General features: G+C 41.9%; 2 protein-coding genes across 8 annotated transcripts in view; one reads left to right on the forward strand and one right to left on the reverse strand.

Annotated features, from left to right (window-relative positions):
- ACBD5 (acyl-CoA binding domain containing 5) overlaps positions 1-18,183 on the forward strand; it is a 21,464-nt gene extending 3,281 nt beyond the window's left edge. The window contains exons 4-14 of one of the 7 annotated variants that reach the window (XM_063452567.1): positions 2,199-2,271; positions 3,830-3,944; positions 4,061-4,093; positions 7,474-7,641; positions 8,091-8,297; positions 12,379-12,479; positions 14,071-14,245; positions 14,839-15,038; positions 15,662-15,709; positions 16,948-17,057; positions 17,759-18,183. In XM_063452567.1, the coding sequence (XP_063308637.1) occupies positions 2,199-2,271; positions 3,830-3,944; positions 4,061-4,093; positions 7,474-7,641; positions 8,091-8,297; positions 12,379-12,479; positions 14,071-14,245; positions 14,839-15,038; positions 15,662-15,709; positions 16,948-17,057; positions 17,759-17,771 (1,243 nt within the window). In that variant the 3' untranslated portion in view covers positions 17,772-18,183. The remainder of the gene's footprint in view (positions 1-2,198; positions 2,272-3,829; positions 3,945-4,060; positions 4,094-7,473; positions 7,642-8,090; positions 8,298-12,378; positions 12,480-14,070; positions 14,246-14,838; positions 15,039-15,661; positions 15,710-16,947; positions 17,058-17,758) is intronic. The other 6 variants (XM_063452568.1, XM_063452570.1, XM_063452571.1 and 3 more) reach the window with 6 other exon arrangements.
- Positions 18,184-23,682: 5,499 nt separating this feature from the next.
- MASTL (microtubule associated serine/threonine kinase like) lies at positions 23,683-43,739 on the reverse strand. Its single transcript, XM_063450796.1, has 12 exons — positions 43,387-43,739; positions 40,808-40,945; positions 40,082-40,221; positions 36,683-36,771; positions 36,491-36,597; positions 35,579-35,720; positions 34,981-35,153; positions 31,577-32,758; positions 28,129-28,255; positions 24,544-24,657; positions 24,357-24,458; positions 23,683-24,272 (listed from the first exon to the last, which is right to left on the reverse strand). The coding sequence occupies exons 1-12, from the start codon at positions 43,549-43,551 to the stop codon at positions 24,115-24,117; spliced, it is 2,637 nt and encodes an 878-aa protein (XP_063306866.1). The 5' UTR covers positions 43,552-43,739; the 3' UTR covers positions 23,683-24,114.
- Between the last annotated feature and the right edge of the window lie 13,172 nt (positions 43,740-56,911).

The raw sequence follows: 56,911 nt of genomic DNA on the forward strand, positions 1-56,911 counted from the left end.
ACATGCGTGACAATAATCAATGAATATTTAGTATAACATCAGTATGCATACAATGGCAATACATTCCAATGGCTGACACTGTATAGAATCTACAACATTAGCTGTCAATTGTCAAGACAAGATTTATGAGGGACTTCACAGAGAAAGAAAGTGAAAGTTTCACACAGAGAAAGCTTTCTTTCACACAGCTTGCAGCATAAGGCCATAAAACTTTAGCTAACAGTTAGAATAACCCTTTCAATGCTGGCTAGACCTCCTAGGTAATTAAGACCTATTCTCATGTAATTTTAAATAAAATAACATATAAACCAGCTCATTAGTCATTTCCTGGAACCATCCAATAGGAGTAATCTACCATGTTCTATAAGCAGAATTTTTTTTTTTTTTTGTGTAAATCTTTCTTTTATTATGGCATATGCGTCATGGGGTACAGAAGAGAAAGAGGAGGCATTGTGGGATAACATGAAGTAACAACATCAATATGGTGTGCCATGCACCTCAAAGAAAGATTGCCATGTTTTTTTTTTTTTTTTATATGAGACAATCATGTAAACAGAGTTATACAAGCTTGGTTGAGAAACAAAAGTAATAAAAGTAGTAAAGATAGGCTTCATATACAGGTCTGGTGTTCATAGCTAAACAAGATATGACAAATTGGTCTTAGGTGTGATAATGCCTATGTTTTAAATTGAAGACTAGGTAGACAAGGCTATGGCATATTATCAATAAGAGACATTTGCTTCGGTCAACGTGCAGTAGTTAAGCTAAATATGCATGTTAGAGTTGCAATTATGCTTAATCTTTAAGAGGTACTATTAATATGACAGGTCACGTTTAGTGTATTGAGTCTATCATACCAAATACGCCCTTATGCTTGTGTGTGTAAGTAGTTAGATTAGCCACATCTATACCATTGGTGTGGGACTTGAGTCGGGATGTCAAAATGGCCACCCCACCCCCACATGACATTCTCGTTTTTGAAAAACACGGAGGCAGACACTCCGAAGGACTATAAGCAGAATTTTAACTTGCCTAAACAGATATTTTATCTTATTTTAGAGCAAATCAATACACCTGGATAAACACGATATGCTAACATGTGATTGTAACCACATTAATATATAATTATTCTTTTCCCACCTGCAGAATGGGATGCTATAACTATATATTCTTTAGTAACTAAGATTTCGAAATATCGAAATCTGATCGTGATTTATACAGTCATATATCATGCTATTAGAACATTTTTAATTAATTAAATGAAACCAGTATAATTACCAGTTGAGTAGACATTCTCATCAGATGAGTAGGTAGTCTCAGGAACTGAATGGATGTGTGATTTGTGTGTAAGAAAGTCTGAGTGCCCTGGAGAGGATATCTGTCATGGATTTCTCTGCATGGCCGAATCTGAAACCCAAACTCCAACTCACTTCAACTCCGACTCTTTGACTGCTTTGCTTACTTCTCGTCTTTGTTCTCCCCTTGCTTACTCTGCCCCTCTCTTCCCTTTGTCTTAACTTTTTAAAGGGAAAAATTTTCTGTTCGGCACTAGGTGATAGACCAATAGAAAACTGGAGGTGTGGTTACCTTCCAGATAGCAATTTAAGTATTTGGTCTATAGAGGGCAGTCTCGTCCCACTAAACATTCCTATCCAGGAAAGAGTTAACTTTTCCTGGTGGCTATTCTGAAGTTAGCTTATCTTTATGGTTACCTATAATTTAAGTTTTCTGTCAGTTCAAAGAGTTTATTTGGGCTTTCTTCAGACAGTGTGTCTCCAATTCCTGCTGTCATTTCTAAAATGACAGTTATAAACTCAGTCTCATCTTTTTACTTACAATGGGAATCTTATAAAATTTAGAAAGTAAGATCAATTACTAATCTTATCTGTCACTAATGTCTGGGTTTAGAATTATTTCTATTCCATTAACATTTAGACAGTCTTCCATCCCCCGTTCTCATTTCTTAACACTTGGTTTGTATATACAATGCATTCTTTAGCTCCAGCTAGGTTAGTCACAGAAAGGATAGAAATTTGTGTCTTTGTTAGCTTGAAATCCAAAATTGAGTCTGCTCTGTTCTGAGTGATTCAGGCAGTATACACTTTTAATTTCTATCATAGCGCAAAATGTCTGCCGATATAAATATCCTGACAGCATTTAATGATGTATTTCAAATATGAATTGATTTGATATTTTAGGGATGCTTGGAGCGCTCTAGGTGACATGTCTAAAGAAGATGCCATGATTGCATATGTGGAGGAAATGAAAAAGGTTCGTAGTTGTAGATTTTAATTTTGTTATAATTATGATAATTGTAAAAAAAAAAAAAAAAAAAATGTAATTAAATTAAAAAATTGTGTTTTACATGTACTTTGGTATTTCCTAAGCTCATATCCATGTTTTTTTTTTTTTTGGACAGAAATTAAGCAATTTACCTATTAACTTTACGAAGTACATCTAATTTTACATGTACCTCTCACTGGCTATTTAGTATTCTCTAGTGAAAAGGATTTGCATTTTTATTTTTTGAGATTGCAATATAGTATAATACGGCATACTAACCAGTCGGGTGCTTAAAGTTTTATTCTTTGGAAGCAGGGCCAACAAGCTCTTGACAAAGTAAAAAAGAAAACCAAAAACAAATGATGTACGTTTGCCATTTGAAAGACATTTCATAATTGCATACATCTATGAACTAATTAAGTTGTATAAATGGAAATGTGTATATATAGGATGTTACTGTAATTATAATAACGAGGTAACCTCTGATCCCATGCGTAGCAGTCAAGCCAATAAACACTGTGATAATAAGGTACCAGCAATACAGTACTCACAAGTGGAATGTGTTATACAAGAGTAAGAAAAAGGTGTTTGTTACCTCTTTGAATAATTACTTCAGCACAGTTACTCCAGACTCCCTGCGATGGCACTTATTTATTTTAATATTTACTTATAAAATATTTTACCAGGTAAGATACATTGAGATTTCTCTCTTTTTCACTTGTTTGCTAGTTAATTTTGTGTCACACATCTTACTACCCCTTTCTCCTTTCTGTTTATTTTTTATTTTTTTTGTGTTACTTTTTATTTATTTCTTGTTTCTAAGACATATGAGTGTGTTTCTAGTGTAGATAGTGTGAGAAATGTACGGAATGCGCAGAATTCTGAGAACAGAATATGCTCCAGGGTAGGTAAACCTAAAGTGCATGTTGTTACGGGCTTCTTGCTGTATAGCACAGTGGTGTCTGATTATTTTTAAACTACATTTCCAATAATGCCCCGGCAACTCTAGATTAGATGTTAACTTGAATCCTAAATTCTTACTCTGCAGTGCAGTTGTAGATAACCTTGTTTGGTAGCTCCCTTAGAACTGTCATTTAATAATATAATATGGTGGTATTTGGCAAAGTTATGACGTAAGTGGTGTAAAACTTCCCTCTGATGAATCTTCGTCTGCCTTGCAGTCTGTTATCACATCTAGAATAGCTGCGCCAAATAGGGTGAGTTCTCAGGTATAATAAAAAAAACACCTATTACTAAAATACAAACATAGAAACGTTTCTAATTCTTATGATTTGATGCTAATGAGGTAAACTAAAAAAGCAGCCTTGAATTTCAAAGTCTCATTTAGATCATCCATTGAAAATAAGGCAAATGATTGCAATGATATTCGTCGCTAACGTTGGTGTTGTATGTGTGTGTGTGTGTTTCTTTCAATGTTATGGATGGATATTCTGTTACCCTAAGCATACCTTACAGAGTATGGCTAGGCTAACAGGCAGTGGTGATTGCTATGCTATGTTGTGACCTCTTGCATTTTGGAAACTAGATCCTTGAGACCATTCCAATGACGGAGAAAGTGGAAGAATTACTTCAAGTCATAGGTCCATTTTATGAACTAGTGGACGACAAAAAACATGGCAGAGGATCTGGTGTATCATCAGGTTGGGCTAACTTCTGCTTTCTATTGTAGCACAAACCTAGTCAATATGTTCCTTCTCCACTTTCTGTCAATTTCCATCTGTCAGATCTTTCTGTTCTCTTTTCTTTCACATGACAGTACGGCTGGACAAAGTTACTAAATCTCTAGAAGGTAGGAATAAAAGAAGAAACACAATATGTGTTTTACTGAAAAGGGGAAGTACTATTATTTGACTTATTTAAAGCAACCTTTTCATTGTGTTACATCATTTCTAGCTTTGAATGTGGCTTTTGTTATACATCCTTTTTCTTAGTAGCTGTCTGTATCGTCATTATATAGTGTTGAAGGATGATATTAAAGAGTAATTTACATTTTCTGTTTATGTATCCATGTAATTAACATTTAAGATGTGATAAATTACATGAAAAGGTGGAAATCCACACCTCAATTTTCTGCACCTAGGTTCATCTACCTTAGCCACATGTCAGTCATTGTTTTAAACTCTGTCTTCAACCCACCCACCCCCCCCCACCCCTCCTCCAGCAGTCAGCACAGACAAAGCAAATTAAATGAAAACAATTAAAACAATGTTTCTGACATTTGCCGTGTGTAGCCTGACTTTGTCTTTTGTGACAAAGCATCTATGTCTAAATTGAAAAAAAATATATAAAGAAATACACAATGCTTATCACAATCTCAAAGAAAATTGTGACTCGCTGTGTATCCTGGAGATGTACAGTAGTCTAAACGGAAATACTTAAATAAGCAAAAACCCTATAGGGTTTTCTATGTTTCATTTTTGTTTAATCTAGTCTGCTCCACTTTTTGCTTAGAAGTGTATATGGGAAGGGAGAGATTGGTTATTACTATCTGTCACTGCAAATGTGATATTATTTTATTTTATACCATCTACATTCCTTTACCTTCTTATAACTATATACTCTCTACTTTATTTATCTGTCTATAGATGTATCATTGAGCATTCTAAGTAAGCATCATGACATCTATATCTAACACTCCTTCATTTACTTGCATTAGACATATATAGAGAGACAAGACTCTTTTATTTCTTGAAGTCCTGTACATACTTTATTTCCTTTTATTTTATTCTCTGATATGTGTATTTTTTGGATTATAATATTACCAGCATTACCAATCCAGCACTAATTGATAATTAAATCTTTAGACCTCACTGTAGAGGATTTTTTGGGGCAACATTGGATATGTATGCTAATATAGAGTGTTTCTTGTGCTAATTAGAGGTAGCACTTTAGAGTATTCTGTTTATCTTTGTTTTTTGGTTAATATATTAGATTTTATATAGATAGCATTGCGGTTACCCACTGAGCCAGATATAATAAAGCTCATAGTGGATACCTGATATTATCCCAATATCTATATATTTTCCATATATTGTGGAGCATTTAGGCACTTTATTTTTATTTTAGAACCCTCACCTTTTAGGGATATCCTAATATTATTTAAGTATTTCCGTTTAGACTACTGTACATCTCCAGGATACACAGCGAGTCACAATTTTCTTTGAGATTGTGATAAGCATTGTGTTTTTCTTTATATATTTTTCTCTATTCCCGGGATTAGGCCCCTTGAGACCCCTGGAGTCTCTCTTTTGGTACCTTAGCTGGTTTTTCGCAATTAGAGCACTGACACAAGTAGCTGGTGTTCAGTTGAGAATTATCAGTTTATATATGTCTAAATCGAATGCATCTCATGAAAAAAGTTAGCACAGGTTAGGTGATATACAATGTTTTATTGAATGGTGTTTATTCCAGCGAAGTTACAGTTCACAGTTTTTTTTATAATGGCAATGTATCACGTGTGTTCCTTAATAGTGTAATCTGAGCCTGTCACCTGGAAAAAATATTTTACGACAATTTATAATGATGCATACAAACTTTGGCTTTTAACATCCAACAGTATTAAGCAAATACACTTATACATACATACTACTGTATTACCTATGGTCCTATGGGGGTATATTGGTTACTTCCTAATCTCTATTTGTAATGATAAGAAATACTGTCTGCTACAAATGTTTAAAGCCAATATAATCTATTTCCTCTCCTCCTTGTGGTACTTCCCTGTTACAAGGGTACATTCTTGTGCCTTATCATTTTTATTCTTAGACATATCTTCCACAATCCTTTGTTTCACAAAAATTTTTTTTTTTTTAAAAATCTCTTAATATCTTGTGCAAAATTGGCATGTGATGCAGAGAATTAGTGTTGCATTGTGGGTGTTTTCAACGTTGACCCAGTCTGTGGCCTGACATGGAATGTGACTGGCATAGATATACTGTAAAAGTGGAGATACAAACTAGTGGAAAGAGCGTTTTGATGCACATTTTCCCTTTATAACCAAGTAAGTTTAATGGCGTATCTTAGACTGCAGTCTTGGCCAGAAATATCTCCTTTTAGTTTATTTGCTCACTATTATTACTATTATTTATGTTTCTGTTCATCATTCCGGTCTGATTTCATTATTGAAGGACTTGGCATTTGTGATCCATTTGCCCACCCTCATACTCAAGGTGCAGCAAGTGTATTCCCTAAGCAACAGTCTTTATTTTCTGCATAGGCTGAATGTTTGTGTGTTATTTGAAATGTCTTCAGCAATGTTTGTGAAAGAGGCAGACGAAGCATTAAACTAGACCTGTCTCCGCTTGAAATAGTCTGTTGTATTGTACAGCTTGTATTTGTTGGCTCTCTTTGGGTTTCTTCTCTGCTGCAAGCTGTTTATATACTGATATTTCTATAGAGCATTAGGCATGTTTACAGTTTGAAAGCCTGGTACGTGGGCACAGAAACCATGAATGTGACGGTCATTAAGACCCCCGTGTCACATCAAAACCCGAAATGGCTTATTGGGAGAATTTATAGTAGCACCATCTCCAAATTAAAACAGCGCCCTATTTAATGGGCTATAATAACATGCTTGCTGACAGAGGGGACTAACATACTGGATTAATTTTGCACTAGTCTACTATTTTAGCAGAGGTATACATTAACATTATTTGTATGTAATCGAAAAATGAACTCCAAATTGTTAGTGCAGTGTATTTCATTATTGCTTTGCCTGTGCAGTGATTTCGAAAGCAAACATAAATGAGAAGGTGCTTGGTGTACTTTTGCTGTTGAACTACACGTCCAATGCATATTCACCCCATGCACCTGAGAAGCTGTAGATTGCTACAGGGAAATTGTGTAAATCTGGTAACCCCAAAATACTGAGACAAATCCACCTGTCGTAGTAACACTTGGGCAGGTACAAGCAGTGGAGGACGACTCTGGGTGACAGGAAATCATATAGTTTTTGTCAAATCAGTAAAAAAAGCTGCTTGACAAAAGCAGAGGGACATTACTTAAAGTCTGTAGCACCATCATCACTTTAACAAAACTAGTGGTTATGGTGCTTGCAACATCCTTTGTTTTTTTCTTAGTTAAGAATTGTTTTGAATCTCTTCTTCTATAAAATAATTGAAACAATTTACATATATAAACTTGGTCTGTCTGTTTTTGTGAATTCTTTAGAGCTCAGCAGTGCCCTGACCTCTACACCAAATTTTAAGGCTGTTAATGGTAAGACAGAAAGTAGTGACAGTGGAGCAGAGTCGCAAGAAGAAGGTACAGCAAGGCATGAAAGCGATGATGAAGAAGGAGAAGAAGAAGAAGAAGAAGAAAGTGAAAAGGGTATTTTAAGTTAGTCGTAAAATGTTATACATCATCGTTTTCCTTTCCTTTCTTGAATACTGCATTGCAGCTCTCCTACAAAATGAAGATCCGTTTCCTTGATTAGCTCTTTGAAGAAGTGGACACTGTTTATTTTTGTTTAGTGGAAGAAAAGGGATAGCTATTTTTTGGGGGGAGGCAAGGGGGGCGAGGGGGTTAGCGGTTATTCCTTAAACTTAGAATTGTAGACCACTTTTAGTCCCCTGGCCAATTGTCCACATTTCCCTGTGTGTTCTTGTATTTCTTTTTATTTTGTAGTCCTTTACCATTTTGCGTTGTTCAGACTTTTTTTGTTTGTGAGTTACATTTTCTTGGTTTATTCATGCTTGCACACCTCAATGCCGTGCAGTGTTTTTGATCATCCACATGTGGGTTATACGGGGAGATACAGTTATGCCTGTTTTTGTGTTTTATGATAGAAGAACAGGAACAGGATTCAGCAGTTCAAACAACCCCAAAGACAGCTGTTGCTAATGGCTTACTGATGAATCACAGCGACTACATTTCAGATATGGCCAATTACACCCCTACTAAATCTTCTCTTAATGAGGCCAACGATGAGATGGATGTAAATGAAAAGAAACTTGATGCAGTGGATGTTGAAGGTCCTCTAGAAAGAGGCGACGGTATACATATGTTTCTCTTCTTTTTTTTTTTTTTGAGTTTCAAAGAAAGCTAAAATTCACAGTATCAGCCTGCAACAACACTGCTATTCTCTCTAGTAATGTACTGAGATCAGGGAGTTATATCACAGTAACTGTTAGCGATCACTCATATCACACACTGCTATTCTATCCAGTAATATACTGAGATCAGGGAGTTATATCACAGTAACTGTTAGCGATCACTCTGATCACATACAGCTATTCTCTCCAGTAATATACTGAGATCAGGGAGTTACCGTATTTATCGGCGTATAACACGCACCGGCGTATAACACGCACCTCATTTTTAGAAAGAAATTCCAGGAAATTTCCCCCCTCCCATAGTATCCCCCCCCCCCCCCTCATCCCATAGTGTCCCCCCCTTTCCATAGTATTCCCCCCCTCCCATAGTATTCTCCCCCCCTCCCCTGCCATAGTATTCTCCCCCTCCCCTGCCATAGTATTCTCCCCCTCCCCTGCCATAGTATTCTCCCCCTCCCCTGCGATAGTATTCTCCCCCCCTCCCCTGCCATAGTATTCTCCCCCCCTCCCCTCCCATAGTATTCTCCCCCCTCCCCTCCCATAGTATTCTCCCCCCTCCCCTCCCATAGTATTCTCCCCCCCTCCCCTCCCATAGTATTCTCCCCCCCTCCCCTCCCATAGTATTCTCCCCCTCCCCTCCCCTCCCATAGTATTCTCCCCCCTCCCCTCCCATAGTATTCCCCCCCCTCCCCTCCCATAGTATTCCCCCCCCTCCCCTCCCATAGTATTCCCCCCCCTCCCCTCCCATAGTATTCCCCCCCCTCCCCTCCCATAGTATTCTCCCCCCTCCCCTCCCATAGTATTCTCCCCCCTCCCCTCCCATAGTATTCTCCCCCCTCCCCTCCCATAGTATTCCCCCCCCTCCCCTCCCATAGTATTCCCCCCCCTCCCCTCCCATAGTATTCCCCCCTCCCCTCCCATAGTATTCCCCCCCTCCCCTCCCATAGTATTCTCCCCCCCTCCCCTCCCATAGTATTCTCCCCCCCTCCCCTCCCATAGTATTCTCCCCCTCCCCTCCCCTCCCATAGTATTCTCCCCCTCCCCTCCCCTCCCATAGTATTCTCCCCCCTCCCCTCCCATAGTATTCCCCCCCCTCCCCTCCCATAGTATTCCCCCCCCTCCCCTCCCATAGTATTCCCCCCCCTCCCCTCCCATAGTATTCCCCCCCCTCCCCTCCCATAGTATTCCCCCCTCCCCTCCCATAGTATTCCCCCCCTCCCCTCCCATAGTATTCTCCCCCCCATAGTATTCCCCTCCCCTCCCCTCCCCTAGTATTCTCCCCCCCTCCCCTCCCATAGTATTCTCCCCCCCCTCCCCTCCCATAGTATTCTCCCCCTCCCCTCCCATAGTATTCTCCCCCTCCCCTCACCTCCCTTAGTATTCTCTCCCCCCTCCCCTCCCCTCCCATAGTGTACTTCCCCCCCCCTCCCCTCCCATAGTGTACTTCCCCCCCCCCCTCCCCTCCCATAGTGTACTTCCCCTCCCATAATTACTTGCCTGTCCTGAAGCGTGGGCCGGCTTCACAGCTTGCACCGCGGTACAGGAACTTTAATTTCATGTTCCGGTTTCCGGCGGGACTGAAAGGAAGTGTGCACAATAGTGTGCACACTTCCTTTCAGTCCCGCCGGAAACCGGAACATGAAATTAAAGTTCCTGTACCGCGGTGCAAGCTGTGAAGCCGGCCCACGCTTCAGGACAGGTAAGTAATTATGGGATATCGGCGTATAACACGCACCCACGATTTTCCCCCTATTTTCAGGGGAAAAAAGTGCGTGTTATACGCCGATAAATACGGTATATCACAGTAACGGCGATCACTCTGATCACATACAGCTATTCTCTCCAGTAATATACTGAGATCAGGGAGTTATATCACAGTAACGGCGATCACTCAGATCCCACACTGCTATTCTCTCCAGTAATATACTGAGATCAGGGAGTTATATCACAGTAACGGCAATCACTCAGATCCCACACTGCTATTCTCTTTAGTAATGTACTGAGATCAGGGAGTTATGTCACAGTAACTGTTAGCGATCACTCATATCACATTCAGCTATTCTCTCCAGTAATGTACTGAGATCAGGGAGTTATATCACAGTAACAGTGATCACTCTGATCACACACTGCTATTCTCTCCAGTAATATACTGAGATCAGGGAGTTATATCACAGTAACGGCGATCACTCTGATCACACACTGCTATTCTCTCCAGTAATATACTGAGATCAGGGAGTTATATCACAGTAACGGCGATCACTCTGATCTCACACTGCTATTCTGTCCAGTTATATACTGAGATCAGGGAGTTATATCACAGTAACGGCGATCACTCATGTCACACACTGCTATTCTCTCCAGTAATATACTGAGATCAGGGAGTTATATCACAGTAACAGCAATCACTCATATCACACACTGCTATTCTCTCCAGTAATATACTGAGATCAGGGAGTTATATCACAGTAACAGCAATCACTCAGATCCCACACTGCTATTCTCTCCAGTAATATACTGAGATCAGGGAGTTATATCACAGTAACAGCAATCACTCAGATCACACACTGCTATTCTCTCCAGTAATATACTGAGATCAGGGAGTTATATCACAGTAACGGTGATCACTCAGATCACACACTACTATTCTCTCCAGTAATATACTGAGATCAGGGAGTTATATCACAGTAACGGTGATCACTCAGATCACACACTACTATTCTCTCCAGTAATATACTGAGATCAGGGAGATGGTCTGCCTGCCATTTAAAAAAAAATCTGAATTGCACACCCTGATGCTTGCAAACAGCACAGCATTGGAAGATCATTGGCAATTAAACATGGCAAATTCAACTACATTTTACATTTAACATGCTTTTTTTTTTCTCTTTATTTTAAATCTGCTGTAAAATCTATGTAAACGTTTGTTTACATAATAACGAAGGGTGCTGTAACCTGCTCTGTTGTCATTTTGACCTGGGTTGCTCATGTTTACACTCTGGCCATTTTTGAATAACTTGATCCATTAATCATTTCCTAACTAGAAACAGCCAGGGAATGTTCATGTGGTCTGTTATTGCTTTTGTGGTACAACCAATTCATCTAAAGTACTAGGACTCGTTTTACATTTGCCTAAACTTTAAAGTTAAGATACCATTCTAGGTAAATGTAGCAATACCATATAAACTGTTTTAAGCAACTGCTTAAATCTTTGATTGGCACAATGTCATAGCTAGTAACCTTCCATGTTTACCCAGAAATTCTTGGATTTGTGATGACATTGTGACAATGTAATACTGTCAATGGACAGAAGGTAGCACTTGTCTTACTGTGCTGTAAAGTCTGATTTCAAACCCTGTGTCACGTGGCTCGGTTCCTTTCTACTAATAAACGGTAGAACGTAATACAGCCGAAAAAAACACATACCTGAATCTTAATAAGCATAACAAATGTTAGATTGTCAGCTCAGACTGTCTATGCAGCCTCTTTAATCTCATACTGCTGCATTTTCTTATTTCGTTTAAAATGAAATTCTGTTTGAAATGTCTTGTCTGTTCCTTTGAACATATCGCAGCGCCTTCCTCATTTTAAATCTGAATTTTTTATTTCCCACCCCCCTCTGTCAGCTAAATATATCCAGTGCAGCCTCAGGGAACATTGGGTTCTGAAGAGCAATTTGCCACTTAGTAAATCAGTTCTCTCAGAGTTATAATTACATTTTTTTTTGCTCTTGAGTACCTTGTTTTTATCAAAATCCAATTAAACTGGAATAAAGTGCAGATGGATAAGGAGGTGAGCAAACAGAGATTATCCAGGAGGGAAACTGTTCATTATTTAGAATATAAAATGTCTAATCGTATATAGGGTTAGCGATCACTTCGGGTTCTCTTAATTAGAATTGTACATAGTTTGTTCTGTACAAATTTACGTTTTCCTCATTGAGCTTAAAACAAAATGAGTAAAAATGTAAAAACTATCATTACTGCTACATATTTATTTGATTATTTGTGTCGTTTGCTTGTAGAAGAGGATTGCCCAGATGATCTTGTTGCAATGCAACATTTGACAAGTGATTCGGACAGTGAGATTTTCTGTGATTCTATGGAGCAGTTTGGACAAGAAGAGGTAAGCATCTCAGTCTGACCTGGGTAGACCGGACACTGTTTGGAAAATTATTTAAAAAAAAAAACAAAACTAATTTCTGGCAAGGAGGCAGAGCTTAACCACAGAATCGAATGGACAGAGAATAATCTGCAGCCATCCGAGGTCCCACTTAACCGAAGACCCAAGAGATCAAGTGATGAGCTTGCATGGAGGGCTACCCACCGAGCTTGCATGGAGGGCTACCCACCGATGCAGCCATCCGAGGTCCCACTTAACCGAAGACCCAAGAGATCAAGTGATGAGCTTGCATGGAGGGCTACCCACCGAGGGCTACTCACCGATGCCAGGAGGACAGAAAATTTTGCCACAAGACACATGCCCGCCTCACTTTCCCATTGGACGTGACCTTACTGCTAATTTTGGAACTGTACATGGAATTTAGGTACAGTATTTCCCCCAACCACCCACAGAGCGGCTCCCACTCACCAGCACGACAATGGGGATGAAATCCCAAAAGACCCAAGAGAGGGCAGCCAAAGACACCCGAAATATAGGGGCATTATTACAGCGGCCTGTGAGCCACAAGATGGCGGCTGAGCCCGATCCAGACTCCAGCTTTACCTGCTCAGGACTTAATCCAGAGAACCAGGAAGACTCGCATCAGTCCCAGCCTCCCGGAATGCTGCAAGCAGAAGGAGACGACTTGGCCCCAGCCACAAAACGAGACATACGACAATTGATATGGGAAATGAAACAGTTGTTTAATGCAAACATGAACCTGGCCCAGATACAAGCAGTGAGAACACGAGTCAAAGCCACAGAAGAAGACATAATAGACATACGTTAGGAAGTAAAAACATGGAAGGGTCCTTACCAGCCAGCGTGCAACAAACCACACCGGAGTTGAGCCAGGGGCTCTTGTTCAACTCACACCCTCAGTGGCCCCCTCAGGTTAGGGGTCGATACGAGATCCTGATTAGACATGACCGACATAACACTGCAATCTTCACTAATCCCCTAGTCGACACTGGAGGGAACGCATTGACAGACCAAGCTAACTAGCAAGGCAAAAACCTCTACGGTCCATCCAATCAGATAAATCCAAAGTTATATAGGCGACACCTCATCCCTTGCCCCGCGCATATCCCCATAATGACTCCGTTGTGGACGGAAATAATAAAAGTATTTCAAAATATTGGGCAGACTAGATGGGCCGAATGGTACTTATCTGCCGTCACATTCTATGTTTCTATGAAAGAAAAAAACCTTAAGTCTGTTGAGAGCCCCTCTATATAGCGTACACTAGTCTCCACACCATTATACATACCATCAAGAGGTTCATGCATAGCATTGATTAGCACGACAATATAAAACCGGTGCAGTGCCTTCTGTATTTAAATGCCTTGCTATATATACAGGAGTTGATTGTTATAACTCTGGTAATTCATAGTTCATTAAATGTAAATATTATCTTGCACCACAAAAATAAAGCATTATAAAATAAATAAATAAAAAAAACATTTTTGTTTGCTCTAATGTGTACCAATGAAAAAACATTGGTTTTGTGTTACACTCTGATTTGTCCCATAGCTGCATTTCATGTGATTAACAGGTGGATCACAGTCAGCTGCTGGAGGATGCCATGTTATCAGACGATGCTATGGAAACTTCAGCTGGCGATGCAAAGAAATATGGAGGGGATGATAAACACCCATCTAGTCGCACACCTCAAAGAGAAAAATTTGGAAGTGAAAAGTCTGGTTATACTAGTTCCAGACGAGGAAAAGGTACATTCCAAATCCTTCCTTAGTAATTCATCAGATTGTTCAGTTTCATGATTATGATTAGTTATAGGAACACTATAGTGTCCCTTTTCCACCGCACCCTTTCTCCTGCTGCAGCATTGAAAGGGTTAAAAAAACAAACAAACAAAAAAACACTTTTTTTCCCCACTTACCATATTTTAGATCCAATGTCTCTCAGTGCTGGCTCAGTCTCTTCCTCCTCAGCGTTCTCAATAACAGGAAGAGACACTAAAGGCAGTCTTAACACCGCAATGGAAACGTAGTTTCTCTAAAATAGGGACACTGCACCCAGACCACTTCAATGAAATGAAGTGGTCTCTGTGCCTATAGTGTCCTTAAAGTTGTCCATTAAAAGTAGTAATCCCTTTAAGCACTTTGAATTTAGTTGGATTTAAAAACCTTGATTTAACAGGTTGGCTTTATTCTTGAAGTCACCATGCCTATGTTTCTGCTGGTTTGCACTACTTTGGAATTTGTAACACATCATTATCCTACATGTTAGGAAGAACTCGCCTCTGGTCCACTGGATCTGTATATTAACAAATTGTTTTTTTTCTTTTCTTTAAATGTTTCAGTTAGTCATACGAATCGTATGGGTGACGGTTTTCGAGGAGGTCAGATGGATAGCGGTGGAGATGGAGAACATTGGGGATCAGAGAGAAGTCCAAGTGACAGTCTGACTGAACAGATTAATGTGGTCCTGATGCGGTTGCAGGAGGATATGCAGAATGTTCTTCAAAGGCTCCATACCCTAGAGTCCCTCACTGCCTCGCAGGTACAGGCTCATTAATCAAAGATCGCCATTACATGGGCTATTTCAACATGGCTTTTTATCGATAAAATAGCAGAGTGATGATTCAGTATATCTGAATTCTATGGAAAAGAATTACAAAATATTTTTTTAGAATGATCCTGCCATCAGCAATGTCTTGCCTGTTTACGTTAGAATCCTTATCTGCTTTGTCTTATGTTATTTCCTGTAGTCCGTTTTAAAAACGAACATGCAAAATTTCAGTCAAAATATCAAAGTTGGAAAATAAGTTCCTACTCAACAATTTTGAATATAATTTGCAGCACCTTAACACAAATTATATTATTAGAGGGAAGGGACTTGAATTCCGTGTCAAGCTTGCATTAACCATTTCTTTTTAATTTTACCGTGAGTGATTCTAACCTGCTGTTACTTTATTACTTTAGTACAGCGGTCCATGTAAAATTTATTTTTGCTTTTTATAGCAGACATCTATACAGCAAGCCTGGGAGTGCGAAGGAGAAATGACAAAACATTTTGAAACCCTTGCATTTCTGTAATATAACTTTTGTCGTGCAGCACAACTAATAGTCCAATACATAAATCTAAGCATTTCTAAATAAACACGTTTTATGCTTCTTCTTCAGGCTAAGTCATTGGCTGTTGAGTCAAGTTATAGAAAGCCTGCGAAAAAGGTAGGTTGTGGGGTCTGTTGTGTATATTTATTTACTGAATTTGTAGAACTGTTGATGGTGTGATGTATATCTGTGCAAACTGGCTAATGAGTTTAAAAGAACATTTCATTTTGCCAATATAAACCGTTTCAAGTATTGTAAGCTCACAGGCTGTCTTGCACAGCCCTCTGTAGATGTTGGAGACATTAGACTGAAGACCACAGCCAGGGTTCCGTACTCCTCCTGTATCAGTGTATCTAATAATGTATCAATTTGTCTGTAAAAATGCCCATGTTTGTTTTGCTTAATCTGTAAAGTCCAAGTGCTGTATAAGACCGATTAAAAATTTATTTTTTAAACCTGCTTTTTTCTCCCATTCCTCCTCTGCTAGCTCTTTCCGTTTTAATGTGCAGATCTGCCAATTGCATCCGGGTACATTTCTCATTCAATGTCCCTGTGCATGTATGCTGATAACATCACACATCTTCATGTTGTACACGTCACCTGGGTATGGGTTCTTTGCGAATGTCAAGGAAGGGCAGTGGGAGCAGCATTACTCTCTGATTTAATCAGATGGATTGCAGAGTTGGGGTCGAGCGTGCAAGACAGGGCTGGACTGCCAATAAGAAGCGGCCCTGGAAATATTTTTCTACCAGCCCTATAACTCATCATACTGGCATAGTGCCCAGATATGCGGAATAAAAAAGGTTCAAGTGAAAATTATCAGGGAGAATTTTGCCTAAAATTTAAAATACACATTAGATTTACTCTGAATTACTACAATATTCACTTTTTAGTGAATAACTTCATATCTCTCTAACTTGAATAAATGCACTCATATGTTTAGCTGGTGGCAGGTGTGCAACAGTGTACAATCAGTAGTTCAGCCCTGTTACTAAGACATTGTCTGTAAGTGTCTGTCTATTTCTCTAACTACACACACCTATCCCCAATTCTGTATCTCTGTTTTTTTTTTTTTGTGCAGAAATGTTTTTTTATAAATTAAATCAAATTTATATAAAAGATGAGCTAGAGATTAAACATTAAAAAAGGGGGCAAAGGCTTAGAAGTTTGTGGGGAAAAAACCAAGCCAGGTTCATGCTGGGAAATATGTTGTAGCTTAAAAGTCTGGAAATACATGAATTGCCTGTTCGGAATATTTAGCACTGTCATTCTATAGAGTGGAGTGAGGATTCCTCACTGTAAAGAAGCAGAATAATATATTCCTGTCACCTAGAACTACTTTGTTTGCCCCTTAGAGACCATCTTGGTGGCCCTTTGGCATTTCTCCAGGAACAGCAGCATTTGCAATCATATGGCCATTTGTTGCTCATTGGCTAATGAACGCGTATCTTCAAAGAAAAAGAAGGTAATTTTCATGTGTCTTAAAACTTACAAATTAAGGAATAACTGCAACAAGAATAGCACAATTTTTATTTGGCCAGTATCTCTTTGGAGTATTTAACACAGGTCTCTGAGGAATGGCATTTAAATATTTAGGGAGTAAATCCTCTTTTGTTCCCTAAACACTATAATTTTAACAATTTGTTTTACAACAGTCAGGGTTGTTAAAATTTTACATTTTTACACCAAAATAGCCACATTTGGTAAATTTTTTTTTTATTTTCAGTTCCCCTATTTTGGACTAAAAATCTAAATGTACTTTGAATTCCCAACAATTTCCTCTTATTGCATTACAGAATGTTTATGAATTATTCCTTCTGATATCATGTAGTGGTGTAATGTTCACCATAACCTTATGTTTGTATCTGTACTAAAAATATGAAATTTATATATAATATTTTATAAGGGCATGACGATATTACAACATTGTCCACAAGAGTGATGACTTGGGAGTAAAAAGAGTCCAAAAGTTGTGGTTGGTAGAGACTTTTTGTTCTTAACCCCTTAATGACACAACTTCTGGAATAAAAGGGAATCATGACGGAATATATCCGTCGTCTGTCCTTAAGGGGTTAAAACACTGTTTTGATATTGCAGCAGTGGTAAACACAAGATGAAATGTATTCCGGTAACTTGAAATTCATTTTAACATTCTTTCACTTTTAGGAAGTTGACCTGATCATGTGAGTTAAAGCTCTTCAGGCTGAAAGATCAGCAGAGATGTGCTGCAATCGTCTTAACGTGGATCGCAGAGGCTCGGACATGTTCAGTTTGCTATAGTAAATTCATTGCACTACATGAATAACAAAATTAAGGACTAATTTTTACTAAGGCTTGGAAACCAGGAATAATAAACCATGTTGGCTGTAGTATTAAGAGTTACTTTTACCATGTATGGAGACTAAATTATTTTTAAAAATATTGAAAGCATGTAATAGATGTAATATAATTTTGCAAAAAAAATATCCAGGACGATGCAATTGTAACAGATGTACAAATAAAATCAGTTTGACAGGATTGTAGGAAATGGAGAATGTTTCCTTGTGTTAATTTTTTTATTACTATTATAAATAAAACTTACCTGAAATGAAGGAATTGCTGAGTAGTGTTTTCAATTGCAAATTTTTTTTTCTTCGGATTTATACCGATGTGGATATGTCCATCACCGTCTCCCCCCCCCCCCCTTTTTTTTTTCTCCTTTTCAAAAATAGACAAATAAAATTTTCAGCCCAAAATACCGGAATCCTAAAAGGACTTTGGTGCTTTTTTCCAGGTTAGATCTTATGTCCTAAAATTTACAGGACACACGGTAGAGCAGTGGTTGGACAGGGTAGTGGAAATCCAATCAGCAGAAGCTATGCATTTTTCCCTGATTGGCACTGACACAAACACACAGAGCGCTGGAGAATTTGGTTTGAATATGTGGCACGGACGGATGCTGTGCGCGTTGGGGGTGCTGGGGCTGACCTGCGGGGTCATGATTAACCCTTATATCCGGTCTATTACCACCTGTCTGCCTCTCTTACCCACTACTTCACTTACCTATTTCTCACTGACCTTCCACCTACAGCTTTCTTTTTCGCTTGCTTCTCCTTACTATCTTAATAACCCTACAGGCACTTATCTGGGTGGCCCTGGTCATGGTGGGTGGAATCCAGCTCAACAAGCAACCACTTCAATTATGGGCAACCTATTGAATTATCCCCTGGAGTCTAGCTCCGCAGCGATACAAGAGATTAAGGAGTTGAGAGGAACACACACATAAGCAAAAGCATCGCCCCTACCCACAGCCTGTGTCACACTCTGTGAATCTTCCACATTTTCCCAAAAACCCTAGCCATAGCCACTCCCGCTAGCACGCTCATGCAGTTAACCACTCAGGTGAGCTGCTTAGAACCTGGCGACCCCTACCAGAACAGGTTCACCCGACCACCGATAATTGCTGATGGAATACTCCATGGCCGGGTACCACACGGAAGCAGTCCTTAAGGGGTATGCACATTACTCATGTCATATATTGATACACCTGCTAGGCTTCAAAACCTACAAGTTAATGTTATAGCCTTTTATATGTTCTCTGACTTACTGATTATAGCAATCACCATGTTTCTTTGCTTTTCGATTCCACAGCTTTGAGGCCTGCGAGTCTCACATTTGCCATTATTGCACAGTTATGCTATGGAGATTATGTATTCTTGCCTTAAAGGGACTCTCCAGTGCCCGGAAAACAAATCAGTTTTCCGGGCACTGCAGGACCCTGTAGTGGACAGCCGCAGAAAGTATGGGCTGGGGACTATTGAACTGCAAAAGCTGCAGACAAGATCTACTGCTTTACTAAGTGCATTTAGATTTACCCCCCCAGTAAAAAGTTATGTGACTTAAAATAACTCCCGGTCCCTACAGCATATTGGCTTTCTGAAAGTGCAGATTTTAATAGAAAGTTTTGGGGGTTTTTCTAATGTAAATTAAGCTGTCAGACAATTGGTCCTACTCCTTCCTGGTCTGGTTAGCTCAGTGCAGTTAAACTCAAGAGGCAGCGAATGCCCAGAGCAATTGCAAAAACTCATTCAGCTGCATTGGAAAGTCTGATTGGACAGCCTTAAAAAGTCTGGGCATGGGGAAGAAAGAGTGCTTGTGAAGGCAGCAGGCAAAATCTGCATCTTTTGCAAGCAGTTTTAGCTATATCAATATAAAAAGAATATATAGCATATTCATGCACATTTCCATTTGGGGCAAATCTACTAAATTGATTTAAAAAAACAAAACAATTATTAGGCCACTTAGTTTAAAAGGTAATGACCAAAAGGTTAAAATAGCTGAACGGGAACAATTCTCCAAGTTTACTATACTTTAAGTCAGCTACCTTGGCCTTACATTTTAAGACCACTCATTTTATTGAATAGGGTTGAATGATTTGGAATTTCTATTAATGAAACCAAGAGGGCTGCACTCACCTAAACATTATACTTTCAAGGGTGCCGTTGGGGCCAATTCATAAAAACATACAAAATCCAGCGCCCTTGCTCATTCACTAAACAGCAGTTTCCAGTCTCACAGATTGTAATAGTTTTATTTTAAAAAACCTCACCTAGGCAAAATTCGTGATTTAGTTACAATATATGATAATACATTGTATACGCCTGCCACAACGTACATTGTTCGAACATGACAGCATTTCAGGTAATTTCAGGAATATTGTGACATTTTGATGCCTTTTTCCAAACTAAACGCATTTTCTAACACAGGCTGCTTGCTATACAAAGGTGGCCAGTAAAACATTTGTCTAATGGTTGGATTGGTAATATTTCTTCTGGGGAACCTCATAAAATAAAGAACTAAATAAAAAAAAAAACCTAAACCCTCAAAGCTCACTACTAGAGTTGAGCGAACCCAAACTGTAATGTTCGGTTTTTGGACCCCAGACCCGAACACAGACATTTCACTGTATGTTCGTGTTGGAGTTTGGCGATTTAATGGCGCGTTTTGAAAGGCTGCAGGGCAGCCAATCAACAAGAGTTTGACTTGTGTGCCCTTAGAAGCCATCACAGCCATGCCTACCAATGGCATGGCTGTGATTGGCAAGTGCAGTATGTGAGCTATCTACCAAAAGGCTGAAAGACCTAAATTGGTCTTTCAGCCACATTTACTAAGTAAAGATTACTTAGTATTAGTAAATTCAGCCCCTACTCGCTATACTGCATTCCCAAAGGTAAGGAGGCTGGGGGGTTAAAGTAAAAAAAAAAGTGTTAATGTGAGTGTCTGTTAGTGAGTGTGAGTGAGCGAGTGAGTGTGTGTGTCTGTTAGCGAGTGTGTGTGTCTGTTAGTGTGTTTGTCTGTTACTGAGTGTGAGTTTGTCTATTAGTGTGTGTGTTTCTGTTAGCGAGTGTGTGTTTAGAATGCGGGGCAGGGGGAAAGGTTGGGTGGGGGTGGCGGCACCTGAGTTTTGTTCTGCCTAGGGCAGCACAAAACCAGGATACACCACTGCCCGCATACTACAGCAAGACCTCCATACAAGCAGCACCTAAAAAGCTCTCACCAAACCATCTTCTCAGTATCTGGCACGGCATGGCCCGACTCCCTGACACCAGCGACGCAGACACAAGGATCGGGCAGTCGCATACCCCTCAAGACACCATTGGAGCTGGCTCCCAGCACAGCGGCACCCTGCTCAGGGGCTCCAAGGGAGGGCGCAGACCGCCACACCGGGAGGACTCTAAGATCCTGCAGGGCATTGGCTGACCGACACCACAGGCGCCCTGCTATACCCCCAGCTGTCCGCATTTACACAGCAGACACACTCACCATGTGAAAACGGACGGTCAGGAGGAGTAACAAGATATAAAGTTTGTTTCATCAGTTCTAACTTAGCCTGTTTCTCCTACTGCTCTAATCTGCTAGAACTGTATACTAGATGTCATTTCCCAACGTAAAGCTTGTAGCCTAATACTTACAAATAAGCATGATATAGTTTGTAACTTAGCAATGTCTTAACAAGCACAGTGGCTGTAAAGTACAGCTTAGCGCAAACGTGATTTCTATTAGTCTTACTGTGTTACCGTGATATAATCTGCTGCTAGCTGATTATAGCGACAAAACTAAAAGATTATCCATACCAATTATTTTGCTTAATAAATATGACGGTTATGCTAGTTATTATAGTATGTTGCTTAATAACTTTGCCTCGCTAAGCCTCTAGTGATTAACTGTAATTTTTTTTTAGACATACCCTACTCTTAAAGCTTCAACGACAACTAAGTCGTACCATTAGTCTAACTAAGCAGCAAACATACTTTTCTTTAAGCTACCGCAAACCGTACTTCTAGATATAGCAGTGTCAAAGCTTAAAATGTATAGCTTCCCTAGCTAGTACCTACTTAACCACACTGTAGGATTCTGTAGAATAGTTGGATGGTGTGCTTAAAACAAGCGGGACGGCACCGGAATCAAAATAAGCCTTTTATTGGTACAAAACAATATAAAATATATCACCCCTTTCCCTGGGAAGCTTTGATGGATCTCCACACACTTCGGACCCGCGGCATGCACTTGCAGTCTTTCCGGTGATAGAATTCTTCCGGGAATGGGAGGTGCTAGTAGCACGTACTGACGTTGTGCGTCCAAATAACGTGATCACGTTAGCACACCATCCAACTATTCTACAGAATCCTACAGAAAGGATTTCAAAGCATCATAAGTTAGAGCAGACTTTTCTTTCTGCTCTACCATTGTGAGTTGCCAATCTGTTATTCTTATTATACTCACTGTTTCTATATTGTGAGGAGTAAGTGTTTTTTTGGTTATATTTCACCAAAGCACAAATTCACTTAATATATAATTTTGGAATTAATATATTTGCACTTCAAGCATATAATACATTGTATTTGCACTTTATTCATTATCCTTTTATTAATATTTATGTATATAGACTGGTTTAAAATTGTTTAACTAGCACTTAAAGGCACAGCGCACTTTTTTTCTGCACATACTATTCGAGTGTTTTTAGTTATTTTCACTTTTAGTGCTTGCTAGCCTTTGTTGTGATATTTTAAATTACTTTCACTAATTGTATAGCGCCATTTTTTACTTTATTTTGTTGTACTGTTGCACACTCTAGCGATAGTTAACCCTTGTTATATTTACTCCTCAAAAATGGGCAGGTCAGACAGGAAAGCTCACATGTGAAATGCTATGTTCACCCACTGTCTATGTTTCTCTCAACAAAATGTAAAAAATTGTGCGGTATATTCATATGCCATGTTTGAATTGTTAGGCCTGTTACCGCTTACGACTGCTATCGTGGCTGAGTAAGCCTATTGTTATATCATGCACAACAGAAAATAAAGAATAAAAAAAAAAATTATTCAACACGAAACATTAGTTGTGCAGAATGAGATTGTATATTATTGCAATAGTTAATTAAAATTATGTCTGCAGAGATAACATGCACTTTTTTTGCAGCAAAAATGTAAGAATATAAAACATACAAAGTTCAGAAAAAGACAATCCCATTATTCTGCAAATTATGTACACAATGAACACCTTTGATATGATTTTTTTTATTTATATACATGTATGTAAAGGTTTTTGACTAGTATAAAAAGCAAAAAATGATACAACTGCTAAAAGTTATAAAAATATTTATCTGGCTGCAAATAATAAAAATTATAACGGCCAGCAAGAATGAGTCTTTGCTTTTAAAAATCATGACGGAGTCTTACTGACTAGTAATTTAAATCAAATCCACCCAGTGGTGCTTAGAGGGATTCATTAATATTAAAAACAAAAAACAAAAAAACATACAAACAAAAACTCATTAACATAAGATCTCAAACATTATATTACTTTATTTTACAGTGAGATTTACAGATGTAACAGCAGATTTAAATTGTGACTGTCAGGAGAGAAAGACATGGTTCTCGAACGACAGTAAAAAAATATATATATATTAATTGATGGAATATGCTTTTGCATTGCTGAAGTACTTATTTTGGTATGATCTCAATGCGAACATCAAAACACTATATAGATTTAAACATATCAGTCAACGCATGCGCATACCCTTGCATCCATCTTGTAAGAGAGCAGCAAGCTTTATGTATACGTTTGCTGGTAATTTCTGCTAGAACATGTTGATTAAATAACTTAAAATGTACTTGAAGGAATAAAGTGCATAGATTTAGGACATGTCCTCTAAAAACAGGAAATATATTTACATGAGTTTGAGTAATTATATATTATTTTTTTTTTTAAATTTAGTAGAAACAAAATACTAAACACTTTGTGGTTAGTTTACTAAAATGAAGGATTTTGGTAAACCTGATAAAGAAGTCGCAAATTTTAAGCCAAAGCGCTAGCTATTTTGGCCAAAACTTTGTAATTCCACTTTCACTTTTCCAAAGATTTCCTATTTAGCGAATAAACCCCATTGTACAGTTTAGCAAATAGCTTATATACAAATGTTGAAGATTAAAAGTTCATTTCAAACTTGAAAAGTACAATGTGCAAAGGTGATGGTGCTCGGACTACAGACTGAATCCGGACACTTTGAGATGCTGAGCGTTGTTTCTGGCTTCAAAGTACGCCGTGTCGGTCTCGTCATCTGGCTGCGGTATGAAAGGCATAGGAAGGTTCTGTATATCATCCCATTCGATGTCATGAAAGAAGGGGTGGACTTTAAGCTCTAAATACAAACAATAGTAAATAAATAACACTGGTTTTACTTTGCAGCAAAGTCTTAAACATTCTATAGTAAAATATAGCATACCTTTAAATCCAGCCCTTTTTGTGTTATCTATAGTCAGGAGAATATCTATCGCACTTTGAGCATTGGGAGAAAGGGTTTCTTCTTCTTCTGGCCAAGGAATATCTGTAAGTGACACATTTATACAGAATTTAGAACAATCCTAAATACACAGATACTAGATCGTCATTTGTGATCAATGCAGAAATACCTCTGTTTAAAATATTTTGGAAGACTTGGGCGGGTGTTTCATCATTAAATGGGGGGATGCCTGCTAAGAACTCAAACAGGCAAACTCCAAGGGCCCACCAGTCTACAGCAGGATCTAAAGAAAGGAAGAAGAGAAAAATTAAAATATAATCAAATCCTGTAAAAATTATATCACCAGCGTGCACGTTAGAGACCAGGCAGAGTATCATATATAACACCAGAGGGGGGAAAAAACAAAAACAAAAAACACACCACACACTTGAAATTTGGATGTAAATTCCAGCCCAAGCATTTCATGCAGCATAAACAAGCAGCTGTTCTAGTATTATCCTGCAACACCCATACCACTGCCAGGTTGCAGAACAGTTCTGTTTAACCCCTTAAGGACCAAACTTCTGGAAAAAAAGGGAATCATGACATGTCACGCGTCATGTGTCCTTAAGGGGTTAATAAGAAGCATTTATTTATACAAGAGCGATCTTCAAGGTATTTTATTCCACGGTTCTGTATTTTATAATTCTGACAAATTGCTTAGTATTCTTCTCAAATTCCTCATTTATATATGCAATGTCCATGGAACAGGATATTGGAGCAAGACTGTTTCATGAATGGTCCAGTCAAGAGATATCTTAGAAAATACATATCATGATAACTCGATATTTGTCAGTTTGGACGAAACGTCTGATTAAAAACCTTTTCAAGAAATTCATAAAATTATGAATAGGGTTTTGCACGTTCACCCTACATTTCCGATTATGGCTAGGTTAAGGCTGTGAATGCAGCAGATATCTGCTAAAGTTTAACAAAGTCCCAGCAGTAAGACTCAATATGGAAAAGAACAGATTAAATACATTTGTCAAATTTAGTTCCAGTGTAACACTGCTTCTCCAAGATTGAGCCATCACACATCCCAAGATATTATATACACACATAAGATCTAGTGTTCAGTTTCATATTTTACTAAAGATATAAATAAGTGCATGTCAGGATTATACACAGTCCAGGTGAGAGGCTCTGGCCAATTTTATACATTATGCAGTTTCTGCACTGTTTGATGGTGCTTTTTACAATTTGAGTGTGTTATATAATGATTTAATGAGGATTACAGTGTGAGCCCTATTGGGTCTTTCCTTTGTTCTCAAGGGTCATTGAAGCAAATAGTTTGCCATTATTGGGCCTGCATCATCCTATTAGTACACCACTTGGAACAATGCTGCGATAGATCAGTGTTTCCATCATTAGCATTGTGATACATATTTTGCCTCCACTTGTGCTTTATTTACTTTGTGGTGAAGAAGCGGGTCATCACTATTTTTAGAGCCCTTCCGCAATGTACTGTTTTAGAGTTGACACCATGGTAACATGGCACACATCTAAAAATCCAAAATAGTGGGACAGTGGAATTTTTAATAGCACACTGATAAATGTAGAGATTGGTTAATAGGGTATGTAGTTTAGCAGACTGCAATACATCAATCCATCAGAAAAATGTACATTAGAAATGTTGTGATGACCTCACAATCAAATGAATGGTGAGAAACACGATCATGGTTCCATGTGAGGTGGGAACATTTATAGCATCTGTCCCCCTAGAATACACGTTTCATGAAAGCACATGTTTGACCAGAGGGAAGCAAAACTTCCCCGGTGAGTTATTTGCAAATGTTTGCAGCTACAAGAACACATCATGCTTCAGCTGCTGCAGTTATAAGTAACAAGAAAATAAGGTTATGGTGCGTCCCTTGGGGGGGAGGGGGAATCCAACCCCTCAGAATTTACCCATTAATACGTGGATATTTATAATTTAAAAAAAATACATTGATATATTACTAAATATGCTTTATGGCACTAAAATGGGAGAAAATGATAGAGAAAGACTATTCACAAAGCAGCAGCCCCAATACCCAGGCGGTTAACTCACCACATGACAGGAAACCTGTACATAAAACAAAATGGGATACACAATTTTTTTGTATTATATATATTTATGATTAACTTTAAACATCACCCTTTCAGGGCTAGATACACCACTGGAATAATATACTAAACATGGAAGAGAAAAAAAAATAAAAAAATTCTAAGACATACAAGTCGTATTACCAACGAAGTGGGAAGTTCGTTACACAGCAGAATAAAAAAATAAAAATAAATAGATTTTATACACACCTTCTGCCGACAGGTGTATAAGAGCTATATGCAGTCATGCAATATCTGAAAACAGTGGCAGAAGAATGCCTGTTTTTACAGAACTTGGTGAACAGCAATCTGCTCTATGCTGGTGTCATGCAATTTGCCACCAAAACATTTAAAGGAACACTATAGTCACCAGAACAACTACAGCTTATTGAATTTGTTCTGGTGAGTAGAATCATTACCTTCAGGCTTTTTGTTGTAAACACTGTCTTTTCAGAGAAAATGCAGTGTTTACATTACAGCCTAGTGATAATGTCACTGGCCACTCCTCAGATAGCTGTTAGAGATCCTTCCTGGGTCATGGCTGCTTAAAATGCATCCAAACATTCAGTGTCTCCTCCCTCTGCATGCAGACACTGAACTTTCCTCATAGAGATTCACTGATTCAATTCATCCCTATCAGGAGATGCTTATTGGCCAGGGCAGTGTTTGAATTGTGCTGGCTCTGCCTCTGATCTGCCTCCTTGTCAGTCTCAGTCAATCCTATGGAGAAGCACTGTGATTGGATCAGGCCACCACTTCTGATGATGTCAGCAGACAGCTTGTTTTTCTGAGTCAAACAGCATGCAGAGTTACTTCAGACTTGAATACAAGTAAGATTTTGCTATATTTATGGAGGCATGAGGGGACCAGGGGGGGCTAGATGGTGGTTTTAACACTATAGAGTCAGGAATACATGTTTGTGTTCCTGACCCTATAGTGATCCTTTTATTCGTATTCCTTGACTTGCACGGTAACATTCATGCGTGAACAAATGTATAGTTTTTTTCAGATTAGTTCATGGTCTACTCCAACTAATTAATTTAATTAAACTATCTACAAAGGAATACACTGTATATTCATTAATTTGGTCACTGTGACAGAATCCACAAGTAAATTTGATTTGCTCCTGGAAATGTGTATTCTGTCGGGACTACTTAATGCTGAGAGGGTGGGATAGCGTTGTGTGTGCGCACCGCTTCTCTGTCTAGATCCACAGTGGCTGCATGGCAGGAGGAGGTTTGCCATGATTTTCTGCCTAAAATTTTAACATGTGCCCTGCAAGTACTTAAAAAGGAACACAAGTCCAGGATCTAAGATTAAACTTGTCACAGAAAAGAACTGGTTTATTCACACATTGGGATACATGGAGCACTGATAATGGGACTAGACATGCAATTCCTTTGAGAATTCTCCACAATTCAGTTTAATGAATACATCTCTAGTGGCGGCCATAATACTCAATCCGGGCTCAAAATTTCCACTTGTCCGCTAGCCATTACGGAGTAAAAATATAGCCTTAGGAAACAGAAATATACAATGTGTCGTGGACCAACCTTGCAGTGAATTTACAGCATTTATACATTCAATATGAGCACACTCCCACTGGTTACAGTATTTGCAGAATACTCACTATGATATTTCCCCAGAAGCAGCTCAGGTGCCAGGTAATCTGGAGTTCCAAGGATTTTCTCAGTTTCTATCTGTGCTGCTCCCCTTCGCACACTTTTTGGTGTTCTGTATGGAGTGTATACATTCCCCTAAAATGGAAAAGAATTAGATTGAATTTGGAAATGCTACTCATTTTTGACAAGACAGACAAAATTATGAGATTCATCATGTTCCGGTATGTTATTATAGTTACTTATCCCTTATACAGAACAAAGTATATTTCTGAGATCTGAAAATGTAGAAAGACACACCACTATATTTACCACTACCCTGGGATAGAGCACTTCCATCTTGTTGCCCCCTCTATCAATCAATATTATAAATACACTTTTAGCATCTGCCAGTCAGTAGAGAGGGGAAAGTGTTAAACAGAAACAATGTCCTGCAGCGGTAGCTTAATCTACTGGTCAACACAAAATATCAAAGATTGGAGGCCTTTGCCTAGAACCTTGGACATTGACAGGGCTATTTGCTAAACTCCTTTTAACAAACTGAATGAAAAAGAAAAAAAAAAAAAAAATTGAGGCAAAAATAGCTGATCTGAAAATATTCTCTAACTTTGCTGTAGTTAGAATATAGGTATTTTTGCTTCAATTTTACAATTTGCATTTTATAGTGTGCGCGCGCTGGCTGTAAGCAATATGTGTGCGCGCGCTGGCTGTAAGCAATATGTGTGCGCGCGCTGGCTGTAAGCAATATGTGTGCGCGCGCTGGCTGTAAGCAATATGTGTGCGCGCGCTGGCTGTAAGCAATATGTGCGCGCGCGCTGGCTGTAAGCAATATGTGCGCGCGCGCTGGCTGTAAGCAATATGTGCGCGCGCGCTGGCTGTAAGCAATATGTGCGCGCGCGCTGGCTGTAAGCAATATGTGCGCGCGCGCTGGCTGTAAGCAATATGTGCGCGCGCGCTGGCTGTAAGCAATATGTGCGCGCGCGCTGGCTGTAAGCAATATGTGCGCGCGCGCTGGCTGTAAGCAATATGTGCGCGCGCGCTGGCTGTAAGCAATATGTGCGCGCGCGCTGGCTGTAAGCAATATGTGCGCGCGCGCTGGCTGTAAGCAATATGTGCGCGCGCGCTGGCTGTAAGCAATATGTGCGCGCGCGCTGGCTGTAAGCAATATGTGTGCGCGCGCTGGCTGTAAGCAATATGTGTGCGCGCGCTGGCTGTAAGCAATATGTGTGCGCGCGCTGGCAGTAAGCAATATGTGTGCGCGCGCTGGCAGTAAGCAATATGTGTGCGCGCGCTGGCTGTAAGCAATATGTGTGCGCGCGCTGGCTGTAAGCAATATGTGTGCGCGCGCTGGCTGTAAGCAATATGTGTGCGCGCGCTGGCTGTAAGCAACGCGTGTGCTGGCTGTAAGCAATATGTGTGCGCGCGCTGGCTGTAAGCAATATGTGTGCGCGCGCTGGCTGTAAGCAACGCGTGTGCTGGCTGTAAGCAATATGTGTGCGCGCGCTGGCTGTAAGCAATATGTGTGCGCGCGCTGGCTGTAAGCAATATGTGTGCGCGCGCTGGCTGTAAGCAATATGTGTGCGCGCGCTGGCTGTAAGCAATATGTGTGCGCGCGCTGGCTGTAAGCAATATGTGTGCGCGCGCTGGCTGTAAGCAATATGTGTGCGCGCGCTGGCTGTAAGCAATATGTGTGCGCGCGCTGGCTGTAAGCAATATGTGTGCGCGCGCTGGCTGTAAGCAATATGTGTGCGCGCGCTGGCTGTAAGCAATATGTGTGCGCGCGCTGGCTGTAAGCAACGCGTGTGCTGGCTGTAAGCAATATGTGTGCGCGCGCTGGCTGTAAGCAATATGTGTGCGCGCGCTGGCTGTAAGCAATATGTGTGCGCGCGCTGGCTGTAAGCAATATGTGTGCGCGCGCTGGCTGTAAGCAATATGTGTGCGCGCGCTGGCTGTAAGCAATATGTGTGCGCGCGCTGGCTGTAAGCAATATGTGTGCGCGCGCTGGCTGTAAGCAATATGTGTGCGCGCGCTGGCTGTAAGCAACGCGTGTGCTGGCTGTAAGCAATATGTGTGCGCGCGCTGGCTGTAAGCAATATGTGTGCGCTCGCTGGCTGTAAGCAATATGTGTGCGCGCGCTGGCTGTAAGCAACGCGTGTGCTGGCTGTATTTTTTAACAATTTGAGTGTTTTACGCATATAGAGGCGATGTATATTAACCCCTGAAAACCGCAGGGCGTTCTATGCCGTCCCTATTTGGACGGCTCTAAACGACGCAAGGCGGCACAGAACGCCCTGGGCGGTCTTACCTCCCACGTGGCCGGCGGCCTTACCCTGCTGCAGATGGCGGTCGGGGGGCATGCCTGGCCCCCCAGGCAGCCCTCCTGTGCCCGGGGACCGCGGTCTGCAGCCTCCGATCGCAGTGACAGGCTGTCACTGCGATCGGTATTTACCATGTGTAGAATAATAATAATAATAATAATAATAATAATAATAATAATAATAATAATAAAGCTGACACATGGAGCCGCGCCATTTTTTCGGATGCAGATCCCCCAGCGGTCAGTGACCGTGATCTGCTCAGCTTGATCGCAGTGACAGCCTGTCACTGCAATCTGATCACAGTGACAGCCTGTCACGGCGATCAGAGTTACTATGTGTCAGCCTATTGGCTGACACATAGTAACTGCAGGCAGGATCCCCCTTCAGATTGCAGTGGGGGGGCCATGCCTGGCCACCCAGGCACTCCCCCAGTGGCCAGATGAGTATTGCACATGGTATTGTATCCAAACATGGGATAGTAGGGTGGGTCAGAGAGCTGTACAGGGCAGCAAGATCATCTGGGATTTTAATAACAGGAGGAGACTATTAACCACACTGCAAACCGGGCTTTTAAAAAAAAAAAAAAAAAAAAAAAAAAGGGAATTTTATTAATTGAACAGTGTAACATTACACTACACAATATGGTAGGGCTTTCCGTTAGCCGTTTGGGTCTAATATCCAGCCTTGGCAAGTAGAAATTAATTCCTGATGAGTGGTCCATGGACCCTTCAGGATTGCAGTGGCAAGCAACTTTTAGGCCTGGCTAATATCACTGCGATATGGGATCTGAAAACATGAGCCGTTCATTGAAATAACAGATTGTGTAATTATAGGTAGAAACTCAAAACATACTGTATAGACACAAATATCCAGAGTAATGTTTCACAAAAATGCAGTTACATGTAACGGTAAAGGTATGTTTTGTTCACCATAACTACTTCAACTTAATTAAAATTAAGTTATGGTGCTTTTAGGCTCTCAGTAGAGTCTTCACTTTAAATGTTGGATACAACCTGAGGATACATCTTTATTGCTAAACCGGGGGCCTCCAAGCACCTCAACAACGAAATTGATATGAAGTTGTTACAGTTCCTGGAGTCCCTTTAAAGCAGATTTGCAGTTTTCACATAGAAATTGATACCTGTAAATTCCTGTAAGGTCTGTCTTGCTGGGCAGGAGTTCCAATCAAGGGATACGAGCCAGAACAACCCAAGGAAAAATGTATTTTGTCCATTGAGCCAATGCTGATTTTCGAAGGTTCTGAGACATTGGAAATATTGACTGTGCTATTGTAGCTTCGGAAAACTACCACTGGTTTCTTTTTAGGATTACTTTTGACAGGAGCTGGAGATGCCCAGATATCATTTGCCTTTTTCGTTGGTTCTTTGTACTGGTTGTTTATATGGTCTCTATTTTCATCCAATAACACGAGACCTCTGTCTTCTGGTGTGGTTTCCTCACGTTGCGTCTCTTCAAAGGAAAGTGCTCTCATGCTTTTATCTACAACAGAGAGATAGTTTTCTATCCGGTTTTCAGTTACCAATTCATTTGTATAGGAAATATCAGAATCTTCTCGAACATGTTCTTTTGGATGGCTTGTATCGTCTGATTCGGAGTTTGGACTATCTTTTCCATCAAGCTCACACAACAAATTCTTAGCTACTGCTTTTTCAGTACATGACTTCTCTGGAGAAAGAGGTGCAGGAACATATTCCTGATTAAATTTTGTATCACCAATTAAATTTTGATTAGACTGCTTTGTATCAGAAAGGAACATTGTCTCAATTTCCATAGTTAAACCAGTACTCCGATTGGTCTGAATATCTGGTATTTTAAAAGCACGTTGATACACCGCGGTATGTTTCTTGTCTTTAAGAATGTCTTGACCAGGACTCCTTTCAACCAATCCATAGCTCCTTTTGGTTCCATTTTTTTCACTTTTATTTTCTTCAAGAGATGCCTGCGTATCTACCGTGGAGCTGTTGAACCATGGAGGGGATTCTGAAGAGTTCGAGTTTGACAAATTATCAAACGGTCTCACATCAGTTTTAGATAGGTTTTCCTTATTGTCCTGGGTGTTCTCGTAAAGGCATTTCCTGCTCAAAACTTTTGTATTGACAGCAAGAGGAGTCTCGCCCAGGATGGACTCATTAATATTCACTTTACTTGCCCCTCTGTGATTAACAATAGGAGAGAGGGCACATGCCAACTCATTGAGTTTATTGCTCTGACCAACTCTCCCTGCTTGAAACTTGGCCCTTGACTTATCAGACAGACTGTTATTCAAATGACTAGAACTCAAATAAGGAGGTGCATCAGGTTCCTGAAAATAAAAAGAGCAAGTTTAAACCTTCCAACATTTATACACAGGTATAATACACACACAGCAAAGAGGAATATTAAATAAAGTAACAAAATTTCACTAATCACTACATTACACAATGTACGTTTCTATGGGAAGATCAAAGAATATGAAAAAAAAAAAAAAAGGCACCTGTATCAAACTGCAAAAAGTATCTGTCACAGTTAATGAGAAAGTGGCAACTTAAGGGACACTAAGCACCAGAACCCCTACAACTTAACGTTGGGTTTATGGTGCAAACAGACTGTCCCTGCAGCCTTTCTGGAAAAAGGCAGTGATAGAAGTAGGTAGAAATATAGATCAGGGTGTTGCAGTGGATGTGATCTACTTGGATTTTGCCAAGACATTTGATACGGTTCTTCACAATAGGTTAGTCTTTAAACAAAGAAATTGGTCTAGATGAATATTCTTGTTCTTGGGTAGAACATTGGCTTAAGGATAGAGTACAACAAGTGGTCATTAATGGTGAATTTTCAAGCTGGACAAAAGTGGTAAGTGGTGTCCCCCTCAGGGTTCTGTTTTGGGGCCGCTTCTATTTAACATTTATAAGTGATCTTGAAATAGGCATTGAAAGACATGTTTTCGTCTTTGCAGATGACAAAAAAAACTTTGTAAAGTAATAAAATGTAAGCAGGTTGGGAGACTGGGCACTAAAGTGGCAGATTAAATTTAATGCAGAGAAATGAAAAGTAATGCACACACAACTTACACCCTAAATTGTACTTAATTAGGAGTAACCACACATACGAGAAGGATTTGGGAATTGTTATAGACAACAAATTAGGCAGCAATAAGCAATGTCAATCTGCAGTTGCTAAGGCCAGTAAGGTTTTGTCATGTATAAATAGGGGCATAAATTCTCAGGACGACAATATAATTTTGCCTCTATAAATCGCGGGTAAGACCACACCTTGAATATGCTGTGCAATTTTGGGCACCTGTTCTAAAGAAGTATATCATGGCACTAAAAAAAAAAAAAAAGTGCAAAGACAAGTTACAAAATTAATAAAAGGAATGGAGCATTTTAGTTACGAAGAAAGGTTTAAAAAAAATAAAAATGTAAATCTCTTTTGGAAAAACAGCGCCTCAGAGGGGATATGATAACATTGTACAAATATATTCGGGGCCAGTAAAAAAAAAAAACATTGTCTGGAAATCTAGTCAAACAGGGCTATACATAGGACACAAGGTCACGCATTTAGGCTGGAAGAAAGGAAAAGGTTTTTTTTACAGTAAGAGTAATAAGGCTATGGAAATCTCTGCCTAAAAAGGTAATTGGATAAATACTACCAAAAACATAATATACAGGGATATAATTTCTAATTAGTGGGGTAATGGCTGCCTGATCCAAGGAGATATCGGACTGCCATTTTGGGGTCAAGAAGGAATTTTTTCCTAGCTGGTTGCAAAATTGGAAGCACTTCAGGATGGGTTTTTTGCCTTCTTTTGGATCAACCGCAAAAACATATGTGAGGAAGGCTGAACTTGGACGCAAATCTCTATTCAGCTATGTAACCATGTAAATTTGATTCCTAATGTCACCTCTAGTGGCGGTCACTCAGAAAGACACTAGATAGGTCCTGGTGCAGTCCTGCAATCTTTGCAGGAATGACGTTTGACATCTTAACACTTCGTATGAGGGCAAACACTCCCCAAAGAGATGCATTGAATCAATGCATCTCTGTGATGAGATACTTGTTGGCACAGCACGGCTATTGCCACACACTTGTGCTAGTCTTACAATCCTTCAAAATGGGAAAAGCATTGAGTTGGAGAGATCATCAACAATAAGAATTTCAGCCAGGGGAGACTGGCGGGCCTAAGGACTAAGAGCAAAAACTATTTTATTTAAATTAGTTGGGGCCGGGAACCTAAATAGTTAGTACACCCAAGTTGAGGATGCCAGGTTCCTACGAAAAGGAGGCAATTATGTAGCCAAACTGATCTGCTCTTCTGTCTGTCCATTGATTCCTTCTCAGTGAACAAAATATAACCCAATGAGTTTATGATATACATATATGCACATCTGCCTTGATCTAGAATACCCAATACATTCATTTGTGGTTGATTAGGTCATTGTGCTCTGGCTGTGCAAAATGGCAGAGAACTGATCTTCGTAATTTATATTTAGAACAATAAAAGAATGATGTTGGCAATACCCATATATTGAGCATTCGACTTACCTGGGGAGCATTTTCCCACCTTGGACTGCTGCAGCAATCAGACTCCATGCTGGATAAGTAGTTGCGAGACTGACTGCTCGTGCTAGATGTACCAAAACGATTCCTACAGTTGAGCAAGTTGGGAGTTAGACATTTGACTGGCATGCTGGGACTGGACATATGGACATCTGGACCTAGAAACAGAAAGGTTGCGCTCAATAATTAGGTGGATTGATATGAACACTTTTAGGACTTCATGAGGAACTTTTAGCTTTTATTGGCACCAACTTTTTACTAGTCCGGTCACTGAAGTGGTTTTATTTAAAAGGTCACTTGTGTCTCCTTGAAGATTTGGGTCCACTGGACAAAATTCTAGCCCTTTTAGGGATAAATAAATGGATTTAGGAAATCATTCAGGAATTAACTGCAGAGTCAATTTTGTACTATATAAGGTGGTTTTAGGATCTCCTCAGAGGTAGTTTGGAGAATAAGCTTAGCAAGTTACTTCTGCAATTTATTCCCTAAATTGTCCCGATAGAGAACAAGCTTGTTTAAGTTCGTGAATAATCCCACTGGTGTTTGCCATCAATGCAGACCTTCCATCTGATTAAATACTTACATTTTACCAGAAGTTTGTTCCCTTTCAATGTACTCTCTCTTCTTTTCATTAAAATGGGTGTTGAATACTTCTCTTGCGTTCTTTCTGCAGACACTGGAGTCATGGTGATAGACGTTTGGACTTTATTTCGAACTGGTGTATACTTGTAAAGAAACAAAAATGAACAATACTAAATTACAAAATACATTAATAGTGCACAGAATCTGGGGGGGAGGAAGATATGTTAATGCACCTTGAAGTGCTCCCTTAATTTAAAAGGGTAGATAACATGGTAGCACCTCTAGACTGTATTTTAGTACGAAACAGTGAAGCACTGTGGATCTCCCAAAGACCATATGGGGTACTACTCACATGTATACGCATATTTTGTTTAATACTATTTTGAGCCACAACCAGAGTCTTTGGGTTCAAGTGACACTGCAGACCCCTAAAGCACTATAGCTTTCTGAAAAGCTTCATGTGTGAATAGTGTGTCCGCGTTAATTAACATTTAAGAAATAGTACATTTCAATAGAAGTTGACACGGTTATAAGTTATACTGGTTACACCCCCATACTGCAATGGACTCAAGAGGCAGCGTCTGCCTTGTAAATACTTCTCATTGAGTTGCATTGGACAGCCACAGAAAGTCTGAGTGGGGTTAGAACAGGAGGTCTTGCAAAGGCAGCAGACAGGAAATCATGCATGATTAAATGAATGCAAGTTTTCATTTTGGAGTATATCTACTGAACAGTGATTGTTATTTATTTTGTATGTGGGCAGTGGAGTGTCCCTTTAAGCACTTCACAAACATAAGTCCCAATTAGAAAGCGCCTGAGTAACAAACTGCAGGAGATGCTCTTGGAGTTGAGAAAAGAGGGTGAACACACACACACACTACTCACAAACTAGCAAATGTATAGAGATACTTACAAATGCCAGAGAACTTATTAAGGACAGCACTTGCCCTGGAGTCCGTGAGTAATCACGTTTGGGTTTGGCCATTGACGGTGTTGTTAGAATATCCATCATGTTTAGCTCTAAAAACACAATGTATAGATTAGAACAATGCGAATATAAAATGGATTACAGTTAAGGAAAGAAAGTGGAAATATTTTTTCTTACCTCGCTTTAGAGTAACTTTAGAGAGGCCAAAGTCTGTCAATTTTATGTGCCCCTCATTCGAGATTAGCATATTATCAGGTTTCAGATCCCTAAATAGAAAATTACAAACACTTTTTAATAATTTTATTTATTCCGTTCCCACCATGAAAACTTCTAATCTGTAATTGCTGGTTAACCAATCATAGCATGCACAGGTTATATTGCATCCTGTAGGATTAAAGTCTGGAAACAAAATTTCAGCTGTGAACAATATTTACTTATGATTCATATACAACAAGATCTGGCATCTTTTGGTTTTCAGGATGCGCACGATCCAGCATTACATTTTCCTAAAGCGGTTCCTGCCCACAGTGCAACAGTACCTAGCTGAAAAGGTTTTAAAGGGACACTCCAGGCACCCAGACCACTTCTGCCCATTGGAGTGGTCTGGGTGCCAACTCCCACTACTCATAACCCTGCAAGTGTAATTATTGCAGTTTTCTATAAACTGCAATAATTACCTTGCAGGGTTAACTCCACCTCTATTGGCTGTCTACTAGACAGCCACTAGAGGTCATTTCCTCCTTCATAGCACAGGAAACCTGTGCTAGAGCGTCGCTGGACGTCCTCACGCTGTGTGAGGACCTCCAGCGTCGCTCATTTTCCCATAGGAAAGCATTGAAATTAATTTTCAATGCTTTCCTATGGGGAGCGCATGCTTTCCTATGGTATTGCCGCGCATGCGCATTAGGTCTCCTCGGCCGGTGGGCGGGATCAGTCTCGCCCACCAGCCGACTCAATGCAGAGGAGGAGCCGTGCGGAGGAGGAGACAGCGACGAGGGACATTGTCACTGCCTCAGGTAAGTGACTGAAGGAGTTTTCACCCCTTCAGTAACCAGGGATTGGGGGGTGGCAGGGAGAGGGTACCTCCAGTGCCAGGAAAAATTATTGTTTTCCTGGCACTGGAGATTCCCTTTAAGTAAAGGCAGGAAGAGGACTGTCAGACTGCACTGCAAGGGTCAAGGTGCAGGCAGTGCTACTGGCAATTTCACTCCCTGCAGAAAATATCAATGTAATCTGGTCATTCCTGTCCTCCCTCAACTGAGCAGGTAGAACCTAGAAGATTAAGCTAGCTCTGGATTAAAAAGATTTATAGTGGGAGAGACTGAGACCATCATATTTCTCAATCTTTATCAATTAACAAAGAATCCATCCCCTGCGTAACTGTATGCCTTCATTTCTCTCTAAATAGCAAGTATATGTTAATCACAGTGATTAAACCCCTCTCCACCAAGCCAGCTTATGTAACCTTTCTAAAAGTTTCTCAATTTAGTTAAAGGGAAACTATAGTCACCAAAATAACTTTAGCTTAATAAAGCAGTTTTGGTGTGTAGATCATGCCCCTGTAGTCTCACAGCACAAATTCTCTGCCATTTAGGATTTAAATCACTTTTGTTTATGAAGGCCTAGCCACACCTCCCTGCATGACACTTATGCAGCCCTCTTAAAGGACAACAAACTAATTTTTCCTGGCACTATATTGTTAATAGGTCCCCCCCACGCCAGGCTGAAGTGGGAGGAAGGGGTTAAATTCTTACCTTTCTCCAGCGCCGGGCTCTCTCCTCCTCCTTCAGAAGGCATCAGCTGAATGCGAGGCAAGAGCCGCACGCGCAGTCAGTCCGTCCATAGGAAAGCATTTCTCAATGCTTTTCTATGGACGCTGGCGTCTTCTCACTGTGAAAATCACAGTGAGAAGCGCGGAAGCGCCTCTAGCGGCTGTCAATGAGAGCCACTAGAGGCTGGATTAACCCTATTATAAACATAGCAGTTTCCCTGAAACTGCTAGGTTTACAGCAGGCAGAGTTAACCCTAGAGTGACCTGGCACCCAGACCACTTCATTAAGCTGAAGTGGTCTGGGTGCCTATAGTGGTCCTTTAAACCACTTCCTGTTTACCCTTCTTTTATTGCAAATTCTGTTAATTTGAAATCTCTGATCTTCTAGTCCCGGCAGGTGCCTCCTAAGTGTGAGGAAAGTTCAATTTACAAAGCAGGAGTAAACAAAAAAAACAAAAAAAAAACACATTTCTGATTGAAAAGAAAACTTGTTTCCATGCAGGCTGTGAGAACCACAGCCAGAGGAGGTGTGGCTAGGGCTGCATGGACAGAAACAGAAGTGATTTAACTCATAAATTGCAGATAATCGAGCAGCGAGACTACAGAGGCATGATCTATACACCACACCTTTTTGTGTTTTAAATTGGAAAAAAGGGGCACTATAGGCACCCAGACCAAATCAGCTCATTAAAGTAGTCTGGGTGCAATGCCCCTGACCAGAGCGACACTATAGCATTAGGAATACACTTTTGCATTCCTAACATAGTGTTCCTTTAATGTGATAATCTAGGCACCAGAACATACTAAATGAAATAGTTATGGTACCAGAGAACTGTCTGCAGACCTTTTTGTTTTAAGTTTTTTTTGTTTTGTTTTTTAAATAGGGGTTTAAAAATAAACAAACAAAAATGATGGAGCTCAAAACTCGTCTCTAAAGCTCAGCATATCAAAAGATTTACACCTCCTGGCTACCAGCATGCATAAAGTGTTGACATGGAGGGAACTGCACATGCTGTAGTAAAAACATTCAAGACAAATATTGCCCCAATCTCTGTGATGGTTGGAATTATGTATGGACATAATCTCCCAGCAACAGAAACATGTATTTTTTTTGGATAAACAAGTACTCCCCTCCTGGGCAGCAACGGAATCCCTTCATGCCAACAGAGACAGCCCAACTCATCGGCATGTAAGCCAGGAAGTGTAATTGCCTCCGTAAAAGGTCTCCCTGTTGATCAGGCTTGAGAGTGGAGCTTTATTTTCACATCAAGAGAATCCTGGCACCAGAACGACTTCAATAAACCGTAATGGTGCCTAGAATTCCCCTTTTAAAGAACCCTCCAAGCAACAAAACCATAAACAGCACTCTGAGTGATTATGGTGCCAGAAGTGCACCGATGCCCTCAATTGTATGCAGTTAAACCTTTTCGAAATAGTTTGACTTTTTACCTGGGGTTTGGCAGGTGCCATGCCTCCATTACAGCATCTCTGGAGTGCCAAAAGCTCTCCTGAAGGCTGTAGTGGAGTCGCAGAGGGGCACAAACCACTACAGCTACAAGTTGTGCTTTTGAAGTACCATGTAAGCAAGCTCTTTAATTAGAGCCATAACAAAATAACAAAATGTTCTCACAATTATACGTTTAATCGTATAAGCTTTTTTTTTCCTCCTAATAACTGGTTTGCAGACAAACTTTTAATTGAAACGAAGAACAGAAAAAAAAAAAAATCCCTTTAGGAACATGGTTAGAAAACTCCCTTATTGTAACAGTCCTGGACATATCTGATGGGGAAAACAAGTGACATACCTGTGAATAATGCCATGCCTGTGTAGATAATCAAGAGCCAGGGCAACCTCAGAGATATATTTAACAGCCATGTCTTCATCAAAGTACCCATAAATATGGAGAAGAGATTTCACATCTCCACCAATGAGGTATTCCATTACCTGAAAGAAAATGCATCTTATATAAATGAGGAGATCAAAAAAAAAAAAAAAAAAATATATATATAAATTAAAACAATTACAAATATATACATGAAATAATCCATCAAAGGCTTACTAGGTCACATAATAGTTTGCTGCTCCATCAGTAAAATAGTACAGGAAACACCCTTAAAAGGCTAATTACAAAAATTAAGAACCACTGCTGAATAGGTACAATACTATATCAGATATCTAGAGATACCTACAAAGCTAGCTAGCAAAGTTGATTATTAGTTTATTCCATCACCAACACGTACCTGTTAAAATGTATGTAGTTTACAATTCTGCTCTCCCAGACTAGACTTCCCTTCTCTTACTTTGTATTATAGAAATGTATGTTCTTATTTGATTCACTATACTGTTAGATTCATTTAGAAAAAAATGAACTAGAAATAAAAACAAACAAAATAGAGCTGTGTGTGTATTTCTAAGTGTCATGCACAATGAGCCATGCAATAATACCACATCTTTACAAAGTACAACACCTCCCTCCCAATAAAGTTCTGATTACAAACAGAAGACGTCTCATTTTCGTTCTGTCACTCACCAAGTAGATGTTGTTGGCTGACTGAAGTGAATAGTATAGATGAACAATAAATGGACTTTTGCTCAAAGCCAAGGCATCTCTCTCAGCCTGTATCTGGTGCACCATGTTTTTGTTAATCATGTCTGCTTTCTTGACCACCTAAATAAAAATAAAAGGATTTGTCACAGCAAATTGAAGAACACGCAGAAAATATCCATTTGCAAATACCTTCATTGCCTTAAATGTTGGAATATTTCCTATCACTCAGCCATACATTGTTGACATTCTGGATAGATACTGTGCAATTAGGGTTTGGATTTCTACATTAGTAAGATCTACATATTATTTTGGAAAAGGTTTACCAAATGTATTTATTAATATTTTTAAAGGGACACTATAGTCACCCAGACCACTTCAGCTCAATTAAGTTGTCTGGGTGTCAGGTCCCTCAGGTTTTAACCCTTCACATGTAAACATAGCAGTTTCAGAGAAAATTGCAGGTTTAATCCAACTTCTAGTGGCGGTCTCCATGAAAGCCGCTAGAGGCGCATCTGCAATGATGGATGCGAAATTCACATCCATCGTGCAGAACGTCCATTTGAATGCGCTAACAGCACTTGCCACGCATGCGCATTCCGCTCCACTTGAGAGCTGACGTCGGCGGGGGAGGAGAGGTCACCAGCGCCGAGGGAGCCCGGCCTGGATTAAGGTAAGCTGCTGAAGGGTTTTTAACCCCTTCAGCGCCATGGTAGGGGGACCCTGAGGGTGGGGGCACCCTTAGGGCACTATAGTGTCAGGTAAACCGCTTTGTTTTCATGACACTAGTGATCCTTTAAGCTACTGTGTGGTTACGGTTTGCAAACACAATGAGCGGGTAGTGTCTTTCTTTAAAGGGACACCAACTGCCAAAAGCACTACAACTTAATAAAGTTGTCTTGGTGGAAATATTGAGTCCTAGTGGTCTGCACTGTTTACAATTGTCCATTAATAAATTTCTAGTGGCTGTCCAATAGACGGCCATTTGACCAGTTCCCCTTCTCGTAGTTTCATTTTATAATTTCTTCATGTTGGGCATCATTAGGCACAAGGGAGCTGGTGGACTAAATGGTGTTTTACACAAATACTGTCAGGAATACACATTTGTATTCCTGACACTATATAGTGTTATACTAAGCAAAGAGGTTTAGAGCAGTTTGACTTCTTACATGGGACCTACCAAGTCCTGGTTCCTGCATCTCTGTGGCCCGCAGGAGACCCAGAAGCTCCTGTTTACTTTTCTCCTACAATTTGCATACCCTTCGTGAATTCCAAACGAATTGTAAAAAAAATCCTGTCAGGCTTGTAAATATTATACATATATTCCAAGAGGTTGATTACAGCTTTATGTATACACACACACACACACACTCAAAGCCTTGCATTTAATCTGATAAAAAAAAAGTGTTTAAAAGTGATAAATATTAGCCAGGACAGCAAACAATAGAAATCTTAAGACTACTTAAACATGCCCTCTGCTGTGATCAGATAGGTCTCATCTCCCACTGTACAATTAACGATGTATTTGTATATGATCTGAAGGACAAACTTAAAAACCAAGATGCATACTTTACGGTCAAATATTAGATATTAATAGTTTGCCAGCATCCATCACTAAGGAAAAAAAAAAAGTTATGTTCTGGCATGTTGTATAAGACATTCTATGGAGTATTCCACACTCTTGGGAATCTGAATGTGAGCAAGAGAATACCAGTGAGCAAGGCTCCTAACAGATGATGTACCACAAGCTGAAGGCAGACACTGTAAGAAAGGGCTTTAAGCAAAGATATCTTTAGCTTTTTCTTCTTTAACCCCTTAAGGACCAAACTTCTGGAATAAAAGGGAATCATGACATGTCACACATGTCATGTGTCCTTAAGGGGTTAAACACCTCTCTAGCTTCTCTAACCTGGTCTTGCAAAGCAAAAACCTAGCCTACATGGAGCTTTCCCCCCCCCCCCCCCTTTTTTACACAATTTGCCCATTTTTGACTAATATTTTAAATTTACTCGAATGCCCAAAAATGTACATTAGTCAGGTGTGGCGGAGTTGACCAGAGTATCGCCACCAAAATATTTCCCCTTTTCCCGCACTGTAATCAGTGATACAGTCGCCCACACATTTATACACAGACCCTTGGCAGGGGATCAATAACTAATACAATATAGATCCCACCCAGGCACTTTTGTGTCTGGGAGATAACTAGCTCAAGAACTGCTAATCCAATCCAGACATCAGGGCATCTTGATTTCCCTGTGCCCCCTCCCCAAGTCAGCCTGGCTCCCCCTGTCAGCCAGGCTCCCCCTGTCAGCCAGGCTCCCCCTGTCAGCCAGGCTCCCCCTGTCAGCCAGGCTCCCCCTGTCAGCCAGGCTCCCCCTGTCAGCCAGGCTCCCCCTGTCAGCCAGGCTCCCCCTGTCAGCCAGGCTCCCCCTGTCAGCCAGGCTCCCCCTGTCAGCCAGGCTCCCCCTGTCAGCCAGGCTCCCCCTGTCAGCCAGGCTCCCCCTGTCAGCCAGGCTCCCTGTAGGGGGGGGCCTGTGGCTCCCTGTGTGTCCGTCCGAGCTCACCTTGACAGCATACAGCTTGTTGGTGTTCTTCCTGCGGGCTATATAGACCTTCCCGAAGGCCCCGCGGCTAATGGGTTTCAGTATGGTGAAGTCCTCGATGGAGGGCGGCTGCGGGACCGACACTTTCTTCTCCCCACAGACAGCCATCACCTCCGTGTCCGCCATGTCTGTCTGTGTGCCGCGCCAGACAGGTTTAAACACAGGCCACGCCTTCCGGCTAAGTCACGGGGGCTACTGGCCAATCGAAGCTGCGGGACGTCGCTCCCATGCCGTGACGTCAGGCTGCACTGAACCACGAATAGAACGCGGAGTAAATGATAAACAAGACAAGCCCAGGGCTGAGCGCTCCAGCCAATCAGCTACAGGCTGTCTGTTTGGGAGGCGGAGCATTGGGGTCAACCAATCAGCTACGGCTCTCTGTTTGGGAGGCGGAGCATTGGGTTCAACCAATCAGCTACGGGCTGTCTGGTTGGGAGGAGGAGCATTGGGTTCAACCAATCAGCTACGGGCTGAGTAGGGTGGGTATCGCGCAATGATCACGCCTTGGGGGCGGGGACGTCAAAATCGCCATCTTTAATAAGGGTAAACGTCATGACAGCTAATAGCTGCAACATTGAAAAACATACATAATAACCCTTACAGCCCTTTCTCACTGTCGCAGTGTGTTTAACTGTATATTATATTAACTTACATATTAGGAACAGACTATTGTATATTATATATATATATATATATATATATATATATATATATATTGCATATAAAATATATTGGGTATATTAAAATATAATATTTGTTTATTTGCGTTCTAATCAGGTTATTGAGTGGTCCTTCTATTACAGTGATGGCGAACCTTTTTGAGCCCGAGTGCCCAAACCGCAATACATGCCAACTTTTTTTTCCTTAAAGTGCCAACGCGGCAATTGCGTGTGTGTGTGGGGGGGGGGGGGGGGGGGGGGTGCGTGTGTGTGTGTGGGGGTTGTATGTGTGTGAGACGGGTGCTGTGCGTGGGGTAGGGGTGCTGTATGTGTGTGTGAGAGGGGTGCTGTGGGGGGGTAGGGGTACTGCTGGGGGGGTAGGGGTACTGTGTGGGGGGTAGGGATACTGCTGGCGGGGTATGGGTACTGCTGTGGGGGGTAGGGATACTGTGTGTGGGGGGTAGGGGTGCTGTGGGGGGGGTAGGGGTACTGTGTGTGGGGGGGGGGTAGGGGTGCTGTGTGGGGGGGGGGGTAGGGGTACTGCTGGGGGTGGTAGGGGTACTGCTGGGGGTGGTAGGGGTACTTCTGGGGGGGTAGGGGTACTTCTGGGGGGTAGGGTGGTGCTGTGGGGGTAGGGGTGGATCTGGGGGGGTAGGGGTGGTGCTGGGGAGATAGGGGTGGAGCTGGGGGGGTAGGGGTGGTGCTGGGGAGATAGGGGTGGTGCTGGGGGGGTAAGGGTACTTCTGGGGGGGGTAGGGGTGCTGTGTGTCAGTATCCCTCCCCCCCTCCCTCCTTCTTACCTTTAATGAAGTGGGGGGGGGGGACACAGCCATCCCTGGTGGTCCGGTGGTGGTACCGTCATCCCTGGTGGTCCGGTGTGTCGGGAGGCAGGGGGAGGGATCTGTGAAGCAGCTCCCCTGTCCTCCCGCGCGATGCTGTGTGGAGCGTTGCCATGGTAACGCTCGGCAACGCTCCACACAGCATCGCGCGGGAGGACAGGGGAGCTGCTTCACAGATCCCTCCCCCTGCCTCCCGACACGGAAGCAGAGTAGGCGCCTGCCGTTTCGGGCAGGCAGGTGCCTACTCTGCAGTGATGGCGGACCTGTGGCCGCGTGCCCACAGAGAGGGCACGGCGTGCCACCTGTGGCACGCGTGCCATAGGTTCGCCATCACTGTTCTATTAGATAGATCCAATAAGTTTTCAGTGGCTCTCCCAGGCTGTCGCGTTTCGTCGTTGCCTCCTACCCCTGTAGAGGTCATTGAAGGATTTACTGTGGTCAGTAATGCTGTGGAGTCAATTATAAATGAACTATGTCTGTGACGTATGTGTTAAAAGCAATGTCGCCTTCACATGATGGTCATGGCGCACTCAGACAAGATTAGGCATCGGCATTTACTGATCAGCAACAACATTAAAACCGTCTGCCTAATATTGTGTAGATCCCACCGGTGCCGCCAAAACAGCTCTGATACGTCAAGGCATGGACTCCACAAGACCTCTGAACATAGCCTGTGGTATCTGGCACCAAGATGTTAGCAGCAAATCCTCTAAGTCCTGCAACTTGTGAGTTGGGGTCTTCATGGATCAGATTTGTTATTCCAGCACACCCCACAGGTGCTCAATCGGAATGAGATTTGGTGAATTTGAAGGCAAAGGCAACGGCTTGAACTCTTTGTCGTGTTCCTCAAACCATTCCTGAACAATATTTTGCAGGTTGCATAACATTTCCTCAACATGCCATCTATTCCCTAGGTAAATGACGCACACGTACCCGGCCATCCACGTGACCTAAAAGAAAACGTAATTCATCAGACCAGGCAACTTCTTTCATTGCTCCAGGGTCCAGTTGTGATGCTCAAGACCCTATTGAAGAGGCTTTTAGTGGTGAACAAGCGTCATTATGAGAACTCTGACCGGTCTGTGGCTACGCAGCCCCATACGCAGAAAACTGTGATGCACTGTGTGTTCTGACACCTTTATATCATGGCCAGCATTAAAGGGAATCTATAGTGTTAGGAACACAAATCTGTATTCCTAGCACTATAGTGTCCTCTGGTCCCCCCTGTGGAACATAAAGGGTTAAAAGAAAAACTTTATTTACTCACCCGATTCCAGCGCTGATATCGCTTGGCACTGGGTCTGTCCTCTGCCTCCTTCAACATCATCCAACGTGCGAATGGGCCCTCCCCATAGGCAAACATTGAATTAATTTTTTCATATTCAGAATTACTTTGTTGGAATTTCTTTTTCCTATGCTTGGAAGAACTGCTGTCACATTTCTTCCAGCTGCCACTAGTGATGGCTGTAAGGAAAAGTCTTTGTCTATGTAGAATCCTGCGGTCTTGTGGGATCCTCCATAGACCTTAGTGTTGTACTCTCTTGTATACATGGGAGTGCAACACTGAAGTGAGCTCCTGGAGATGAAGAGGGCTGCAGGAAGTCCATGGTGGTAGCCATGAGGGACAGGTTCAGGTAAGTATAACTCATTTTCCCCAGTACTCACCAGAGCAGACACTGTTGGGGGTCTCTCCCATCACTCCTCTCACACCTCACCCCTCTGTCAATCCTTACACTGGCTTCATGCACCCTACAGGTGTCAATTTAAAATACTAACCCTTACCTTTAAAGCTCTAACCAATTCTAGCCCCTCTTACATTTCTTCACTGATTTATAGGTATGCCCCTCCTCGGTCTCTCCGCTCTACTGTCTGCTGTTCGCACCCTTACTGCAAATTCACGCCTGTAAGACTTATCACGAGCAGCTCCTTTCCTTTGAAACAACCTGCCTACCCCTGTGAGACTCTCCCCTAGTCTTCAATCCTTTACGAAGTCCCTCAAAACCCATCTTTCATGATTGCTCATGGCCTCCAAGAGTAACTTCTATCTCTCAAACCTTCCTCTCGCTCTCTCCTATAGTGCCACACTCCACTCTCACCTCCAGTTCTGCTACTTTCCCACCATGTCTATTTGCTGTCTATCTCAATACCCTTCCTATTGTGTTTTTACACCCCACCTCCTCTAGACTGTAAGCTCGTTTAAGAAGGGTCCTCAACTATTGTTGTTACATTTTGTTATTGTCTCATTTGGTAAATTGCCCTTTTATTGTAAAGCCCTGCGGAATAAGCTGGCGCTATATAAATACCAATAATAATATTAATAAAGAGACACTAAAGACACCCTTTTGACACTTTGTGTCAATGAAGCAATCTGGGCTTCAGTGCCCCTGTCATTTTAACCCTGCATTGTAAAACATTGGTGTTTTGTACCACCTCTAGTGGCTGTCTTCCTGACATTTTTCAAACGGTTTAACCCCTGAGCGTTCTTAACAACATTCCTGAGCCCTCTACCTCTTTCTCCAACCCTTGCTTTAATGCAGAAACCTTTACATGAGTGTCGAGGATAGGCTGAGGGACTCAGCCGATCCCTGACTTTCTTTAAGAAATCAATTCCTTAGAAGGTCTACCTGTAACAGCTCTATATAAGCCGCGATCGCACCACTTGTGGTGTGTACCAGCCTCAATGGAGAAATCATAAGCATCTGCCAGTAATAGGACTTCAATCGCTGGGGCCACCTGACATGGTGATGAGAGAAACCCTGTAAGGCTATTTCTGTGCTGTCATTAGGGATGTCTCACTGACTGTTGTAAGATCAGCTTTGTAACCCCTTGAGGACACATGACACGTGTGACATGTCATGATTCCCTTTTATTCCAGAAGTTTGGTCCTTAAGGGGCATTTTTTAAATAGATGTAAACTAGACATCAATGGTCACCAAGAGTTCAAAGTTGTTTTGATCATTAAAGAGGTAAAAAGTTGTAATAGTAAAGTAATTAAAAATGACATCTACCTGCTGAATACTTTCCAATATGGTCAGGCATTAGAGAAACACTCTGAAGTTAAGGGGACACTATAGTCACCCAGACCACTTCAGCATGTAAACATAGCAGTTTCAGAGGGTATGGGCAATCACATACCCTTTTCTAGTAGGAATGCCCATTTTGTGCATCATTATTGACTAAAGTGGCGTCACTGGCACCCTCTCAAAGGCCCGCTCAACCCTTCCCAATCTCATACCACCCAATGTTGGGAGATATGTGTCTATGCACCAATAAGACCACATTATTAAGAAATGGTTTTGGTTCCCTTTAAGAATAAGATGTCAATTTAAAAACCTAATGTTACACAGATAATAATAGTCATCAGTTTACCAACACAAGATTTTATCTCCACGATATACTCAAAGGGAAAAGTATGTTTATTTAATCATTTTAATGAACAGAAATCCTAACAGCAACTAATCTCAACTAAAATATTCAAGTTATTTTTAACACTTGTTTTGTTCTTCAATCTATCGTTTGGTTTTCAGTTCACTGCATTTTGGTGTTTTGTAATAGACCAATGAGTTACACATATTTATTGAGTCGAGCTTGTATAAAAAACATGGAGTGTAAACAAGAAGACAAGTTAGTTTACCTTGATGTAGATCTTGTCGACCTAATTTAACAATGGTGTGTTCTTTAAATATTTATTATTGGCTTCAGGCACCAGGGCTAATCTTAGACAATAAGTAGAAGAGGCACTCACAGTTAAGTAAACATAACATTTAGGAGTTCACGAATTATTGAATTAGAGTGGAATAAAAACCAAATTGGAAAATTTGCCCCAAAATAGATTAGTTGGGAATCTCCCACTGTAGTCACAACTTGAGTATTTCAATTAGTTTTGAAATGCACTTTTCCATTAATTACAATTACATTTTTAGTGAAAAAGCCCTCTGGGTTTACTATCTGGGTCAGGGCCAGATTAAGAGCCCTTTGGGCCTGGTGCTGACAATTATGATGGGCCTAATTACAGAATCATATCGACTAAAAACACTAAAACCATCATACCCCCCAAGCGTCATGTATCTGATGGAGATGGTGTTGGAGAGAAACTCTAAGGATGCAGCTATAAGAAAACACATACTCTATGCTAATCTCTCTCTAATTTATGCTTTCATCTTTCAAGTAAACCCATACTCTAACATCAGTGTCCAGTGAAGCAGGAAGCCAATGGGTGGGGTGGTGGGCCACTGACGCGAATCACGTGACCAGAACTACGGAAAGGGGCGAACATGCCTAAAAAAGGGGGCATGTCTGCCCAAAGAATTGGAAGGCCAGCCTGGCATCAGTGTCCCTATGTATCACAGTGTCAGTGTCCCCATGTCGCCCAGTCCCCTAGTCTCCCAGTGTCCTCATTTTTCCCAGTGACCCCATGTCTCAGTGTGTCCCGTGTCACTAGGATACTAGGGGACACTGAGAGACATGGGGAAAAAGTGAGACACGGGGACACTGAGAGACCCGGGGACACATAGAGACCCAGGGACACTGAGGGACTTGGGGACACTGGGAGACATGGGGACACTGGGAGAAATGGGGACACAGACACTAGGGACATAGAGACATGGGGACACAGACACTGGGATGCATGGGGACACTGATACATTTGGGACACTGGCTGGGAGGCATGGGGACACTGAGACACTTGGGGACACTGGGGGACATGGGGACACTAGGGACACTGAGAGACATGGGGACACTGAGACACTAGGGACACTGGCTGGGAGACATAGGGACACTGGGAGACACTAGGGACACTAGCTGGGAGACGTGAACACTGGGAGCCATGGGGACATTGAGACACTGAGAGACATGGGGACACAGACACTGGGAGCCATGGAGACAATGAGACACTAGGGACAAAGGCTGGGAGACATGTGAACACTGGGAGACATGGGGACACAGACATTTGGGGACACTTTGAGCCATGGGTACACTGAGAGACATGGGGACACAGATACTGGGAGACTAGGGGACACTGGGAGCCATGGGGACACTGAGACACTAGGGACACTGGCTGGGAGACATGGGGACACCGGGAGACATGGAGACACTGTGTCCCTAGTGTCTCCGTGTCCCAATGTGTCTCCCAATGTCCCTATGTCTCACAGCGTCCCCATGTGTCTCAACCCCCTACCATGTCTCACAGTGTCCCCTAGTGTCTCAGTGTCCCCTAGTGTCTCAGTGTCCGCATGTCTCCCTGCTGCTTTTCCCCTCATCCCTCACTTCCCTGAGCTGAAGTCTGTCTCTGCAGGCTGGGAGCTGCTGTCTGAACTCTCTGTGCTGTTTAGCTGCTCCCCCGTGGATCAGTGAGTAGAGAAAGGCAGGGAGGGATATGCTGTAACTACCTATCCCTGCCTCTCTCCACACACAGTGACCCCTACTGGCTGTTGCTGGTATTGTAGAGTAATCTCCGTTTATACTGAGAAAAATATCTGCATTTGTATTGCCGGTATTACTGCAATACCGGCACGGACAGGCAGCCTCAAATACCGGCTGTGCTGGTAAAATACCAGTCAGGTGGCAAACATAAGATTAGTGTGTAAAAAAAAAGTGCCTTTTTTTTTTTATTAAATGGGCCTATTCCATGGGCCAGGGCCTGGGCCTGGAGCTGCAGCTCCATCAGCCCCTATGTTAATCCGGCCCTGATCTGGGTTAATCAATAAACTCCAGATTTTTGCAAATTAAAATCGAAATCGAAAATAACTGAGGTTGAATTAGCTGATCTGGAAAAATTCTCCAACTCCATAGTAATTTCTGTCATTTGGGTTTAATTTGCTACATGTTACAGTTTAGTGAATAACCCAACAAAAGTAATAAGATGTTCATCTGTAATATCCACCATGCTGTTTTATTCCATGTAATAATGCCATGTCTGCCCCTGGCACACACCATGCTGTTTTATTCCATGTAATAACGCCATGTCTGCCCCCAGCACACACCATGCTGTTTTATTCCATGTAATAACGCCATGTCTGCCCCAGCACACACCATGCTGTTTTATTCCATGTAATAACGCCATGTCTGCCCCCGGCACACACCATGCTGTTTTATTCCATATAATAACGCCATGTCTGCCCCCAGCACACACCATGCTGTTTTATTCCATGTAATAACGCCATTTCTGCCCCAGCACACACCATGCTGTTTTATTCCATGTAATAACGCCATGTCTGCCCCCGGCACACACCATGCTGTTTTATTCCATGTAATAATTTTATTCCATGTAATAACGCCATGTCTGCCCCCAGCACACACCATGCTGTTTTATTCCATGTAATAACGCCATGTCTGCCCCCGGCACACACCATGCTGTTTTATTCCATGTAATAACGCCATGTATGCCCCAGCACACACCATGCTGTTTTATTCCATGTAATAATGCCATGTCTACCCCCGGCACACACCATGCTGTTTTATTCCATGTAATAATGCCATGTCTGCCCCCAGCACACACCATGCTGTTTTATTCCATGTAATAATGCCATGTCTGCCCCCAGCACACACCATGCTGTTTTATTCCATGTAATAACGCCATGCCTGCCCCCGGCACACACCATGCTGTTTTATTCCATGTAATAACGCCATGTCTGCCCCCAGCACACACCATGCTGTTTCATTCCATGTAATAATGCCATGTCTGCCCCCAGCACACACCATGCTGTTTTATTCCATGTAATAATGCCATGTCTGCCCCCAGCACACACCATGCTGTTTTATTCCATGTAATAATGCCTTGTCTGCCCCCAGCACACACCATGCTGTTTTATTCCATGTAATAACGCCATGTATGCCCCAGCACACACCATGCTGTTTTATTCCATGTAATAACGCCATGTCTGCCCCAGCACACACCATGCTGTTTTATTCCATGTAATAACGCCATGTCTGCCCCCGGCACACACCATGCTGTTTTATTCCATGTAATAACGCCATGTCTGCCCCCGGCACACACCATGCTGTTTTATTCCATATAATAACGCCATGTCTGCCCCCAGCACACACCATGCTGTTTTATTCCATGTAATAACGCCATGTCTGCCCCCAGCACACACCATGCTGTTTTATTCCATGTAATAATTTTATTCCATGTAATAACGCCATGTCTGCCCCCAGCACACACCATGCTGTTTTATTCCATGTAATAACGCCATGTCTGCCCCCAGCACACACCATGCTGTTTTATTCCATGTAATAATGCCATGTCTGCCCCCAGCACACACCATGCTGTTTTATTCCATGTAATAATGCCATGTCTGCCCCCAGCACACACCATGCTGTTTTATTCCATGTAATAACGCCATGTCTGCCCCCGGCACACACCATGCTGTTTTATTCCATGTAATAATGAAATGCCTGCCCCCGGCACACACCATGCTGTTTTATTCCATGTAATAACGCCATGTCTGCCCCCAGCACACACCATGCTGTTTTATTCCATGTAATAATGCCATGTCTGCCCCCAGCACACACCATGCTGTTTTATTCCATGTAATAACTCCATGTCTGCCCCCAGCACACACCATGCTGTTTTATTCCATGTAATAATGCCTTGTCTGCCCCCAGCACACACCATGCTGTTTTATTCCATGTAATAACGCCATGTATGCCCCAGCACACACCATGCTGTTTTATTCCATGTAATAACGCCATGTCTGCCCCAGCACACACCATGCTGTTTTATTCCATGTAATAACGCCATGTCTGCCCCCGGCACACACCATGCTGTTTTATTCCATATAATAACACCATGTCTGCCCCTAGCACACACCATGCTGTTTTATTCCATGTAATAACGCCATGTCTGCCCCCAGCACACACCATGCTGTTTTATTCCATGTAATAATTTTATTCCATGTAATAACGCCATGTCTGCCCCCAGCACACACCATGCTGTTTTATTCCATGTAATAACGCCATGTCTGCCCCCAGCACACACCATGCTGTTTTATTCCATGTAATAACGCCATGTCTGCCCCCAGCACACACCATGCTGTTTTATTCCATGTAATAATGCCATGTCTGCCCCCAGCACACACCATGCTGTTTTATTCCATGTAATAATGCCATGTCTGCCCCCAGCACACACCATGCTGTTTTATTCCATGTAATAACGCCATGTCTGACCCCGGCACACACCATGCTGTTTTATTCCATGTAATAATGAAATGCCTGCCCCCGGCACACACCATGCTGTTTTATTCCATGTAATAACGCCATGTCTGCCCCCAGCACACACCATGCTGTTTTATTCCATGTAATAATGCCATGTCTGCCCCCAGCACACACCATGCTGTTTTATTCCATGTAATAACTCCATGTCTGCCCCCAGCACACACCATGCTGTTTTATTCCATGTGATAACGCCATGTCTGCCCCCAGCACACACCATGCTGTTTTATTCCATGTAATAACGCCATGTATGCCCCAGCACACACCATGCTGTTTTATTCCATGTAATAACGCCATGTCTGCCCCAGCACACACCATGCTGTTTTATTCCATGTAATAACGCCATGTCTGCCCCCAGCACACACCATGCTGTTTTATTCCATGTAATAACGCCATGTCTGCCCCCAGCACAAATCATGCTGTTTTATTCCATGTAATAACGCCATGTCTGCCCCCAGCACACACCATGCTGTTTTATTCCATGTAATAATGCCATGTCTGCCCCCGGCACACACCATGCTGTTTTATTCCATGTAATAACGCCATGTCTGCCCCCAGCACACACCATGCTGTTTTATTCCATGTGATAACGCAATGTCTGCCCCCAGCACACACCATGCTGTTTTATTCCACGTAATAACGCCATGTCTGCCCCCAGCACACACCATGCTGTTTTATTCCATTTAATAACGCCATGTCTGCCCCCAGCACACACCATGCTGTTTTATTCCATGTAATAACGCCATGTCTGCCCCCAGCACACACCATGCTGTTTTATTCCATGTAATAATGCCATGTCTGCCCCCGGCACACACCATGCTGTTTTATTCCATGTAATAATGCCATGTCTGCCCCCAGCACACACCATGCTGTTTTATTCCATGTAATAACACCATGTCTGCCCCAGCACACACCATGCTGTTTTATTCCATGTAATAACGCCATGTCTGCCCCCGGCACACACCATGCTGGCTGTTTTATTCCATGTAATAATGCCATGTCTGCCCCCAGCACACACCATGCTGTTTTATTCCATGTAATAATGCCATGTCTGCCCCCAGCACACACCATGCTGTTTTATTCCATGTAATAACGCCATGTCTGCCCCAGCACACACCATGCTGTTTTATTCCATGTAATAACGCCATGTCTGCCCCAGCACACACCATGCTGTTTTATTCCATGTAATAATGCCATGTCTGCCCCCAGCACACACCATGCTGTTTTATTCCATGTAATAATGCCATGTCTGCCCCCAGCACACACCATGCTGTTTTATTCCATGTAATAACGCCATGTCTGCCCCAGCACACATCATGCTGTTTTATTCCATGTAATAATGCCATGTCTGCCCCCAGCACACACCATGCTGTTTTATTCCATGTAATAATGCCATGTCTGCCCAAGCACACTATGCTGTTTTATTCCATGTAATAACGTCATGTCTGCCCCAGCACACACCATGCTGTTTTATTCCATGTAATAATGCCATGTCTGCCCCCAGCACACACCATGCTGTTTTATTCCATGTAATAATGCCATGTCTGCCCCCAGCACACACCATGCTGTTTTATTCCATGTAATAATGCCATGTCTGCCCCCAGCACACACCATGCTGTTTTATTCCATGTAATAATGCCATGTCTGCCCCCGGCATACACCATGCTGTTTTATTCCATGTAATAACGCCATGTCTGCCCCAGCACACACCATGCTGTTTTATTCCATGTAATAATGCCATGTCTGCCCCCAGCACACACCATGCTGTTTTATTCCATGTAATAATGCCATGTCTGCCCCAGCACACACCATGCTGTTTTATTCCATGTAATAACGCCATGTCTGCCCCAGCACACACCATGCTGTTTTATTCCATGTAATAATGCCATGTCTGCCCCCAGCACACACCATGCTGTTTTATTCCATGTAATAATGCCATGTCTGCCCCCAGCACACACCATGCTGTTTTATTCCATGTAATAATGCCATGTCTGCCCCCGGCATACACCATGCTGTTTTATTCCATGTAATAATGCCATGTCTGCCCCCGGCACACACCATGCTGTTTTATTCCATGTAATAACGCCATGTCTGCCCCAGCACACACCATGCTGTTTTATTCCATGTAATAACGCCATGTCTGCCCCCGGCACACACCATGCTGGCTGTTTTATTCCATGTAATAATGCCATGTCTGCCCCCAGCACACACCATGCTGTTTTATTCCATGTAATAACGCCATGTCTGCCCCAGCACACACCATGCTGTTTTATTCCATGTAATAACGCCATGTCTGCCCCCGGCACACACCATGCTGGCTGTTTTATTCCATGTAATAATGCCATGTCTGCCCCCAGCACACACCATGCTGTTTTATTCCATGTAATAATGCCATGTCTGCCCCCAGCACACACCATGCTGTTTTATTCCATGTAATAACGCCATGTCTGCCCCAGCACACACCATGCTGTTTTATTCCATGTAATAATGCCATGTATGCCCCCAGCACAAACCATGCTGTTTTATTCCGTTTAATAACGCCATGTCTACCCCAGCACACATCATGCTGTTTTATTACATGTAATAACGCCATGTCTGCCCCCAGCACACACCATGCTGTTTTATTCCATGTAATAACGCCATGTCTGCCCCCAGCACACACCATGCTGTTTTATTCCATGTAATAACGCCATGTCTGCCCCCAGCACACACCATGCTGTTTTATTCCGTTTAATAACGCCATGTCTGCCCCAGCACACATCATGCTGTTTTATTCCATGTAATAACGCCATGTCTGCCCCCAGCACACACCATGCTGTTTTATTCCATGTAATAATGCCATGTCTGCCCCCGGCACACACCATGCTGTTTTATTCCATGTAATAACGCCATGTCTGCCCCCAGCACACACCATGCTGTTTTATTCCATGTGATAACGCCATGTCTGCCCCAGCACACATCATGCTGTTTTATTCCATGTAATAACGCCATGTCTGCCCCCGGCACACACCATGCTGTTTTATTCCATGTAATAATGCCATGTCTGCCCCCGGCACACACCATGCTGTTTTATTCCATGTAATAACGCCATGTCTGCCCCCAGCACACACCATGCTGTTTTATTCCATGTGATAACGCCATGCCTGCCCCCAGCACACACCATGCTGTTTTATTCCACGTAATAACGCCATGTCTGCCCCCAGCACACACCATGCTGTTTTATTCCATTTAATAACGCCATGTCTGCCCCAGCACACATCATGCTGTTTTATTCCATGTAATAACGCCATGTCTGCCCCCAGCACACACCATGCTGTTTTATTCCATGTAATAATGCCATGTCTGCCCCCAGCACACACCATGCTGTTTTATTCCATGTAATAACGCCATGTCTGCCCCCAGCACACACCATGCTGTTTTATTCCATGTAATAACGCCATGTCTGCCCCCGGCACACACCATGCTGTTTTATTCCATGTAATAACGCCATGTCTGCCCCCAGCACACACCATGCTGTTTTATTCCATGTAATAATGCCATGTCTGCCCCCAGCACACACCATGCTGTTTTATTCCATGTAATAACGCCATGTCTGCCCCAGCACACACCATGCTGTTTTATTCCATGTAATAACGCCATGTCTGCCCCCAGCACACACCATGCTGGCTGTTTTATTCCATGTAATAATGCCATGTCTGCCCCCAGCACACACCATACTGTTTTATTCCATGTAATAATGCCATGTCTGCCCCCAGCACACACCATGCTGTTTTATTC

The sequence above is a fragment of the Pelobates fuscus genome, chromosome 4 (assembly GCF_036172605.1).
Source record: "Pelobates fuscus isolate aPelFus1 chromosome 4, aPelFus1.pri, whole genome shotgun sequence".
NCBI classification, from domain to species: Eukaryota; Metazoa; Chordata; class Amphibia; order Anura; family Pelobatidae; genus Pelobates; species Pelobates fuscus.

Excerpts from the sequence above, each read along its gene's own strand:
- MASTL (XM_063450796.1), bottom strand. The coding sequence starts at position 43,551 with ATGGCGGACACGGAGGTGATGGCTGTCTGTGGGGAGAAGAAAGTGTCG. Across the intron at positions 32,759-34,980 it reads GGTGGGAAAATGCTCCCCAG|GAACCTGATGCACCTCCTTA; the intron begins GTAAGTCGAATG and ends TTTTATTTTCAG. Across the intron at positions 28,256-31,576 it reads GACCTTACAGGAATTTACAG|GGGAATGTATACACTCCATA; the intron begins GTATCAATTTCT and ends TTTCCATTTTAG.